The sequence below is a fragment of the Trichechus manatus genome, unplaced genomic scaffold (genome assembly GCF_000243295.1).
Source record: "Trichechus manatus latirostris isolate Lorelei unplaced genomic scaffold, TriManLat1.0 scaffold00126, whole genome shotgun sequence".
In the NCBI taxonomy this organism is placed as follows: domain Eukaryota; kingdom Metazoa; phylum Chordata; class Mammalia; order Sirenia; family Trichechidae; genus Trichechus; species Trichechus manatus.
The window spans coordinates 2,305,391-2,377,479 of NW_004444062.1; the positions used below are offsets into that span (position 1 = coordinate 2,305,391).

A 72,089-nucleotide genomic window follows, 5' to 3' on the forward strand; every position below is an offset into this window, starting at 1 on the left:
AGAAAGAAATAGGCAGGAAGAGAAGCAAAAGGAAGAAAGAAAAGAGTAGAAGCAGAGAGCAAGGAGGCTAGGAACAGCCTAAAAGAGCTGTAACGTGGATCAAGGGCTGTAACAGTGAAGACTGCAACAGACCCAGAAGGAGCCCAGTGGCAGAGCCCAGAAGGGGCCCTGTGGCAGAGTCAGTGGTGACAGACAGCAGAGCCAAGAGGAGCCTGTCCTTAGAGGGCTGAGAGGAACCTATCCCAGGGGGCCAAGAGGCGGCTTGTCCTGAGGGGGCTGAGAGGAGGCCTACATTGCTAAGAGAGCTGTCATGCACTGGAGAAGGGAGCCTTTGCCTACATGCTTCCTGATCCTGATACTTAGTTGTAGTCTGTTGATTCTGGCCCTGAGTTTTACCCTGTTGCTTCCTTAATAAACCACTTAACTGTAAGTATGGTCTGTGAGTTCTGTGTGGCCATTGCAATGGATTTTAAGCCCAGCAAAGAAGTAGGGAGTGCTGTGGAGAGAACAGCTGGTGTCAGAATTGGTGAAAAGGTTGGACAGTGGAGGTATGTCTGACGTTCACCTCATAGGGATCAGCCTCGGGCTGATCATGATTCGAATTATCCTAAAGTTAGGTTCTGATGGTACCACTACTACCATTTTACAATTGGTTATTTGGATGTTTTCTTTTACAAAGTGCCTATTCAAGACTTTTGCCTACCATTCTATTATATAAGGTGTTAATATATTCTGGAAACAAGTCCTTTGTTGGATATATGTAGCCCAAATATCTTCTCCCACTCTGTGGGTTGTCTTATGATTCTCTCAGTGGTGTCTTTTGATGAAGGGAAATTCTTAATTATCATAACAGTTTTATGGTTTTTTTGGTTACTTTGTTTTGTGGTTTTATGGCTAATATCCTTTGTGTTCTAATAAATATGTGCCTATTCCATGGTGCTTGTAAAGTTCTGGAGTATCTTCAAGAAGAGAAGACTGATATCTCCATGCTCATTTGGATGTTTGCTTAGCCACTGTCATGGATTGAATTGTTTCCCCCAAAAATATGTCAACTTGACTGGGTCATGATTCCCAGTATTGTATAATTGTGTACCCTTTTGTAATCTGATGTGATTCCCTTATGTGTTGTAAATTCAATCACTATGATCTAATAAGATGGATTAGTGGCAGTTATACTGATGAGGTATGCAAGATTGGATAGTGTATTAAGCCAATCTCTTTTGAGATATAAAAGAGAAAAGCAAGCAGAGACACATGAGAACCTCATACCACCAAGAAAGCAGTACCGGGGGCAGAGTGCATCCTTTGGACCTGAGGTTCCTGTGCAGAGAAGCTCCCAGACCAAGGGAAGATTGATGACATGGACCTTCCTCCAGAACTGACAGAGAAAGCACTCCCCTGGAGCTGATGCCCCTGCTTTTGGACTTGTAGCCTACTGGACTGTGAGAAAATAAACTTCTCTTTGTTAAAGCCATCCACTTGTGGTATTTCTGTTATAGCAGCACTAGATGACTAAGTCAGAATTTGGTACCAGGAGTAGGGTGCTGCTCTAACAGATACCTAAAATGTGAAAGCAGTTTTGAAACTGAATGGATAGAGGACCGGCAGCAGCAGAGGACCAACAGCAGCAGAGAAACAGCAGCAGCAGAGGACAGGAAGTGGCAGACGACCAGCAGCAGCAGAGAACCTGTAGCAGCAGAGAAGTGGCAGAGAACTAGCAGCAGCAGAGCCAAGAGTCCAGCACTAGACGGTGCTGGAGCCGAACCACTGAGCGAGAGAGCTGAGTGCCTGTGCACAGGAGACTTCCTGGCAGAGTGGGGTGCCTCTGGGCACTTATCATTGGTGGAGCTACAGAGCTTTGGAAAACTTGCCCCAGCAGGGCAGATGGGGGCGTGAGGCCAAGGGCTGACAGGCCACAGGAAGCAGAAGCTGAAGATACAAGGAACACGAGAAGCCAAGCTGCCTCAGTCTCAAAAGGGATGGCCATGACCTCTGGGGTGTCAAAGGGTGGAGGCAGGGCCTCTGGAGTTTCTAAGGGTGGACTAGGAGAATGGTGCGCCTAAAGCTGAAGGAGCAGAGTTGCCATCCCAGGGGGCCTGGAAGGAGAAGCTGAAGCCCAGGGCTGAGGGGCCTCCACTCAGAATCCAGAGACTGTGGCTGATACCTAGAGTCTGGAGGGCAGGGCTATTTTGTAAATTGTCTCAGAGAACAGAAGATTATCTTCAAAGCCTTGAGGGCTAATGTAATGTGTTCTGACTTATTTGGTGCCTATTATCCCCTCTTCTCCTCCATTTTCTTCCATTTGTAATGGAAATGTCTAGCTTGTGCCTGTTTTGCCATTGTACCTTTGGAAGCAGATAACTTGTATTCTAGATTTCACAGATGAAGAGGAATTTTTAGATTTTGGACTTGGAGTTAAGACCTTTGCTGTGATATGATGAGATGAATATGTTTTTCATGTTGCAAGGACATGAATTTTTAGAGGACAAAGGGTGGAGTGTCATGGATTGAACTGTATCCCCTAAAAATATCTGTCAGCTTGACTGGGTGATGATTCCCAGTATTGTATAATTGTGTACCATTTTGTAATCTGATGTGATTTCCTTATGTGTTGTAAATTCAATCAGTATGATCTAATAAGATGGATTAGCAGCAGTTATACTGATGAGGTATACAAGATTGGATAGTGTCTTAAGCCAAGTGAGATATAAAAAACAGAAGCAAGCAGAGACACATGGGAACTTCATACGACCAAGAAAGCAGTACTGGGAGCAGGGTGCGTCCTTTGAACCTGAGGTTCCTGTGCAGAGAAGCTTCCAGACCAAGGGAAGATTTATGACACAGACCTTCCAACAGAGAAAGCATTTCCCTGGAACTGATGCCCTGAATTTGGACTTGCAGCCTACTGGACTGTGAGAGAATAAACCTCTTTGTTAAAGCCACCCACTTGTGGTATTTCTGTTATAGCAGCACCAGATGACTAAGACAGCCACAAAGCTTGCTGACCTGCCCCGATGTTATGAAAGTTGGAGGAATTTTTGAGCATTGAGGAAAAATGGTAGAGAGACCAAAGATATATGGACTTCCTGTGACATCTGTCAGACCCTACAGACCCCAGATTTGGGATTATAGAGAATAAATGAGATTAAGTCCTATAGATTTGCCATTGAACACACAACATGGGGCAAGAGGTATGTATGTGTCTTACTCAGTGTCTTAGTCATCTAGTGCTGCTACAACAGGAATACCACAAGTGGATGACTTTAATAAAGAGAAATTTACTCTCTCACAGTATAGTAGGCGCCAAGTCCAAATTCAGGGCATCAGCTCCAGGGGAACGCTTTCTCTCTCTGTCGGCTCTGGAGGAAGGTCCTTGTCATCAGTCTTCCCATGGTCTGAGCGCATCTCAGTGCAGGAACCTCAGGTCCAAAGCATGTGCTCTGCTCCTGGAGCTGCTTTCTTGATGGTATGAGTGAGGTCCCCATGTCTCTCTGCTTGCTTCTCTCTTTTATATATCAAAAGAGATTGGCCTAAGATCTCTCCAATCTTGTGTAGCTCATCAATATAACTGCCACTAATCTATCTTATTACATCATAGTGATAGAATATACAACACATAGGGAAATCACATCAGATTACAAAATGGCAGACAATCATACAATACTGGGAATCATGATTCAGCCAAGTTGACAGATATTTTGGGGAGACACAATTCAATCCATGACAGTATGTATCAGATGAATGTGGTTCACCACTGCCAGCTAGGAGTCAGCTGACAGATACAACAAGTCTTGTAAGGGGTGACCAAGGCATAGGAGGCTGCTTGGGATCAAGTGTCTCCTCAGTGGGGCTTTTTGGTATCCCCATGCATCCTCACTGACAGTAAGCAACAATGACCTACAGAAAATGACAACAATCTTACCAATGTCAGATATTTAACGTATTGCCTGTTTTCCTTCTTGAGCCTCCTGGCCTTACCATCAGAAGAGCAATCGTGTGTAAAGGTGAGAGGTTTATGTAAAGAGAGTTGGAAACACAGGTTTCATGTCCTCGAGGATGGTGAGTATGATTTTGAATTAAAGATGAGATTAATATTTTAAGTGAATAAGACTACATCTTAATACCTGGAATGAAAGTTTTAATAACTAAGGAGGCTGTTGCCTACAAGCAAAGAAGTTTGACAAATTACCAATGGTAGCCATTATAGAAAACATAAAACTTGCATGCTTATGCCTCTTGAGGTGAGATTCTCAAACTGATTATACATCTTTGTATCTCTGAGTAGACTGTAAACATCTTGAAAAAGGGATTGTTTCTTATGTTTCTTGCATTAGTGTCTAGTCTATAATATGCAATATAATATGCATGGGGCATAGAATGTAAAGACATAGTTAATGAAGGCTGAATGAGTGAATGAAGGAATGAAAGCTCTAAGAACTACGTAACTGTTGTAATTCTCCTTTAGTCTATAGGCAACTTCACTGGAGAGGAGGGGGAGATAAGGGAGTAAGGTTATTCGACCAAATTTATCCTACAGTCTGAGGGAGCTTTCAATCCACTTCCATTTCTCCCTCTGATCTAGTCTCCTCCCCTCTTAATAAACATGTAAGTAACGCTTCTAGGAGAAATACAGCTTTTCCCTTAAATGTTCCATGACTTTTGACCTACATTCCTCAAAGGCTCCCTCAGCCTCTCGCATCCTTTCCCTAAGAATTTACATGCTCTGTCCACAGCATTCCACTCAATTCCTCTCACCCACCATCTTCTCCCATTTCTCCATAGGTATCCTCAGAACCCTTAGGCCTTGCCAGCTTGCCTGTTTTATGCTTAAGGCATCATGCTCCCCTTGCCTAACCACATTATGTTGCTTTTACAGCAGTGATTCTCAACTGGGGACAGCTAGGTAAGAGGACATTTGGCAATGCCTGGAGACATTTTTGGTTGTCACAACTGGATATACTGGAATCTAGTGGATAGAGGTCAGAGATGCTGCTAAACTTCCTATGTTGCACAGGACAGGCTCCCCCACCCCCACTCCAATAAAGACTTATTCACCAAAAAACATCAGTAGTGCTATTGCTGAGACACCTTGCTTCTCTCAGAGAGTCACAATTCAGAATCACATATTAAAGCCAATGCCCAACAGCTTCCATCAAATAGATATACGTGTGTATATGTATACATATTTTTTAAATTCCCAAATCCTCACACATGCATCTTAATACTGGTAGTTCTTTCCAACCACTCCAGCTCTTTTTTTTTTTTTTAAATGTTGCAATAAGACTTTATTTGTGGGCACTGAAATTTGAATTTCACAAAATTTTAATAGGTCATGAAGTATTTTCTTTTTTAAAATTTCTTTCAACCATTCAAAAATGTAAAAAGAATCAATTCTTAGCTTGCAGGCCATACAAAAACAGGTGGCAGACCAGATTTGGCCCATGCGCTGCATGTGCGAACTCCTGATTGAGGTTAACTGTATGCAAGATATTTGTAAAATTATAGTATTCCAAAATTATCATATTCAGTTCTCGGTATAGTTTTCAGTATAAACGCTTCCTTTTGTAATTTTCATTCATGCTAACAGTACTAATGGAGACAGACAAATTAAACAATACTATCACAATGTTTAAATCAGAGTACTTTTTTGGGCCATAATCTTCAACTTCACACTTTGGTGATATAATATGAGGTTGGGCCACAATTTTCGTATTTGGAAACCAGTTTTAGAGCAGGACATGGGCTAGATTATTCCTAGCCAAATGGGTTTCCCAAAGACACAGTTTTTCAAAGTATGAGGAAATCAGTTTATATCTTTGTTAAAAAGAGGGGAAGGGGTTTAAACTATTTAAAAGGGCTGTATTGTCCACCAAAAGAGTCAAATCTTTTATCCAGTCTTCACTGGTGAGCTGAGATCAAGAGTTTTCCTTGATGATATTAATAATTACATTTCTTTTTAACAATCTGAAATTTCCTTAGCATCCACTACAGCTAAGACACAACTATTTGAAGGATGGACTGTGTGTGGATCATGGTTAATTATCATGGTTAATTATTAACTGCTATTTGTCTCGCCTTTTTTTTTTTAATTGAACTTTAGATGAAGGTTTACAGAACAGACTAGCTTCTCATTAAACAGTACATGTATTGTTTTATGGCATTGGTTAACAACCCCATGACATGTCAGTACTCTCCCTTCTCGACCTCGGGTTCCCTATTACCAGCTTTCCTGTCCTCTCCGACCTGCTAGTCCTTGCCCCTGGGCTGGTGTGCCCCATTTAGTCTTGTTTCGTCCTATGGACAACTACACCAGCTTTTGCCTCAAATATCTATACAAGTGGGATAACCAGTTACCATTGAGTCAATTACAACTCATGGTGACCCCATGTATGTTAATGTTAGAGTAGAACTGTGCTCCATAGGGTTTATCGATGGCTGATTTTTTAGAAGTAAATTGCCAGGCCTTTCTTCAGAGGTACCTCTGGGTGCACTCCAAGCTTTTGGTTAGCAGCTGAGCATATTAACCATTTGTCCTACCCGGAGACTCCATACAAGTGGGAATAGGAAGCTAAAAACATAAACAAGGCTACATTCTTGCTCTATTCTGTTCTCAGCCTCTTGCAAACCCATCTCCCAAATATTTCAGCAGTATGAACACTCTTCATTACAGCTTCCTTATTCCCACCAACTTTACTACACCTTCTCCTAACACTGCTGACATTCCTTTTCTTGTCTTTGGTTGGCCTGGAGGAAATTATTTTCGTCTGACATCAATCTAAATGTATCTGATTTCTGTGAAATTTAAAATTACTTATTTGTTCTTTCTAAAAAAATACCCAGGCCTTTACTTTTTAGCTTATGTATTTTTTAAAAGAGGGTGAATTCTGTCAATTTTGGTATTATTTTTGGTTATATCATAGCTCCTTCTGGACAGGCAGCTATTGAGAAGTTGGAACCGGAAGAGAGGATTCCTGTCCCTGCCATTTCATGGTCAGAAAGGAGCACATTTTGAAGAAGGGAGGCTAATGTGTGGCTTTTAATAGACTGAAGATATCCCCTTGGAAGCTGAGGCCTAAACTGTGCCTATGAAATGGTAAACAAGCCTGAATGTGGCTTTGGTGTATTTGCAACAGGGAACAAATCAATTGAAGTATTTCACATTCTTTTTACCTAAACAGAAGTAAACCATAAAGAGCCATAAGACTTCCTAAAGAATTGGAGCAAATGAAAGAATTTAATAAATGGAGAACCAAGCAAACAAAAGGAAAGAAAAATAAGCAGCATAATGCTTTTTAAAAAGCTAAAAACATTTTAGAAGGTGTTAAAAGAATAATTACTAAATCCACATAGTTGTGACAAATGAATTGCAATCAGAGGCCAGAGTACACAAAAGAATTATTCATTAACTTGTAGCATCTGCTACATGTTGTTATTTCAGCAACTAAATTGTGTAGTAACGACAGGAAGTGAAGTCTAAACTTTACTATCTAATAATTTAGCATTGTCATTCCTATTCCCTTGCAAAAGAGAAAAAAAGAAAAAGTGATGGGGAAAATGGCTAACTGTATCAAATCCAGTCATAGAATCAAATATGCCATTTGAACTGGCAGCAGGCTGCCCACTGACCTAGCTGCTGAGTACAGAGGTTTTTACGGTAACACATAAGAGGCTCCTTTGAGACAGCCCAATTTTTTACACCCTGGCTGCTTTTTTCTGATAATGGGCTCACACCCTTATACCATTTCCATAAATAAAGCATCAAGTTGTTTGCTCATCCCACCCCTACCCCAACCAAGGAATACCAGTACACGATGTAAACTGTATGCCATGCATTGGGTTTTTGCTATTTACCAGAATGTCAAGTGAGAAAATATGCAACTAATAAAGCTTACATGCAAGGTTAGGATTGAAGAAAAATAAATTTGAAAGCAATCAGACAGTTTAAAAGTTGCTACTGGTAAATTCTGGATTCAAAATAAAGTTTTTAACTAAATTAAAATGTCTCTTGACCTAGAATTTTAAAAAAAATGATAGAATTTAGTGCCAGTGAATGACATTTATTATATTTTGTGTATTCCCAGCATATTTTCAACATGCCTCCAGTATCTGGGGAATTTCTACCTTATGATTCCCACCTCACCAAGGTAGAACCTAGAACTTGCTTTCCCAGGCTCCTTTGCAGCTAAGGCCCACACATGACAGAGGCTCCAACCAGCCATCAGAACATCTGTGCGAGGCTTCAATATGAAATAAAGTAATGGGAAAAGTGAGGGCATCTTATGGAATATATTCTGGCAAAGGAAGAGGTGCAATGCAAAGACATATCTAGCTTTCAGAGGTAGTAGGGACAGAAGTCCAGCGATAATGGTGACCGTGCCCAAAGGCAACTACAGTAAGAAGCTGCATTATTTCTTCTTAGATAGCTTCTAAGCCTGATTCTGTACTCCTCCCAGAGATTCTGTTAGCTATACAATATCCTTTAAAAAAAGAAAAATTTATTTTCTGTTTAACTAACTAGAGTAGATTTTATTGTTTTAAGCATTCAGCATGTATTTAATGAGTGCCTACTATGTTTCAGGAACTGGCATTTCAGCTATAAACAAAACAGAAAATGATTCTTATCCTAATGAAGCTTACACTCTGGTCGGGGAGACAGATGATAAACAAAATAAGCAAGTAAATACATATGTCAGATAATGATAAGTGCTACTGAGAAAAAGGAGCCCTGGTGGTGCAGTGCTTAAGAGCTAGGGCTGCTAACCAAAAGGTCAGCAGTTTGAGTCCACCTGCTGCCCTATGGGGCAGTTCTACTCTCCATAGGGTCTCTATGAGTTGGAATCAACTTACCGGCAATGGTTTTTTTGTTTTTGTTTTTGTTTTTTTTTTACTGAGAAAAATAAAGCAGGGAAGGAGAAGAAGAAATACCAGTGTAGGAGTGGGGTGTAGTGTATTTAAGTAGTGTGGCCAGGGAAGGTCTTACCAAGGTGACATTTGAGTAAAGATCTGAAGTAAAGGAATGAGCCAGATGGCTATCTGAGATAACATTCTAGATAGAAGGGACACAAGTACAAAGGCCCTAAAATAGGAGAGTGCTTGGCACATTCGAGGAAGAGCAAGGTCAGTGTGGCTGGAACACACTGAGCAAAGGGGAAAGTAGTAGGTGACAAGGACACGTTTAAAGTGCTCAAGTAGGCCATTGTAAAGACTTTGAGAGTGAAAGCACTGAAGAGTTTTCAGCAGAGGAGACATGTTCTGACATTTTAACAGAATCATTCTTATTGCTGTGTTGAGAGCAGACATTGGGGAATAGAGGAAACGAGAGGAAGAAAGAAAAGTGAGAAAGCTATTGTAATAATTTTAGGTGAGTGATGAAGGTGGTTTGGTTCAGGGTGGTAACTGTGGCAGGTGAAGAGAAATAGTCCAATTCTAGATATATTTTGAAGAATAACTCGATTTGTTGGTGTACTGGCTTTGAGACATTCTAAGAAAATTAATGCTTCTGATAACTAGGTTCACCATATATAATATCTTTTCTAAGAATTAAAAGGCAGAAATATGTGTTCACCATTATTAGCAGTGGTATTGACCCCTTCACATTGATACAATGCTTTAGCGGTAACATCTGATGCACATAATGAAATATATCATTATTACTATGCTGAAGTTATTTAATATTTATTTTCAGAGCTTATTGTGTGGTAAGACAAGGTAATTCACCATATGGAGAGAGCTGTTCACATAAATAAACTGTATTGAAAACATCGCCATTTTAAATAGCACTGGAGCCCTGGTGGCGCAGTGGTTAAGAGCTCAGGTTGCTAACTAAAAGGTCAGCAGTTTGAATCCACCAGCAGCTCCTTGGAAACCCTATGGGGCAGTTCAGAGCTCTGTATCATCCATTATTTAACTTAATCCTTTAAAGGCTTATTTTTTTTTTTTTTTTTTGGAATCTTTTGGTGATGCCATGTTTTTCACTAATGGAATGGATACTGAATTGTTGGTACGATAGTTTTTTATTATTTGAAAATATGGGGTGCTAACTGCAAGCGGGCCATATCCGTCCAATGTTCCATGATGTACATCACAATCATGGTATATATCGGTCCCATGGCCCAGGAAGTGTATCATACTTCCTGGTTATACTTAAGCCATAAAGTATCAGGGAGGCGAGCACTTTATAAAAGATGTCATCAGGGAGGTGACTAATGCAAGCGGACCGTATTGGTCCCATGTTCTATGAAGCACATCACACACGTGGTATATACCAGTCCCAGGTTCAATGAAGTATGTCACATATACAGTACATATCGGTCCCATGGCCCAGGAAGTGAACCACAAACTATTCACCCCAAAAATAACTCATTTACTTGAATATTTCTGAATGCTGGTAACCATACCTTCTCAATAACACAAAGGAAATAGTAAACATACTTGCAAACGTTATCTCCCTGTATAGAAGCCAAAAGACACAAAAGTTTCACACAATCACTACTCCGGGATGCATCCCCTCATACTAAGGACTCTCAATACTCAGATGTGGTGCAGACAAACTTCCTTGATTTTTAGGCAGTTGCAACAGTATCTGCCACAACACCAGAATGTACTAACGTGGTTCAAGTGCCTGCCAATAAACCTCCAGGGGCAGAAAATGTAGCAGGAACATATATGCCAGAGGCCATAAAAGGGTTAACCCTCAGAACAACCTTAAGAGATCGGTATTATCTCTTTTACAGATAAGGAAACTGAGACCCAGAGAAGTAGGTGACTTGCCTCAGGTCACCTACTGGTAAGTGGCAGAGCCAGGCCTTGAACATAGCCAGATCCTTTAACTCACAGATCAAAGTGCTACATCCCAGCTACACGCTAAAGAAGCATTACGCCATTTCTTAAGTTTCACTTTTATTTCTTATTTATAAAATGCTATCTACACATGTATCTTAAACACTAAACTCAAATTGTGTTAGGTAAAAGAGGTTTAGTCAACAGTAAAACAGTCTTAATGTTGGCCAAATAAATGCCATTCAGTTAGTTCCAACTCATAACGATCCTGTGAACAACAGAATGAAAACAGTGCCCAGTCCCGTGCCATCCTCACAATACTTGCTATGCTTGGGCTCACTGTTGCAGCCACTGTGTCAGTCTATCTCGTTGACCCTCTACTTTACCTTGCATGATGTCCTTCTCCAGGAACTGGCTAAATAAATATACACACAAAATCCCAAAGAATGTTCAATCGCTACTTCATCTTAAGGCCATATAATCCAAACTCCTCAAAGTTCACATGTCCACAAGCCAGTGGTAACTAAGGTCACTGTCCTAATCTATTCAACTTGTTCCTGAGCTCTATTCACAGCCATGGAGTCTTTGTCCTAGTCTCTGGGGGAGTAACTTGTGGTAACCCCAAGGTCACCAGAGAATCCCCTACAAGGTCCTTCTTACCCTCTCTACCTGTGCTGTTCAATACATTAGCCACTAGCCACATGTGGCTATGGAACACGTGATACATGGCTACTCTGAACTGAGATGTGCAGTAGTGTAAAATACATACTGGATTTTGAAGACTTAGTATGAAAAAAAAGTAAAATAAATTTTTATATTACCATTGAAATGACAATGTTTAGGATATATTGTGCTAAATAAAATGTATTATAAAAATTAATTTCACTTGTTTCTTTTTACTGTTTTTAATGTGGCTACTAGACAATTTAAAATTACATATATGGCTTGCATTTGTGCCTTGCATTATACACACACATATACATACTCCCCAGTCTCTCAGTCCTTTTGGTATGCTCACTCCTTCACACTCCCAGCTCCTCTTGAGTCTTGCCTCCAAAGGATGTTGTCTCTGCTCTAACATGCTTTGCTATTAAGAGTAGTTAGGTTCCAGAAATTGAGTGTAGATGAGGCAAAGGGGAAAAGTCCTCATTGGTGTCAGACCCACAGGTAGAATATTTAATGCAATTAGACCTTTCCTTATTGCACTGATACTTTTTTTTCTTCACTACCAGGACAGGAGAAAAATGCAGAACAAAACTTGAATACTTAAAAATATCTCAGACTAAGGTAATCTCAGACTAACTGTACCATCGGATACAAAAGGACTCCCTGAGATTCACCCTAAGATGCTCTTTAAACCTTGAACCAAAACTATCCCTTGAGATCACCTCTTAACAGAAAAGCAAAGTGACACACAAAATAAAGGATACTACCTGTTACATCAGTGCTCTACCAAAAAAAAACCATCAGTGTTCTACCAATAAAAATCTGTATGAGTCCAAAAGTCAACATTTAATCCAAAGCAAAAAATGAGAAGAGAAGGGGGCAGGGAAACTAGACTACTGGAAGCGGAACAGCCAAAACACATTTAACGAGAATGTTGACACAATGTGAAAAATGTAACTAATGTCATTGATTAATTTGTGTGAAACTGTCAAAGGGAAACCTAACTTACTATGTTAACTTTCACCCAAAACACAATACAATATTATTTAAAAAACAAAAACCTTCTACTAATGTAGCCTTTAGAGATTCAACATTCTAGAAAATGGAAGGAGTATCAGGGAAGAAAACCCCATCCCATCATGCATGCATACATCAGGGAACTTTGATCCTGTATTACTTGATTTTACAAACGAGAAATTGTTCAGGTGGTTAAATGCCTCAATGTAGGTCAGAGCTTTATGAAATGCAGGCTTCTAAACTTTATTCTATGCTCTGACCATTATATTACAAATATCATGTAATCTCCAAAATTAAAACTTGCTTTGACAATTAAAAATCTTACAATACCTAGGTAGGGGGTCCACCACTCATCTGTCAAGTTTGTCCTACTGTGGTGGGTTGCACATTGCTGTGATGCTGGAAGCTATGCTACTGGTATTTCAAATACTAGCAGGGTCACCCATGGTGGACAAGTTTCAGCAGAGGTTCCAGACTAAGAGAGACTAGGAGGAAGGGCCTGGTGATCTACTTCTGAAAAAAATTGGCCAGTGAAAACCTTACGGATAGCAGTGGAACATTGTCTGATACAGTGCCAGAAGATACGCCTCTCATGTTGGAAGGCACTCAAAATACGATTGGGGAAGAGCTGCCTCCTCAAAGTAGATGTGGATGGAGTAAAGCATTCGGGACCTTCATTTCCTGATGTGACACGACTCAAAATGAGGAAGAAACAGCTGCAAACACTTACTAATAATTGGAACGTGGAATGTAGGAAATAAGAATCTAGGAAAATTGGAAGTTGTCAAAAATGAAATGGAACGCATAAGGTCGATATCCTAGGCATTAGTGAGCTAAAATGGACTGGTATTGGCCATTTTGAATCAGACAATCATACAGTCTGCTATGCCGGGAATGACAAATTGAGGAATGGCATCGCATTCATCATCAAAAAGAACATTTCAAGGTCCATCCTGAATTACAACCCTGTCAGTGATAGGATAATATCCATATGCCTACATGGAAAAAAAGTTAATACGAATATTTATCAAATTTACACACCAACCACTAAGGCCAAAGATGAAGAAATTGAATATTTTTTCATCAACTTCTGCAATCTGAAAATGATTAAACACGCAGTCAAGCTGTACTGATTATTACTGGTGATTGGAATGTGAAAGTTGAAACAAAGAAAGATCAGTAGTTGGAAAATATGGCCTTGGTGATAGAAACAATGCCAGCGATAGCATGATAGAATTTTCCAAGACCAATGACTTTTTCATTGCAAATACCTCTGTTTCAACAACATACATGGTGACCATACATGTGGACCTCACCGGATAGAATACACAGGAATCAAATCGACTACATCTGTGGAAAGAGATAATGGAGAAGCTCCATATCATCAGTCAGTACAAGTTCAGGGGCTGACTGCCAAACAGACCATCAGTTGCTCCTATGCAAGTTTAAGTTGAAGCTGAAGAAAATTAAGTCCAAGAGAGCCACAGTACAACTTTGACTTTATCCCACCTGAATTTAGAGACCATCTCAAGAATAGATGACTGAAGACCAGAAGAGTTGTGGGATGACATCAAGGACATCACACATGAAGCGAGCAAAAAGTCATTAAAAAGACAGAAAAGAAAGTAAAGACCAAAATGGATGTCAGAGGAGATTCTGAAACTTGCTCTTGAACATAGAGTAGCTAAAGAAAAAGGAAGAAATGATGAAGTAAAAGAGATGAACAGAAGATTTCAAAGAGTGGCTTGAGAAGACAAAGTATTATAATGACATGTGCAAAGAGCTGGAGATAGAAAACCAAAAGAGAAGAACATGCTTGGCGTTGCTTAAGTTGAAAGAACTGAAGAAAAAATTCAAGACTTGAGTTGCAATACTAAAGGATTCTATGGTCAAAAAATTGAATGATGCAGGAAGCATCAAAAGAAGATGGGAGAAATACACTGATTCACTGTACCAAAAATAGTCTACATTCAACCATTTCAGGAAGTAGCATATGATCAAGAACCGATGGTACTGAAGGAAGAACTCCAGCTGCACTGAAGGCATTGGCGAAAAATAAGGCTCCAGGAGTTGACGGAATATCAATTGAGATGCTTCAAAAAATGGACACAATGCTGGAAGCACTCACTTATCTGTGCCAAGAGACTTAGAAGACATCTACCTGGCCAACTGGCTGGAAGACCCATATTTTTGCCCATTCGAAAGAAAGGTGATCCAACAGAATGCAGAAATTTTCAAATATCATTAATATCACATTCAAGGAAAATTTTGCTAAAGATAATTCAAAAACTATTGCAGCAGTACATTGACAGGGAACTGGGAGAAATTCAAGTTGGATGCAGAAGACAACGTGGAATGAGATATATAATTCCTGATGTCAGATGAATCTTGGCTGAAAGCAGAGAATACCAGAAAGATGTTTACCTGTGTTTTATTGACTATGCAAAGGCATTCAACTGTGTGGATTATAACAAATTTTGGATAACATTGCGAAGAATGGGAATCCCAGAATACTTAATTGTGCTTGTGAGGAACCTGTACATAGACCAAGAGGCAGTCATTTGAACAGAACAAGAGGATACTGCATGGTTTAAAGTCAGGAGAAGTGTGCATCAGGGTTGCATCCTTTCACCATACTTATTCAATCTGTATATGGAGCAAATAATCCGAGAAGGTGGACTATATGATTAATGGGCATCAAGATTCGAGGAGGACTCATTAACAACCTGTGATATGCAGATGACACAACCTGGCTTGCTGAAAGTGAAGAGGACTTGAAACACTTACTGATGAAGATCAAAGACTATAGCCTTCAGTATGGATTACACCTCAATATAAAGAAAACGAAAATCCTCACAACTGGACCAATAAGCAACATCATGATAAGGAAAGAAAAGATTAAAGTTGTCAAGGATTTCATTTTATTTGGATCCACAATCAACGCCCATGGCAGCAGCAATCAAGAAATCAAACAACGTATTGCACTGGGTAAATCTGCTGCAAAAGACCTCTTTCAAGTATTAAAAAGCAAAGATTTCACCTTGAGAACTAAGGTGCACCTGACCCAAGCCCTGGTATTTTCAGTCGCCTCATCTGCATGTGAAAGTTGGACAATGAAGAAGGAAGTTGGGTGTCAGTGAAGAATATTGAATGTACCATGGGCTGCCAGAAAAACCAACAAATCTGTCTTGGAAGAAGTGCAGCCAGAATGCTCCTTGGAAGCAAGGATGCAAGACTTCATCTCACGTACTTTGGACATTTTATCAGGTTGACTAGTCCCTGGAGAAGGACATCATGCTTGGTAAAGTGGAGGATCAGTAAAAAAGAGGAAGATCCTCAAGGAGATGGATTGACACAGTGGCTGGAACAATGGGCTCAAGCATAACATCGATTGTGAGGATGGCACAGGACCGGGCAGTGTTTCCTTCTGTTGTACATAGGGTTGCTAAGAGTAGGAACTGAAGCGACAGCACCTCACAAAAACAACAAGGTAGGGGGTAAGATGGAGTGGTCATCAATACAAACATCAATTATTGATACACAGTACCTGGAGAATAATTATCCTCATTTTATGACTATTTGGGATATACATAAATGGGAAATTTTGTTAATAACTACTCAATCTATTCAATAAAGTTTGCCAAAGAATTGCTGTAAATTACAGACAATGATAATGACAGCCAAAATCTGTTGAACAAATTTTCCTACATGTGAAGAACTGTCCTAATTACTATGATCATTTTATCATCTCAACAATGCTATGGGTATTATTATTATCCCCATCTTACAGAGGAGAAAACTCACACAGCTAAGAAGTAACTGAAAGCAGATTTGAAAGGAAGTCTGGAGCTTGGATAGGTTACATGGGTCGTCTTGGACTTAACGACGAATTCAAGTCACAGTGAGTCGCACTGAAAACCACCTGGTTTTTGTTGTTGTTGTTTTGCACATCTTATCGTTAGTAACATGTACTACATATAGTGTTGCAGCATGTAATTTGCTGATGTTACCATTCTCAGAAACTCACCGATGTTCAATGTTATGATTTATAAAGATACTGATAATAAAAAGTAATAATGAAACTAAAAAAACAAAAAAGGTATTTGACTTACTTCAGAACCCACTAACGTACAACAGTGTCAAAATGGAACCCTGTCATACATCAGGGACTATCTGTACTGCCTTCCAATGATAATGGTCTTATCGCCACTACTTCCTAGGTGCCTCACGTAAAATAAGAATCAAGTCACTTGCAATTTATGGAAGATTCCCTAAAGAAGACAGAATTGTAATTCTGGGCCTTAGTTTGCACATTACAGATAAATTTGGTTTTGAGCATTTCATAGACTATTTTTGCATCCTTCTTATGCATTCATTTGGGATAGTTTAGAAAGTTTAGTCCTTTTGGAAAGGACTTTTAAATCATTTACTGATTTTGAAGATGTACTTCTGGAAAGAGCTCTTGCAGTTACAGACTGATCTGATTTTGCTAAATAATGGCCCCTTTGCTTTCTATTCCTGTATAAGCCTTTAAGACCCTGGAATTGTAGGAGTAAAGAAATCCAACTTTCTACCCAATGCTTTCCACTTTAATGCAGGAAAAGAAAAAATTATTTTAACAGGTGTAGTTTTTTTTTCTGCCCAGAAAGGCATTGACTTAAAACACAGTGACATAAATTTTAATCAGTATTGACATCAAGTATGACTTTGAGGGAAATTCTTTAAATGCCAAAAGTCCCAGAATCTCCAAAGGTAAAATAAGAAGCATAATACAATGTAAAATGTAGCTATTTGTTTATATAAGCTTTACATAATAAAATCAAACCAAACCTGTTGCCGTTGAGTTGATTCTGACTCATAGCGACTCTACAGGACAGAGCAGAACTACTCCACAGGGTTTCCTAGACTGTCATCTTTACAGGAACAGATCGCCATGTCTTTTCTCCTGCAGAGCTGCTGGCAGGTTTGAACTGCCAACCTTTTAGTTAGCAGTCTAGCGTTTAATCATTCCGCCATCAGGGCTCCTTGGCCACATTCTACAAATTAGAAAATTGAGGCTCAAGGAAACTAAGAGTATGTCTAACGACTGGAACCACCCCTTGGGGACTTTGTGACATTATCCCAAATGCTATATGTATTTGTAACTCCTTGATCCTGTTTTAACATTTGAGCAAGTACACTAGTTGAATCCACCACCAGAAACAGCCTGAGACAATCTTGAATAGAGAATGTGGCAAACGTTTATTTTTTCCATACAGTCTCTTAATCAGATCATACCAGAGTTCATGTCAGATAGTCATCTATTTCTTTCTAGGCTTCTTGCTCTCCACCATTTTTCTCCCCCCTCTGCCCACCCCTGCTCCCAAATCTTTTTCTGCCTCTTGCCTCCCATTAAGTTCCCATCTCCATCTTGGACTAGCAATAAAGGATCTTCCAGGTGACGTCTTTCTCTGGAGGAGGCTTTGGGTCCTTTGGATTCTTCAGAATGAAATGCCTGCCAAACAAACCCTTCTCTTGTTAATACTGACCACTTCTCAAAGCTTAACTTTGGACAAGTTTGTTTCTAGTATGGCACACTAGAAAAGCCCGAAGAAGCTTCTGGCTAAAAACAACTTAAGAAATCATGTTAAATGGAAAAATACAAACACACACACACACAAAGCAACCCAAAGCTGACAAATGTGAGGAATTTTCAAAATGTGTGCAAGTGGGAATATAGACAGATAATATGGTAACCACCTGTCTTCACCAGTTTGTCACAGTGTGGGGGCTTGCATGTTGATGTGATGCTGGAAGCTATGCCACCAGTATTTCAAATATCAGCAGGTTCACCCATGGTGGACTTGTTTCAGTGAAGCTTCCAGACTAAGGCAGACAAGGAAGAAGAAAGTGGTGGTCTATTTCCATAAAGAAAAAAAAAAGCCAGTGAAAACCTTATGGATAGCACCAGAACATTGTCTGTTATAGTGCTGGAAGATGAGCTCCTCAGGTTGGAAGGCACTCAAAATATGACTGGGGAAGGGCCGCCTCTTCAAAGTAGAGTCGACCTTAATGGTATGGAGTAAAGCTTTCAGAACCTTCTTTTGCTGATGTGGCGAGACTTGAAATGAGAAGAAACAGCTACAAACATCCACTAGTAATCAGAACTTGGAATGTACGAAGTATGAATCAAGAAAAATTGGTAATCGTCAAAAATCAAATGGATTGCTTGAAGATTGATATCCTAGGCATTAGTGAGCTAAAATGGGTTGGTATTGGCCATAATGAATTGGACAAACATATGGTCACCTATGCCAGGAATGACAAATTGAAGAGGAACAGCATCAGATTCATTGTCAAAAAGAACATTTAAAGATCTCCTAAAGTACAACCCTGTAAGTGATAGGATAATATCTACAAGGAAGGATAAGGAAGTGACAGGATAATAACGCCTACAAGAAGGACCAGTTAATATGATTATTATTCAAATTTACACACCAACCATTAATGTCAAAGATGAAGAAATTGAAGATTTTTACCAACTTCCACATCTGAAATTGATCAAGCATGCCATCAAGATACACTGATAATTACCGGTGATTAGAATGCCAAAACTGAAAACAAAGAAGGATCAGTAGTTGGAAAATATGGCCACAATGATAGAAACGATGTCAGGGATCGCATGATAGAATTTTGTAAGACTAACAAGTTATCGAAAATACCTTTTTTGAACAACATAAACAACTATACACGTGGAGCTCACTGGATGGACTAAACAGGAATCAAACTACATCTGTGGAAAGACACAATGGAGAAGCTCGGTATCATCAGTCAGAACAAGGCCAGGGGCCAACTGCAGAACAGACCATCAGTTGCTCAGATGAAAGTTCAAGTTGAAGCTGAAGAAAATTAAAGCAAGTCCATGAGGGCCAAAGTATGGCCTTGATTATACACCACCTGAATTTAGAGACCATATCAAGAATAGATTTGACTCACTGAACACTAACGACTGAAGACCAGACAAGTTGTGGGATGACATCAAGGATGTCATACATGAAGAAAGTAAAAAGGTCATTAAAAAGACAGGAAAGAAAAAAAAAAAAAAGGAAAGAAAGGAAAGACCAAAATGGATGTCAGAACAGACTCTGAAACATGCTCTTGGATATAGAGTAGCTAAAGCAAAAGGAAGAAATGATGAAATGAAAGGGCTGAACAGACTTCAAAGGGTGGCTTGAAGAGACAAAGTAAAGTATTATAATGAAATGTGCAAACACCTGGAGTTAGAAAACCAAAAGGGAAGAGCATGCTTGGCATTTCTCAAGCTGAAAGAACTGCAGAAAAAATTCAAGACTCGAGTTGCAATATTGAAGGATTCTGTGGGCAAAAAATTGAACAATGCAAGAAGCATCAAAAGAAGATGGACAGAATACACAGATTCACTGTACCAAAAAGAATTAGTCTAGTTCAACCATTTCAGGAGGTAGCACATGTTCAAAAACTGATGGTACTGAAGGAAGAAGTCCAGCTGCACTGAAGGCATTGGTGAAAAACAAGGCTCCAGGAATTGAAAGAATACCAATTGAGATGCTTCAACAAATGGATGTAATGCTGGAGTGCTCACTTGTGTGTGCCAAGAAATTTGGAATACGGTTACCTGGCCAACCTGGCCAACCAACTGGAAGAGATCTATATTTGTTCCCATTCCAAAGAAAGGTGATCCAATGGAATGTGGAAATTGCCCAACAATATCTTTAATATCACATCCCAGTAAAATTTTCCTGAAGATAATTCAAAAATGGTTGTAGCAGTACATTGACAGGGAACTGCCAGAAATTCAAGCTGGATTCAGAAGAGGATATGGTTACCATAGCTGATGGTTATCATAGCTGATGTCAGATGGATCTTGGCTGAAAGCAGAGAATACCAGAAGATGTTTACCTGTTTTAGTGACTACTGAAAGGCATTGGACTGTGTGGATCGTAACAAATTATGGATTAACACTGTGAAGAATGGGAAATCCAGAACACTTAATTGTGCTCATGTGGAACCTGTACATAGACCAAGAGAGAGTCATTCAAACAGAACAAGGGGATACTGCATGGTTTAAAATCAGGAAAGGTGTGCGTCAGGGTGGCATCCTTTTACCATACTCATTCAATCTGTACACTAAGCAAATAATCCGAGAAGCTGGACTATATGCAGAAGAACAGTGCATCAGGATTAGAGGAAGACTCATTAACAACCTGCGATATGCAGATGACACAACCTTGCTTGCTGAAAGTGAGGAGGACTTGAAACACTGATGAAGATCAAAGATCACAGCCTTCAGTATGGATTACACATCAACATAAAGAAAACAAAAATCCTCACAACTGGACCAATTAGCAACATAACAAGGAAAGAAAAGATTGAAGTTGTCAAGGATTTCATTTTACTTGGATTTACAATCAATGCCCATGGAAGCAGCAGTCAAGAAATCAAAAAAGGTATTATTATTACACTGGACAAATCTGCTGCAAAAGACCTCTTCCAAGTGTTAAAAAGCAAAGATGTCACTTTAAGGACTAAGGTGCGACTGACCCTAGCCATGATATTTTTAATTGCCTCATATGCATGCAAAAACTGGACAATGAATAAGGAAGACCGAAGAATTGATGCATCTGAATTATGGTGGTGTCAAAGAATATTGAATATAACAGGGACTGCCAAAAGAATGAATAAATCTGTCTTGGAAGAAGTACAGCCAGAATGATCCTCAGAAGTGAGGATGGTGTGATTTTGTCTCACTTATTTTGGACATGTTATCAGAAGGGACCAATTCCTGGAGAAGGACATCATGCTTGGTAAAGTAGGTCAGAGAAAAAGAGGAAGACTCAAGGAGATGGATTGATACAGTGGAAGCAACAATGCGCTTAAACATAGCAACGATAGTGAGGATGGCAAAGACTGGACAATGTTTCGTTCTGTTGTACACAGAGTTGCTATGAGTAGGAAAGGACTCTAAGGCACCTACAACAACAACCTGGTTATCTACTCTAGCTCTAAAATTTGAGCATAGGAGCTAGAACTGGCAACTGAAGGCAGGAGATAAAGAAGATTGCTCACTGAAGTAATGTTTGCGTAACAACTGCATTTGAAGACTAGGCGGCAGCTAAGAATGTTCCCTTTTCTACCTTTGTGCTAGATGGAAGCAAGAAAAATTTTCCCTAAGAATTCATAACCACAAGCCAGTATTCATAACAGTTGTGCCACAAACTCACACTTCTTCTGTAGCAAAAAAAATATATATATATATATTTATTTATATATATATACGGAGCCCTGATGGTACAGTGGTTGAGACCAGCTGCTAACCAAAAGGCCAGCACTTCGAATCCACCAGCTGCTTCTTCGAAACCCTATGTGACAGTTCTACTCTGTCCTATAGGGTTACTATGAGTTGGAATTGATTTGATGGCAACATGTTTGGTTTATATACATATATATACATACACACACACACACACACACATACACACACACATACCCTTAACAAGATGGATTGACACAGTGGCTGCAACAATGGGCTCAAACATAGCAACGACTGTGAGGATGGCGCAGGACCAGGTAGCATTTCATTCTGTTGTACACAGGGTTGCTATCAGTAGGAACCGACTTGATGGCACCTAGTAACAACAACTACATACGCATATATACACATACATATATACAGAGAGAGAGACTGCTGAGAATTTAAAGAGGCCCCAGTTTGGTAGTGCCCCAAGACCTGGCAGAAGCAAATCAGAATCCTTTTAACCCAGAATTGTTTTAATTTAAGTATGCATGTTAAATTTTCTAAAGTTTAACAAAAAGAAAATAGTGGCAAGTGTGTATAAATTCCAAATTGGTAGAAGGGAGAAAAATGGCATCGAAAAAAATTTAATCAATACAAAAACAGGCAAAAAGCAGGAAAAAAAAAAAAAAAAAGGTAGGACAAATAGTACAAAGTAAGACACTAGAAATAAACCCAGATATATCAATTAAAAGTATAAGTGAACTAAACTATCCAGTTAAAACACAAAGTTATCAGACTATAAAAATAAAATCTAGCTATATTTTGTTGTATCAGTCAGGGTTCAGTAGGGGAAGCCGAACCACTGTGTTATGGGATAAGGGACTTGTGGAATGAGGTGGGTATGTGAACATTCAGAAGGGGGAGATGGATGATCAGAGAGTCACTGACCAGTGCTCCTGAACACTGCTACAAGTGGACATGTTGGAGATTGTAGGGAAAAGTTGAGAAACCACGCATACCCCCATCCAGCTGTGAAATGCGAATGCAGCAGGGGAGTTTGTGGAGAATTCTATGGGACACTGTTGCAGTGCAGCTACGTCTGTGGGTCCACAGTTAAGTGTCTGGGGGTGAACCCAGAGCAGCATTCAGGAAGAAGAGCTGGATGAAACACAGAGGAGCAAGAATACACGGGACCTTTCTGAGCACCACTGCAGCTATTCATCAAGCTGACTACAAAACTTCAGAGTAAAGATCACTCCTTCCTTTCTGCCTCTCAAGTCTCAAGCAAATTCATCTTTGGGCAAACTCTAACCCAGAACCTTGTAGTTTGACAAGCTGACAATAAAGCAATTCAGCACAGCTGTTTATAAAAGTCACACCTAAAGCATAAAGGATGAGAAAATATACAGTACCAGGGAAACTCTAAGCAAAAGAAACCTGGTATACCCATATAAGAATCAAACAAAATAGACTGTAAATAAAAAATTATTTTCTAGAGTTAGACGATCATTATATAATAATAAGATATTCAACAGGAAGATAAAATATAAAGTTGCATAAATCTAATAATAAACAAACCAAACCCATTGTCGTCGAGTGGATTCCGACTCATAGCAACCCTACAGGACAGAGTAGAACTGCCCCATAGTGTTTCAAAGGAGTGGCTAGTGGATTCAAACTGCCGACCTTTTGGTTAGCGGTTGAATGCTTGCAACCATTGTGCCACCAGGGCTCCATATAGCCTCTAAAATACATAAGGCAAAAAATTGAGAGAATTATGAGCAACTGACAAATCTGTCATCATAGTAAGAGATTTTAACACACCCTCTATTTCACAGTAAAATCAGACAAGAAATAAGGATATAGATTTTTTAATATATTTTATTTTTTGTTGAGAATATATACAACAAAAACATACACCAACTCAAGTTTCTACATGTACAATTCAGTGACATTGATTATATTCTTAGAGTTGTGCACCCATTCTCACCCTCCTTTTCTGAGTTGTTCCTCCCCTATTAACATAAACTCACTGCCCCCCCAGGGTTCCTATCTTTCAAGTTGCTGTTGTCAATTTGATCCCAGATAGGTAGATCTTCAAAGGGCCTAATGCTCAAGGCAGACACTCTTCTACTAGTTAAGCTAAACTATTCTTTGGTTTTAAGAAGACTTCAGGGGATATTTTTGGTTTAAGTTTTGAAGATTATCTTGGGGCAATAGTTTCAGGGGTTCATCCAGCCTCCACGGCTCATTCATCCAGCCTCCACGGCTCCAGAAAGACTACAGTCCATAAGAATTTGAAATTCTGTTCTGCATTTCCCCCCTTTGAACAGGATTCTTCTATAGAATCTTTGATCAAAATGTTCAGTAATGGTAGCCACATACCATCCAGTTCTTCTGGTCTCATAGCAAAGGAGGCAAGTGTTTATGGAAGTAATTAGCCACACATTCCATTTCCTCCTCCTATTTTTGACTCTTCTTCCTCTTGCTCCAGGGGAAGAGAGAGCAATTGTTGTGTCTCAGTGGCTGCTTGCAAGCTTTTAAGATCCCAGGCACTACACAATGAACTAGGAGGTAGAACAGAAGCACTAAACATTAGGACAGTTAACTGGGATGCCCCATGAAACAATGACCCTAAATATCCAAACCAAGGAACCAAATCCCATGAGGTGTTTGGTTTTACATAAGCAGGCCTTGACTAGATATAGATCTGAACAACACTAATACACTTAAAGGAAAAATTGAGAGTGCTGTAACTACGACTGCTAACCAAAAGGTCAGCAGTTCGAATCCACCAGGCGCTCCTTGGAAACTCTATGGGGCAGTTCTACTCTGTCCTATACTGTTGCTATGAGTTGGAATTGACTTGACGGCAATGGGTTTGGGTTTTTTTTTTTTGTAAGAGAGAATTAGGTGAGCGGGGACAGGCAGTACTTTTTTCTTTTTTTTTTTTTTTTATTGATGTAATTAACTGAAGTTTACATTTCAAGTTAGTCTCCCATACAGAATTTCTTTTAACATTGTTATGAGACCCCAACCGCTCACCCCAGTCTGCGACAGCACACTCCTCCCCTCCGCCCCCGATTCCCCATGAACATTCAACCAGCTCCTCTCTCTGCCTTCCCCTCTCACCTCTGGACAGAGCCGCCCCTTTGGTCTCTTATATCTACTTGTCTAAGAGGCACATTCTTCACGAGTATCACTTTATGTCCCACAGTCCAGTCCAATCCCTGTCTGAAGAGTTGGCCTCGGAAATTGTTTTAGTTCTGGGGTGATTGAGACCAGGGGCCATGCTTTCCGGGGAGGGGAGGGTAGTACTTTAGATTGGAGGTTGAGGTTTTGTCAGATAGGGGACAATGGGGCAAGAATGCTGAGGACACTGACAAAGGTTCAAGTGCTAGCCTGAGGTATTTAAACTAGCAAAGAATGGAAATGAAGACAGAATGGAGTTGAAGAAGGAAAATTAGTAAGTGTCTCTGGAATGATGGTTCACCTATAGGCCTTCCAAGGGTGCTGGTGGGCTTTTCACCTAAGCTATGCTCTAGGCCTGAGAAAGCCATTCTTTTTCCCCAGGATTTGTCTTTCTATACCTGGAGAAAAGGGGAGGGAAGCCAGGGAGCCACTCAACTAAGCCTCAGGCCGGGGGGCCTGAAGATCTCCACCCAGCTTGAGAGGTGCCATTCTCCTTTCCCTTCCCCTTCCTGTAACCCAAACATGCTCAAAAACTGAGAATTGTGGGCAAGACAGTATGAGACACACTAAAGCATTCCAAGGCTCAAATTCAGGTATTTTCTCTCCCAAACAGCATCTGGGTGAGGGACTAAGTTCATGTGACAAGTATAGCATGCAGAAGAAAGAGATGGGAAAAGATCTTTAATTCTGTTTCGGTCAGCAAAAGGGATGAATTCTCAGGATTCACATGTAATCCAGTCCCCCAACCCACAAAGACAGGAAGTCAAAGGAGGTATGGGACAAGTCTTCACTGGCCCAGGAAGAGTCCACCATCTGGTGGCCAATAAGCTGAGGTAAGTCCACAATGTGTGACTGGCAGTATCTAAAAACTGTTTAACGATATACTTTCCAGCTCAGTTTAATCTCCCCTCTACTACTGAACAGTCCTGTCACTGGCCAATTCACCTGTTTTTGTTAGGACCCTTAAATACATTTGTGCATGTGACATTATCCTTTGAATTTATTTTCCTTGGGTAATAGTAAATAGCTAGTTGAAAACTTGGGGTCCTGCCATCTGTTTCTTCCTAAGACACTTGACCAACATTCAATAGCAGTATCAAAATCCTCAAAAGAGTCTATGTGACTTTCGCTGTGATTTACAACCAGATTTACTAAGTGGTTAATTATGATAACTCAAACTTGTTTTATACTCTTCAGAAGGGCTTCTGTATATTCTATTTAATATGAGAATAAAAAGTGAAAATATAAGAGATGGGCTAGACAGTTTATAAATCAAAAGTTATACTGAAATAACACTAAAATTAACCAGCATTAGGTTCTACTGGGAGTCCCTGGATGGTGCAAGCAGTTAATGTGCTTGCTTGCTAATTGAAAGGTTCGGAGATTCAAGTCAAAGAAAGGCCTGGCTACTTCCGAAAATTCAGCCATTGAAAACTCCACGAAGCACAGTTCTATTCTGACATACATGGGGTCACCATGAGTCAGAACTGACTCAAAGACGACTTTTTTTTTGGTTTTAGGTTCCACTAATGTCTGTAATATTACTTCCAGACAAAAGAAACAAAATATTTGGTTTAAGTCGATATGCAATACTATTTTTTTTCTTGGCATGGCAATTGGATGAGATCCACTTATTAGAGAAACACTACTGATGACCAAAAATGTTCATTTACAAGAGTAGCTCCTCTTATCCTTGCTCAAAACCTTGAAGATGTGTAAGACTATCTACGACCACCTTCAGAGGCTGCTGCTTTTGGACAAACAGCAAATGGATGGAAGCCTCTCCTAAGTCCTGAATCATTTATTCTACAAGTTTTAAAAAAGAAAGAACTAATCATATGAATACTCAAATTATCATGCTATCCTCAAGATCAACCATGGGCTGCTGTCTTCTCAGACTGTCAAGTCACTTTGAATGTAAAAATGGGCACTCACTCAGTGAACACAGTCTGAATGAGGGCTGTACTCCGATTTCCTTCAAAAATTACCAGTCAGGAATTCCTGCCGACTGGTCTGTGGAACTGGGCATAACTATTTTATTCTGGTTCCTCAGACAGAAAAAAGTCAGTCTACTGTCTCCCGAATATAATGAAAAAATTGATTAGCTCGAAAACTAGCAGTGATTATCCAATGATAATGGTTTAAAACACTTGATTATAATGTTGTTAGTGGCTGTCCAGTCCGCTCTGACTCATGAGAGACTCCATGTACACCCAAAGGAACACTGCCTGGTCCTGTGCCATCTTCACAATTGTTGGTATGCTCGAGTCCCTTGCTGCAACTACGATGTATTTTGAGTGCCCTCCAACCTAGGGGGCTCATCTCTCAGCACTATATCAGACAGTATTCTTTTGTGATCCCTAAGTTTTTCATTGACTGACTTTCAGAAGTAGATCACCAGGACTTTCTTCTTAGTCTCAGTCTGGAAGCTCCATCGAAACCTGTCCACCATGGGTGACCTGGCTAGTATTTGAAATACTGGTGACAAGCTTCTAGCATCACAGCAACATGCAAGCAACTACAGCATGACAAACTGACAGGTGGTATTTTTTGTTTTTAAAGTATGGAAAAGCTTCTTAAGATTTCAACCTTTTAACTTTTTTTAAATAACATTAAAAGGTTGAAATCATAAGAAGCCTTTTCATACTCTTTTTTAAAACTTGATTAGATTGTTTAATGTAAAATCCAACTGAAAATAAAATCAAGTGTATGGTTTTTTATCGTATGCAAAATGAGAGGCACTAGAATTATTTTTCAGAAAACTTGCCACCAGGGGCAGTTTGCTTGTAATCAGAGGAAGATTCTAATGTTTTAATATTGAAAATCTGTTAACTACCAACATATAGAAAATAAGTAAACTAAGAATGATTTTATAAATCTGCTTCAACGCTATTTGTACATTTAAATGTCAAAAGGCTAAGATACTGGTAAGTTGTTAAAAGCATGTTATTTACATATAATTATCTATATATAATACTTATAGCTGCCACGAAACCATTTTGTAGCAAGTATAAAACCAAAAAAACCAAATCCATTGCCGTCGAGTCAATTCCAACTCAGAGTGACCCTACACGACAGAGCAGAGCTGCCCCACAGGGTTTCCAAGGCTGTAAATCTTTACAAAAGTAGACTGCTACATCTTTCTTTGGTGGAGCAGCTGGTGGGTTCAAATCGCTGCCCTTTTGGTTAACGCTTAAGCACTGTGTTACTAGGGTCCTTACAGCAAGTATAATGAACATAAAAACCCAAATATAGTTGTAATAAGTCTCCTTACAGATCCTGACTTTGCTGCAATATTAACAGACAAAAAAAAACCCCCTCTGGTAGTTTCCTATTAGGATAAATATTTAATTACTCATTTTGAAAAAACATGTTTATTCTCAGAAATTTATTCACATAACTAAAAATATAAAAGAACCCAAGGCAAAATATTCTTCTAAAAATGGTTCCAATATTTTTGTAAGAAATGTTCTTCTGCTTTTGTTTTGAAATTGAGGACTGTCCTCAGGGAACAGAAATAGAAAGTTCATATAAGAAAGAATAATTCAAAATAAGCCCACTAGTACAGTAAGTCCAAAAAAAGAAGTTTAGCCTTCTAGATAAAGGGATAAGAAAGGTAATTTCTGAACACTTCAAAAGATGAACTATATGCTTTAGATATTACTAGTTAAACTGCCAAGCATGAACATCATCATTCACAGCATAAGTACCATTGGAGTTCATATCCAAGAAACCAGAGTGTATCAATGTTATCTTTTACAGGTTAATAACCAAAAGGAGATAGACCCACATTTTATTCTGTATCACAGCAAGTTTCATTTCTTTGTCTTGAGGTTCTTTGGTTATTGTTACTTGAATGAAATGACCCATTACTATTGGAACTCTAGATTATAATGGTTGTAGAGCTCCAAATTTGAAAAATTTAATGAAAAATACCACAAACGCTAAGTATTAAAAATATAAAACCAGGAAATACACAAAAATTGAGAATAAATTGATCTAAATTCCACCAAGTGTCTGGAAATATTTACAGTTTATTAAAAGCAATTTTAATGAAGACACTGGTTCTGGTATAACTCCCTTAATTTGTGATATAACCCTAAATTACTTCCCCCCTTTTCTGGTTAACAGTGGCCACTTCCTTTGAAGAAGTGACCTGCCCCCATTATATTTCTTGTGAGATGACCAATCAAAATCCCACAATCCCAGGTTTTCCAGTAAGAATCTTTGGATACACTATCTCCTTTAGGAAGGAGAGAGCGAAGAGTAGAAAAGCAAAATCTTCCTTCTATCATTTCCCCAAGAGGGTGGAGGTGTTGGTCTGTGTCTTCCTCTGAGGGGAGCAGTATAGGGAAAGAAGTCTTCCCTTGACTAAAAAAAATACTTGTTTTCTCTTCCCTTCATGTTTACAGTTGTAAAACCATGTAAGTCTTTTTCATATCAGGTCATTACTCTTAATCATGTCTAGTCATCCACTCTAAATGACTTATGTTAATTATTACTTTTTAAATATTGATTTTAAAAAGGATACTTATCTTTTAGAGGTACATACTGCAAATTTTACTTATATTCGATATAAAATAAACCAGGAGAGGGAAAGGGAGATGGGGCAGTGTTGCCCATGGCTGACAATTGTGAGGGCTGGGTGATTAAGAATGTGGAAGTTCATTACTCTATTTTTGTACATGTTCAAAATTCTCCGTAAGAAGAAAAAAAGAAAAAGATGACCGTTGTTGATACCTCACCTGCTTTAAGACTAGTAAGTCCTCTACTCCTTTCCAGGATCTCAGTTCACTATTTCTTTCAGGAGTCTCTTCAGTCAACCAGCCTCGAGGAGTAAGATGACCTTTCCCTTCCCAAGCTCAGAATTATTTTATAAATGCTCCAAATGTTCCCATATGCTAAAGGAAAGAGCATTATGAGTCAACAACAAGCATGTCCCTAACACCCTATACACTAAATCTTAGGAAATCAATTTTCCTTAGACTCTTTTCATTCATCAGGCTACCAAACACTTTTCCCCTTATGTGGACAACTAATTTATTAACTAGTTCAATGTTTAGTCACCTATCAGAATTACTTTTATACAACTGATTTACATAATTCTTTTTAGATTATAATCTCCAAGTGGATAAGGATTTGTTTAATCCTCTTTGTGCAATGTATTGCTTAGTACCACAGTTGTTAAAATGCCACAGAAAATATCCACGAACTCTAAACACCGAGAAGGGAAATAATATTCCTCTATGTTGTCTGGTGTTGATTTATCACTTTGGAGATATTGTATACTGTGAATCATTTTAGGGTCATAAATAACTCATCCGTTATGCTATAAACGTGGAACCCACTACACAGAAAGCACAGAAGCAAAAAAGCAACAGAGAGAGCCACTGTAATTTAACTGTTTTTTTTTCTTTTTTTCAGTTTTACCATTAGACCACAAAATCACAGTATTTCTATAATCTGTGATGGGCTGGGGACAATAAAGTATGTTTAAATTCACCATATTATAATAATAAGGCAACTAAGGCAAAGGAAATCTGAATTCTAACTGTAAATGTTCTTTTGTAATGCAACATTTTAAAACCTGTTTAAATCCAGAGACTTTTATTACACAATTTGACTTTTACATCAGTAAAATCTTAGCTATAACAATACAGATGAAGGAACAACAATTTAATTTGTATTGAAATAAATATTTGACATACAAAGCCCATACAGTGAGAAAGGGTCACAATCAATTACAAGTGGAGACATTATTTTGCTCAATCACCAAAGAAAGCCCTTGGTACTTCCAATTTCACACCATCAAATTTATCATTCTTGCTGATTTAAGCAGAACACAGAACAAATACGGATCCCAGAGCTTACTTTCACAGGTGCCAGCGTGGATAATTTACTACAGTGATCCAATTTGGAAATCAGTAGGGACCAGTAAATCGCTGCATAGAAGAGCGAATGAGGTCCTTTTTCCTTAGTGTCAGCAGGCTATGATTATTATGTTTATTAGATTTTCTTGAAAGGGCTTCACATTTTCTCAAATATGCAGGAGAACTATATTTTCCCTCTGAGCCCTATATTAGCATTTATGTGCTTTGGTCTTGAATACAGGGGAATGATGAATTTTTCAATTTATTTTATAAATTTATACAGTCTGGATAGTATTGGCCTGAAGAGTAAAACTCCCCAACCTGTACAATATTAGATATTAAAAATGGATTTGAGAGAAGTTATTAAGAAATGCTGACATACTGCATATACAAATTTTTTACTTCAATATATCCCATTATATAGAGCACCAGAAGTAATGCATTTATAAATCTTTTTTTTTTATGACTGTTTCTAATCTTTGCAACCCTTTTACATTTGTTCCAATATACACACATCATAAATGTCACCTGCCCAACACTTTGCCTATTTGGCCTCAACTCACAAATATTATACATAGGTAGGCAAAATTTCATGCGAAGAAGGAACTGTTCTGTTTCAAAGTTACAAAGGAACAAGAGTAAAAGTTTGACATTAAACTGTCATGAACTGAGAAAAGAAAGTTAATTTCAAAGTGCTAAGCACATCAAAAAAATAGTTTCAAATGAAGTTATGCAGGAAAAAGTAAAATGATTCTTGGGCCCGTTCTTTCTTCCAGAACATGAGGTGCTTTTTAGATTCCAGCAAATATATCTGTTTATAATTTTTTCCTATCCTTTCCTAAGAATCTGTTTTAGATTTAAAAAATACTGCACTTTCATTACATCTTGTCACATCAACTCAAACTCAACACAGGTCAGTTTTCCTATATGCACAGGAGACAAAAGGCTAGTGGAGTTAGTCCCACACACTGGAAAGGGTTCCTGCGAAAGAACCCCACCTGAATACCACGTCAGAAGATAAACATTTCCAAAAATAATTACTCCCAAGAAACCTCCCCAATCTTCTATCAGTTCTTTCATTATACTTAATACAATGCCCAATAATAATCTCCCACCCAGAATATTATGAAGTCTGCTCATTAAAACAATCCGTGGGACTAACTCCTGAATTTATGTGCCTTTGGTATACCATCTATTGAGCTATACTATCATATAGCCTCTGTGGAATTCTCCTAACCCTAGAGAAATTCCAACAAGGTGTTGAGAGAAACCAGTTGCCTCGTCAACTCAAAATGAATTTTCAAATCTAGTTACCATTCTTGATAGAATATCCAAAAAATTCACTACGGTTTTGAATTACTGTGAAAAGTCTGATTTTTAAAAGAAGTTGAACTGCTGTATCTAGTATACCTACCAAACGGTAATGAACAAATTTTAAGTAACATGTGTCTACCAGCCTGAAAATACAGAAGGAGCAAGAATGGTTTTATAATGATGTGTTTAGATGAGTCAGGCACTTAGAATGACAAAACAAAACAAAACGGACCATGATCTGAGTAAGGCCACTCCCAACTGTGGCCTATTTTACTGTTTTCTTAGAAAACAGATATTGATAGGGTACTTCTTCCAGTTTTGAACATTTATGAATAGTAAATGTTTACTAAATATGCATTGAACATGAAATAATTACACATTAAAAGGGCCGTGAAGTACAGATTCTTAGTTTTACGGCTGACTCAAGCACTTTTAGCGACCTTTCAACACTGCATCTGAAACAACTGGGGGCTACTTGAGGAAAGAGTGCCACCTACTGATTATAAACATAACTGTATGTGGCTACTTTCTCCCTTGAGGTTTTTATTTCTGAATAAGTATCAAAATTAGTCTATTTTGAGTGAGAGCTTTGAGACTAGCAGATCCTAATTGAGGAAGAGGGGGTTCAGAATAACTATATTAATCAAAATAAATTCCTTAATACTCGTTAAGGATCTTTACCACCATCCCTCAAAATAATTTCACTCTACTGAAACATTTTTAAAATTAAATCTTTCAGTTCTGCTTATTATATACGTACACTCATTTTCCTTTCCAGGATGAACAATATTTATATCCTAAACCTCTACACCTAACCTGAATTTTTTGATCCTTATTTTTAGGAAGCATTCTAATTAACAGCTTTGCAAATCTTGGTTATATGACAGATGCCACTGATCATCCATAACCTCTGCTTTAAAATTAGCATGTCTTGATTTTCTCTGTACAGGAGCTTCCTAAACATCCAAATTTATTTCAGAAAAAATACTAAGGTTAGTATTCTTTCTGGCTTTCTTTCAGGAGCATCTATCTCAGTGATGCTCATTCCAAAAAAATTTACATACAAATTGTATTTAAGAAATGTCTTTTGACTGATATTAAAAGAGTTTAAATTCATGAAGAATCAAGTATACAAAAGTAATATAGAATAAAGCAGGTTTTATATTAGGCTTCTACCTGTCCAAGAGGGTTTCTTCAGTATAAAAGTACTAAAGAAAAATGGTACTATACCACTTCCTGAAGAATTAAGATATTCTGAATGTTAAATCAACTTCTTTTAAACCTGTAAGTAAAAATAAGTTTAGCTATGCAATAAAAGTTAATTTCTTAAACCACATTCATTCTATATACTGCTATTATATTTCCTTAATTTTAATTGGATAACTGTACATGTTACACTATAATTTCAATGCCAAATAAGCTGGTTGTACATATTCATACTGTATAATTTCTAACTATAATTTCATGCAAACTAAACATCTAGTATTGCTCAAATTGTAAAATTTACTTTTTCAGGAGTTTAGGAGTGTTTTATTATAAACCGTGCCTTCCTTTAATGACCAACCAAATCTCTATTTCCATTCAAACATAAGCATATCAGAGATTTATAATCCAGTTGTGACAGTCTCAATTTAAAGCAGTGTTTTCATTTGCAGTAATTTTAATGTTAAAACCAACATGAATTTATATCCTTTGTGAAAATCTTTTTGATTTTCAAAACAAAGAGAAAAAACTAAAAAAAAAAGACACATACTTACAGGTTATTAAAAGATGGTCATGGTAAAAACAAAGCACACAAAAAGAAAATAAAAAATGGAGAAACTAGCGAGTCTGAATAAGTTCTTTACTTTAGTTAATAGCATTGTTCCAGAGTTCATTCCTTAGTTTTGACAAATGTTCTATAGTTATGTAAGATGTTAACACAAGGAGAAGACGAATAAAGGATATACAGGAAACTCTCTGTACTATTGTTGCAACTCTTCTATAAATCTAAGATTATCTCAAGATTAAAAAAAATTATAGAAAACAAAAAAAAAACCTAGTAATTTCAAAATAAATGTCTTCTTCAGCTGCCAAAACTTGATACACTTCAAAACTTTTTTAAAACATCATTAGAAATCAACAATATGCTGTTTACTTAACTTTATAGTCACTTTATTGCTCTAGAAATTTTAGGTTTTAAACTACCAGATTACATATATGGTGATAATGAGGCTAGACACACACACACACACACACACACACACACACTCAACTCTATATTATGAGCTGCTTCTCCAACTTTGTAGATAATCTTACAAAAATACAAAAATAGCTAATTACAGCTGACTTCAAGCAAGGAAGAACTATCAAATAGAACTTTTTGTAATCTACAATAAGAATATCATCTTTGTCTAGATTTGGAGGTTGAACAAAAAGAAAACTGATGTTATTGTTAAGTTACTAATGAATGTATTTGATAAATCCAAATTACATGCAGACAGAAGAAAATCAGCTACAAAAACCATGACATTACTCTGTACTAAAATCTTATAATGTTTTAAACATTTCTAATCGTGCAATAGTAATAAAGATCAAAATCAATTTTATAAAGGAGTTCAGAGAAGCTCAACGGGATTTAATATATCACACAACCCAAATCACACTTGCATAATGCACCCAGTTCCCCAAATTTATCTATGTGCACTATTCCCCCACAACTCCTCCGCCAACCCCATTCTCAACCAATTACTTTACCTATAAACCTTTTCATTTAACCTTTTCAATCAGATTTGATGGGTAAATGTAATCTATAGAATAATCTTCATTATTATTTCAGAACAGACACCAAGTATAGTTGGGGGACATATCCTCAATCTTCAGTTACATTCCTTTCAAAAGGTGCCCGAAAATCCAAGCCTGAGAAACTGAGAAGACTGGCTGTCAAGAATCAGAGCTAGGTTAATTCTACAAACTATAATAATACCAATAACCTGTGTGTCCACATTTATAAACAGATTTCCTATTTGAGAAACATTACTCAAAGGAAAGCTGTGTATTGCTTTCTGTTGTAAAACGGTTAAATGACTCCAAATATTTATCTAATCAGTTAACAAGCTTATATTTCAGCTTTTTTCTTTCTTTTCTTTTTTAAATATTCAAAGCCACAAGTATTTAAGGAAATAAAGCTTGGAAGGTCACAGTAAGATACATACAGAATTTCTCTTCTAATGGTACATCCAAATGAATCTGTCCTATCAAAGCAGCACAAAAATCAATCTAATAGCAACCTGAAGTTAAATTCAGTGGGAAATGCACTACTAACATCATCAACCAAAATTACTGAATGGCAAAAGAACACTGTCTCAAAATATACTGAATTCACATGTATTAATATTACCATAATGAACTCATGCCAGATATAAACTCAGGTTACCAGTTAGGTTGAGTTTTTTTTTCTTTAAAAGAGAAATCAATGTACTTCATGATAGAGGCACAGCAGCATCTAAAACAAATTTGGTACATTTATCACAAGATACAAACTTCTTTAACCATTACCAACGCAGCACTGTAAAATTTTCTCAGAAACTTTAAAAAGGCTTGATTTAACATGCCAGGAAAATGATTATTTTTCCACTGAGATGCATTTATATAAATTATATAAATTGGATTGAGGTCAGTGTGACACCTGGAATTTACAACCCCCTAGCAGAAGTACCAGCTGCTAATAATGCTTATATTACATATAACTTAACTGGATATTAAACTATGCAACTGTTGGTGCCAGTCTGCTTATAAAGGCAATGCTCTGGAGACAAAGTCTTCTCACAAACAGGGGGCAAGCAGGTTTCATTATTATCTGTTCAACAACAATCCTCAGTTCATTAAACAAGGTCCTGCAAAATAAAATTGTTATCTTTCAGAAACATAAGGAAAAAGCAACATAATGCTAGGAAATGCTAATGAAGAATTTTCCACAACCATTGAAGAATTTTAAAAAGTTAAAATAACTATGACGCATTTTGGGAACAAACACATACAATAAAATCGTCAAAGTCAACACTTGTGTCTTTTTTGAGTGGAAAAGTTCATTTAACAAAAGCATTTACTAAATGGCTGTCTCTGAAGGATGAGATTAGGAATGGTTTTATATTTTCTTCTTTATAGTAGAGTCATATCATTCTCACACTTAACTTAGGCAAATTAAACTAGCTCTAAAAAAGACAGCAAGAGAGAAAATTATACAGGCAATACCACTTATTTATTAAATGAACATGCCTCTTAGAGCTTTCCTCATCTGTAAAACAGGAATATGTACTTTATTATAGAGTCGTGGTGATGTTTAAATGAGACAATACAGTACATGTTCAATGAAAGAGCAAACTGGCTCTTTTTTGCCTTCAGATTAAAGCCCAATTTCTCAGCAAAACATCTATAGCCCTCTACAATCTGGTGTCAACCTAATTTTCTGCTTCATTGCCTGCCACAACTCCTAAATTCCAGCTATGCTGCATGCTTATGCCCAAAACAGGATGTGGACTTTGCTTTTATGCTCGATGCCTACAAAGTACTCTTTATTACATATTGTGCATTACTGTATAAATCACACATATATTGTACAGACTAGTATACACCAAATCCCATATATTATACTGTAAATTGTTAGTGATTTGACGGATTATCAAGGGTAATTTTGACTAGTCACAATTTTCACCTTATATACTGACTCAAGAACATAAGCCCTACAACTCTTATTCTATTTTTCTTTATCCAGTGTTACCTTTATTTAGAAAAAAAAGCAGTAAATCTGTTTTTAAAAAAAACATTTAATATTCTCTCAAAAAAAAGGAAGAAAATTTGGAAAGATGCACATTTATCCAAAAACCTGCCCTCCTCCTTGTATCTGCTATCTTAGTGACAACACCATTAATCATAACTCCCTTAGATTTCCAAGCCAGGAACGTGGAGGTCTTTATCTCATTCTTCCTCCCCAAGCCCTAAGATCCTACCTCCTAAATATCTTTCAAATTTATCCTTTCTCTTCCTTTACCACTGGATGAGTTCAGCCTCTCATATTATCTTAACTGGACTACTCTAACAGTCTTCAAATTGGTCGTCTTCTCCTCTTGATAAGCCTACAATCCATCTTCTGGAATATATTCCTAAATCAGATCTCATCATTCCCAACCTCCCCCCATGTTAAAACTTCAAAGGCTTTCCATCCCTCAAAATGAAATCCAAACCCTACCTTCCCAACAGAGATCTTGATATATACTTCCTGAACTCTAGCAACATACAACCACTGGTATGCCAAGCACTTTCAGGCACCTACGTGCCTGCCAGGCACAAAACAGACTCAGACTTCAAAAAAATTAGTTCAAATTACCACCAAAAAACCGAACCTGTGCCATCAAGTCGATTTCAACCCGTGGCAACCCCATATGTTACAGAGTAGAACTGCTCCATAGGGTTTTCTTAGTTGTAATCTTTACAGAAGGTCCCCAGGTGGTGCAAATGGTTTGCGCTTGACTGTTAACCTAAAGGATGGCAGTTCGAAACAGTTCAAACCCACTCAGCAGTACCGCAGAAGAAAAGGCCTAGTGATCTGCTTCTGTTAAAATTATAGCTAAGAAAACACTATTGACATGAACAGACACTTCACCAAAGAGGACATTCAGAAGGCCAACAAATACATGAAAAGGTGCTTGTAATCACTAGTCATTAGAGATGCAGATAAAAACTACAACGAGATGCCATCTCACCCCTGCAAAAATGGCAATGATCAAAAAAACAGAAAACAACAAATGCTGGTGAGGTTGTGGGGAGACTGGAACTCCTATACATTGCTAATGAGATTGTAAAATGGTAAAACCACTATGGAAAACGGTATGGCACTTCCTCAAAAAGCTAAAAATAGAAATACCTTATGATCCAGCAATCCCACTCCTAGGCATATATCCAAGAGATATAAGTGCACTGACACGAATAGACATATGCACATCTACGTTCACTGCAGCATTACTGACAATAGCAAAAAGACGGAAACAACCTAAGTGCCCATCAGTCGATGAATGAATAAACAAATTGTGGTACGTATATACAATGGAATAAATACTACAAAACTATAAAGAAGAACGGGAGCCTTGGTGGCACAGTGCTTAAGAGTTCAGCTGCTAACCAAAAGGTCTGCAGTTCAAATCCACCAGCCACTCCCTGGAAACCCTATGGTGGGGCAGTTCTACTCTGTTCTATAGGGTTGCTATGAGTCAGAATTGACTCATCGGCAAGGGGTTTGTTTTTTGTTTTATAAAGAACAATGAGGAGTCTGTGAAACATCTTATGGATGAATCTAGAAGACATTACTCTGAGTGAAATAAGTCAATCACAAAAGGGGAAATACTGTATGGTCCCACTTTTATAAAAAGTCAAGGATATACACACAGAAAGCAACATTCTTTGAAGGTTACCAGAGATGAGAGGAAAGGGAATCACTTTCTAGATAATACCAAAAAAAAAAAAAAACAAACCAATTGCCGTCCAGTTGATTCCCACTCACAGATGCTTACTTGGTGATGGGAAAGGCAATACCAAATGCAGTGAAGTCAGCACAACTTGACCAAGGTAAATAAAGACACAAAAAAGTACACAAGAAAAAAGGACAATTACGGTAAATGCTATAGCACAGACAATTTTGCAACAACAGTAACAACAAACAAAAAATACGTGTTTGGTTACGTAGACAGATACATATGCGTATGTATATATATGTACATAAGAAGACACATACATAAAATATATGTGTATAAGAAGGCATACGTGAGTAAATGCATGTGCACGTATAGGTGTACCTGTAGGCATATGTATATACGCTTTGCGTGTGCCGCATATACATCCATGTAAATAATAAAGTATACAGTAAGCATCGTTACAGAGGCTTCCTAGACATATCTGAACAACTCAGGGGATTGGTTTACTGGGTTAAAAGGCTTAGGACCATAAACTCGGCAGACAACTTAGTCAACTGACGTAACATAGTTCATAAAGATAATGTGTTCTACATCCTAGTTTGTTCTGGGGTCTTAAAAGCTTGCACGCTGCCATCTAAGATATAACTACTGGCCTCTACTCATATGCAGCAAAAAAGAATAAAGGAATCAAAGGCTCAAAGAAGAAACAAGTCCAGAGGACTAATAGCTCACACAAACCACAGCCTCTTCTAATCTGAGACCAGACGAACTAGATGGTGCTCAGCTATTACTACTGACCTTTCTAGCCAGGGACACGATAGAAGGCCCTAGATAGAATGGGAGAAAAATGTAGAACAAAATTCAAATTCCTAAAAAAGGCCAGGCCTACTGGACCAATAGAGACTACAGGAACCCCGAGACTATCGCCCTACGATACCCTTTGAACTTGGAACTGAAGCTATTTCTGGAGGTCACCTTTCAGCCATATTAATAGATTGGCTTGTAAAATAAACACTATTACCCAAGAGTAATGTGCTCCCTTCAACAATCAGCTTTATGAGACCAAATGGACAACATTTACCCAAAAGCAAAGACAAGAAGGCAAGGAAGGGAAGGGAAGCTAGATCAATGGAAACAGAACAAGCAGAATGGTAATAACGAGAATGCTGACACACTGTGACAACTGTAACCAATGTCACGAACAATGTGTCTAAAAATTGTTAAATGGGAACCTAACATGCTGTGTAAACTTCCACCTAAAACACACTAAAATATTATTAAGAAAAAAGAAAACCCTATCAGGCAATTCTACTCTGTAACACAAGGTGCCGCCATGAGTTGGAATCTACTCAACAGCAGCTAACAACAATAATCTTTACAGAAACACATCACCAGGCCTTTCTTCTGTGATGCTGCTGGGTGGGTTCAAACTACCAACCTTTAGATTAGTAGTCAGCACAAACTGTTTGCGCCACCCAGGGATCTTAAATTACTACCATATTAGTGAATTCTCATCTGTCTGTCTCTGTTCTCTTTGCTTTCACAATACCTCTGACCATCACACTGACTTCCATAGCTGTCTAATTCACTCAGCTCTAAGTACCTTCAAAGATATTTTAATGCTACAAAGATATGTTATCATCAACACACAATCACTGTTTCATGAACGAATCAAGCAAATGAATAAAGCTAGAAGGCACCTTGAAAATACTCTAGTTAAACTCCCTGGGGCTACAAAGGAGGCCTAATGAAGTCAATGTCTAGTCTAAAATCACATGACCAGTTCTTTTATTAGACCAAATCAGAGTTCCTGTAGAGCAGCACTGACAACAAAATTTCTGGTGATGGTGGAAATGCTGTGTTATCTATCTGCGCTCTACAATACAGTGGCCATCAGCTTTTGAGCACTTGAAATGTAGTTAGTGTGACTCAGGAACTGAGTTTTACATTTTATTGAATTTTTAAATATTTTATTCTTGGTGAAAATATATACATAGTAAAACATAAACTCATTCAACAATTTCTACACGTACAACTCAGGGACACAGGCTACATTCTTTGTTATGTCTTCACTCTCGCTGTCTCTAGTCAAATTATTTCACCCCCATTAAGTTAGACTCCCTGGCCCCTGAACTCCTCATCTATGCTTTAGAGTTACTGTTGTCAATTTGATCTCATATAGGTAATTCTTTAAAAGAGAGCAATGTTCAAGGTAAACACTGTTTACTTATTGAGCTAAACTGTGTTTGGAAAAGATGACTTCAGGGGATAGTTTCAGTTCAAGGTTTAAAGACTATCTCAAGGCAACAGACTCAGGAGTTCCTCCAGTCTCAATTGGTCCAGTAAGCCTGGATTCCACAGGAATTTGAAATTCTGTTCCATATCCCCCTCATCTTTTGATCAGGATCCATCTATTGAGTATTTTCTTGAATTTTAATTAAATTTAAATGGCCAAATGCAGTTACTGGCTACCATATTGGATGGCACAGCTCTAGACACTCATCTACACAGAAGGACAGACACCACCAATTTAAGATAAATACATGATAGATGAAAGTAATACAAACTGATGATACAGTCAGAAAGCTCTTAAAATAGTGTAATGTAGAAAAAAACAGTGTAATGTAGAAAACATAGTTTTTATAGTCTGTTTACCAATATTTATAAGCGCAAATCTTTTCTGATACTTTACCACTGTTTTGATTAAAATGCATACTGGTTGGAGACCTTTGAAAACATTCATTAACACTTATTTGTGTTTTCTTGATCCATTGCTATCCTTTTATTTCCATTCTACTGAATGCTTCTAAATTTATAGATTTGCTCATATGTATGGAGAAAACAGGAGTGGAGAAGAAAGGGGTATAAAGAAGCACAAAGCAGCAAATCTGCTAATCAAAGATGGATGTCAGGAAGGGTACTGAAGATAACGTCTGAAATGAATACATGGACAGAAAAGAAGGCAAAAACACATGGAATCTAGTAAAAATGAAGGTTTATTTGCCATTAGGGGCTCATTAAAAACATTTGTCTATACGTGGAAATTGCTGAATTGGTCTATGTTCTGCTGTGTATATTCTCAACAACAAAAAAAAATTAAAAAAAAAGAAGAAGAATTTATGTCTAAAATAAGCAAGCTCTTAATTCAGGAAAAAAGACATTGTCAAAAAAAGCACAAAGATCCCCTCAAAAGGAAATAATCAGAATTGCAGAAAATAAAAATAAACTATTTATTAAGAACCTAACAGATCCTTAGCACTTTTAAAATACTATTTCACTTTACTGTTGTGGTGAAATGAATTCCTTTATGTGGCCTTTTGTCTCGGTTGTTTGGAAAGACAGCTTGAGAGATTTCCCCCCTAAACCCTAGTTTTCTATCCTAGATGGTTTATTACTTTTGTCCAGGTTGGCTGACATCTCCTGGATAAACTGTAAACAACTTGTGGTTTGATACTTTTTGGCTGGTCCTGGGCTGCAGACCGTCCTGTGATTGGTACACACCTTGCAGGGATTGGCCAGTAGCCTATGCAACTGAAGTATCTTTGGCCTACCGAGAAGGAATTGGTCAGTTCGTGGCCCTGGTAGGAGGGCCATGCCTTGAAATTGATGAGGAGTTTGTGTATATATGCAGTCAGCCCCACAAAGGTTTTTCAGAAAGAAAGCAAACAGAGGCAGAAGGAAGGAAGAGAGAAGCAGAGAGACAGGAGGCAAGGAACCTCCTAAAAGAGCTGTAATGCTGATCAAGTGCTGTAACACTGAAGATAGTGACAGGGCCAGGAGGGGCCCAGCAAAAGAGCCAGTGGCGACAGACAGTGGGGCCATCTGTCCAGAATAAGGCCTGTCCTGAGGGGTCCGAGAAGAGGCCTCCATGGCAGAGAGGGAGCACGCACAGCAGAAAGAAGGGCCTGCTTGCTTGCACAGCTGAGAGAAGCTGAGAGAGCTGTTCTGCACTGAAGGGAGACTTTGCCTGCATGCTTCCTGATCCTGATCGACAGCTGTAGCCTGTTGATCCTGATCCTGAGTTGTATCCTGTTACTTCCGAAATAAACCACTTAACTGTAAGTATAGTCTGAGTTCTGTGTGGCCACTGCAATGGATTATCAAACCCAGAAAAGGAGATAGTGCCATGGCAGGGACAGCTGGTGTCAGAATTGGTAAAAAGGTTGGAGAGTGGAGATATGTCCGACCTCTACGTCATAGGGATCAGTTTTGGGCTGACCCTGGTCATTATCCCCCCTGAAGTTAGACAGGTTCCGATGCCACTCCTACCATTTGACAAGGCTCTACCAACGAAGACATTCAAATTTAAATAACTCACCTAAAATCACACACCTAGTAAATGATGAGCCAGCATTCAAATTGTTCTTTTCACTTTGTCAAAACATGAGAGACTATCCTAATACACTAATTGGATTTTGGGCTGAACGCTACTATACATGATGAATTTATTTTAAATTTAAAAAAAAAGAAAACCTGAATATTAATATCTGAGTAACATATTTAAAGTTATTAAAAATCAGCTATGCATGATTTACTGTATATTAAGTTAAGCGACATTCCTGGAATACTACAGTAATCCACTGTTCTCTTCTTCTCCAATCTACTTTGCACAAGGCTATCAGAAGAATATTCTGATCATGTCAAAAACAATCATTATTCCCAAACATCTAAGAATAAATTGCAAACTTCTCACCCTGGAATTCAAGAAGTTTTATCTTAGGGCCCCAAAATACCTTTCTAATCTTAGAAAATAACTCACCATTCAGAATCTCCATTACTGTCAAACAGTTCTATGCAATGTCCCTCAAATATGGCTTGTATCTACTTGTTCCTACTGTTTCCCTACCTAAAACACTTTTCCCTATTCTCACTGTCTATTCAAAGGCTTTAACCCTCAACAAATCTCTATTTTGTAAACCTTCCTAGTCTTTTCTGTCTTCTGGCTCACTGACTTCTCTCTCTTGTAAACTACTATAGTTACTGATACAATAAAGCAAAACCCGTTGCTGCTGAGTCGACTCCAACTCATAGTGAACTCATAGGCTCACCAGTAAATCTACCTAGCCTGTATTACTATTGTTCTTGTCCCATAGGGCTTCCAAGGAGTGGCTGGTGGATTCGAACTGCTGACCTTTTGGTTAGCAGCCAAGCTCTTAACCACTGGCCACCAGGGCCCCTAAGTACTCTTAAGAGGTACAAATACTATTATTTTCACAATATTCTTAAAAATAAAATAGATTTAAATCAGTCACTAGCTTACCGGCAATATGGATTTCTTCGAGAGGAATATCTAAGAGTAAGAAATCTGTAGTATATAAAAGGCTGGAGTAAACTTCCTTGACCACTGAAATAAACAAATACAAGGGTGATAAACAGACATTATGAATTCATATGTATACTCTCAAAACTTAAAAGGTAATTCAATTAGAGAATATGTGTCTCTTCATCCATCAAACGGTCATAATAATACCTACCATATATAACTGAGTTACTCTAAAAAAGGATATAGAATGTGTATGACTGATGACTGATGACTGATGACTGTTGGATTTTTACAAGTATATGTCCATGTATGTATTTTTACTTTTGGAATTTTAAAAAACTATTAAAAAGTCAGAAAATGTTACATAAATGCTTCCATCATTACCACCAATTATTCATAATCAAGTTTTAAAACTTCATAAAATATTAAAATGAAAAATGCTTCATTTTACATAAACAGAAAGACTTACTAAAGTTACAAAGGCTCACTGGTAAATCTACCTAGCCTGTATTATTATTGTTCTTCGTTAAAAAGTATAATTATAATACCCAAAGAGCTATATATATGCTTATGAAATTTCAAGTCTGGAGTTCTTCCCTAGGAAAAGTTATCTGGATGAAGATATTGACTGAAATAATTACAAATAAAATGCAGCAACACCTAATGTGGACAGTGGGGAATATTTAAGTAAATTACATTATTTTCTTGATAGACTCAGTATACAACTATTTAAAATCTTGGTTATGAAAACTACATGGCAACTCTGAAAAAAGCAGAATATAAAACTATATATAAAACATATATATTATATATATGAAATACATATATATTTTAAAACTTTTTGGGAAAGAAACACTAAAATGCTAAGAGTGGTTTTTTAGGTTATTTTTTGAGCCTTTTTACTTCTTAAATTGTGACATTACTTTCATAGTAAAAATACTTTGCGTGATTATAACCTTGTCATTAAACTGTTACATTCATTTCCCCAAATAAATTAGTTGGCAAATCTTTAACTTTTTATACTGATAAAGTAATATACACACTACAGAAAATAAAAATTTAATATTTTATTCACTGAAAAACAGGTTTCCCATCATTTTACTTAGCCTTTCACCAAAGTTATAGCAGTCTGTGGGTCGCTGTGAGTCACAATCGACTCGACAGCAACTGGTTTGGTTTTGGTTTTGAATATATCCTTCCAGAAACTTATACACACAAGTGCAACTTTAGGAAGCAACCCTAGGAAGGAGGTAGCATTATTATCATCCCTATTTTAAATATTAAGAAACTCAGGCAGAAGGAAACATGCCCTTAAACACACACACACCAAAACATAAACGGGAATGCACTACCCTGTTCTTATTCAACTTTTAACTTATTATACTTGGAGATCATCCCACATCACAACACAAATTACTTCTTTCTTTTTACAGCTTCAAGCATTCCATTTTATGCACGTCATTATTTAACAAGTTCGTTACTAATGAATATTTAGGATGGTTCCAGTCTATAATTATAAATAAAGCTACAATGATCATCCTTTTATCTGTTGCACACATGTGCATGCGTATGTAGGATAAATTCATAGAGTATACGTTCATTCTGAAATACACAGCTTTGGGTATTATGGAAACCCTGGTGGTGTAGTGGTTAAGAGCTACGGCTGCTAACCAAAATGTCGGCAGTTTGAATCCACCAGGTGCTCCTCAGAAACCATATGGGGCAGTTCCACTCTGTCCTATAGGGTCGCTATGAGTCGGAATCGACTCAACGGCAACAGGTTTGTTTTTCTTTTTCTTTTTTAATATATTACTTCTATAATTAAAACACAAACAAAAAAAGCAGATTTGGTAGACAACTATTATGGCATCATCAAAAGACAAAATCAATGACTAGCTTAAAGCTTACCACAAGACCATAATATTTAAGATTTTTTTCTAGTATAAGAAAAATAATCTCAATAATGGCAGAATGGAATAGGCTTCCTGAGAGTCTTTCAAAAGTAATAATTGTGAAATTACTAATTAGTTTTCAAAATGTTAAACAATAAATCACAAGAGAAGATAAAAAGACAAATGTCTCAGTTTCTCTGCTATAAAGTGAAAAGGGTTACGTTAGGTGATTGCTAAGATTCATGGGCTCTGCATGTCAAAATCTGAGTTATTATCTTTATTTTATTCACTTAGTCATCAGGCTCTCAAAACAAATGTATTTTTATTCTTACCTAAAGAGCATAAAAACTGTAGCAGGCATCAAGAAAATTTCATTACAAGCAATAAATTTCAGAATATTCTGTTGATTAGCATTTAGCTTATCCAAGACAGATCTCAGCAGAGGCAAACTATTTGAACCCTTTGCCTAAAAAGAAAGAAAATAAACATTAAACAATGAAGCACATTCAATGACTCAATTATTTTCTTCCTTTAGATAAACAGAATATCCAATAGGAAATACATCCAAAAGTCAATTATTTGGAAATGAGGTATAAAAGTCTACAAACTATTAAAGGGCAGAAGTTAATATACTTTCCTGTTTTATTGTATCTCGTCTATTTAAAGAGCTGGCAAGAAAAACAACATTAGTAAAAGTTTTCTTCATTTTTAGATGTTTATCTTAGAAAGATTCGATTATTTCACAAAAAATGGTGGTTTGTTCTTTCCAACCATAACAAAATCTGACTACCCAGTTAAAATATCTGTGACCCCTTAGATAACTAAGGGTAGGAATTATAGTCTAATTACTACTGTGACCAAATAATTCTATTTGTTACCAAATTATACTATGAGCAAAGAGTCGTAAGCATAAAAAAAAAAAAAAGGTCAACATAAGACATAATACTTTAACTCAACTTTCACTGCATATGCAATAAATCTGCCTGACCCCCTAAGGCAGGGTCATTAAGAGTCGGAACCTGCTCGATGGCACCTAACAACAACAACCCTAAGATTAGGCTTTAATGGTGTTCAGTGCTGACCCAATGTACAACAGAACGAAACACTGCTCAGTCCTGCACGATTCTCATAACCATTGCTATGTTGGAGCCCACTGTTGCAGCCACTGTGTCAATCCATCTTCTTGAGGGTCCTCCTCTTGTTCGCAGATCCTCTACTTTACCAAGCATGATGTCCTTCTCCAGGGACTGGTCCCTCCTGATAACGTATCTAAAGTACGTGAAACGAATGCAGCTTGAATTTCTGGTAGTTCCCGGCTGACACACTGCTGCAAGTGTTTTTGAATTATCTTTAGCAAAATTTTACTTGCATATAATACTAATGATATTTCCGATAATTTCTGCATTCTGTTGGTTTGGAATCGGTAGAAATATGGATCTGTTCCAGTTGGTTGGCCAGGTAGCTGTCTTTCAATTTTCTTGGCACAGACCAGTGAGTGCTTACAGTGCTGCATTCATTTACTGAAACATCTCAATTGGTATTCCATCAATTCCTGGAGCCTTGTTTTTCACCAATGCCTTCAGCGCAGCCTGGACTTCCTCCTTCACTACTACTGGTTCTTGATCATATGCTACCTCCTGAAATGGCTGAATGTCTATCAAGTCTTTCTGGTACAGTGAATCTGTGTATTCCTTCCATCTTCTTTCGATGATTCCCGTGTCGTTCCATTTTTTGCCCAGAGAATTATTCAATATTGCAACTCGAGGCTTGAATTTTTTCTTCAGTTCTCTCAGCTTGAGAAATGCTGAGTTTGTTCTTCCCTTTTGGTTTTCTATCTCCAGGTCTTTGCACATTTCATTATAATACTTTACTTTGTCTTCTCAAGCTACCCTTTGATATCTTCCGTTTGGCTCTTTTACATCATCATTTCTTCCTTTCGCTTTAGCTACTTTAGTTTAAGAGCAAGTTTCAGAGTCTCTTCTGATAGCCATTTTGCTCTTTTCTTTTTAATGACCTTTTGCTGTCTTCCTGTATGATGTCCTTGATGTCATCCTACAACTCGTCTAGTTTTTGGTCATTAGTGTTCAATGCGTCAAATCTACTCTTGAGATGGTCTCTAAATTCAGGTGGGATATACTCAAGGTTGTACTTTGGCTCTTAGGGACTTGCTTAATTTTCTTCAGGTTCAACTTAAACTTGTATATGAGCAATTGATGGCCTGTTTCACAGTCAGCCCCCGGCCTTGTTCTGACTGATGATACTGAGCTTCTCCAGTCTCTTTCCACACGTGTAGTTGATTTAATTCCTGTGTATTCCATCTGATAAGGTCCACATGGACAGTTGCCATTTATGTTGTCAAAAAAAGGTATTTCCAATGAATATGTCATTGGTCTCGCAAAATTGTATCATGCAATCTCCAGGCCTATCACCATGACCATATTTTTCAACTATTGATCCTTCTTTGTTTCTAACTTTTGCACTGCAACTACCAGTAATTATCAATGCATCTTGATTGCATGTTTGATCAATTTCAGACTGCAGAAGTTGGTAAAAACTCAACTTCTTCATCTTTGGCATTAACGGTTGGTGCATAAATTTGAGTAATAGCCTTTAATGTTACAATCTAGTACTCAGAAAAAAATTTAAGAAATTAGCAGTTCTGAACATTAGCATAAAAGAGATAAATTACAATTTACTTGTATGTTAGAACTGCAAACTAATAGAACAAGAGATCTCTGACAACATAACTTACCAAATTTAAAAGACAGAATTAAAAAAATAAATAAATAAACAGATCTATTACAACTTCAGAAAGTCCTCTGGGGACTGAAAGGTAATTCTTAATACAATCTTTGTCTACAAAATGTACTCTTTTGTGAAACTTCAGCAATAAAAAATTTCAAACTTAAAACTTTCAAAATCACTAACTTAGAACAAAGTTGTAAGAAATAGAGAAAACTTTTGTGACAAAAGCCAAAATGTCTTAGAACTTTCAAATTTATGTCAACTATCTATAGTCCAGGAGTCAAAAAAAAAAAAAAGCATCATTTTACTTACATCAAGGAGTTTTTTAGTATATGTGGCAGCATGGAGCAAAGAGAATAACAAGATTGGAAAAATACTCACTGAAGAAAACAATTAAGGAAAATATTTAAATTCGTCAAATATGTTGCAAAATAGGTTATTACGTCAAAATATACAGATCTGAAACAACATCTGCTAAAACAGAGTTTAGTGTAATGGATTGTGCTTTACTGATATATCTTATAACCAAATGAAAATTTGTTATCTAGAAGAAAGTTAAAACTTACAAGTAAACTCCAGCTTCATTTTCTAAAGTTTTCAAATTTTTTATTAAGAAAATTAATAGTGAAAATTTTTCACTTATTTCTGCTGCTTAATAAAATACTGTAAATATTTGCTAAATTAAATTAAAATCTGGGCTACCTCAAAGGGTTAAATAACACAGTTTTTAATCCCAAAATGGCCAAACTGGCCATTCTAAGAGCCTTCAAACACAGAGATAATTTTTTTGGATTGCTTTTGCCAATTTCAGTTGCTGACAAGGAGACTGAGGTTTAGAGAGCAGTTTCCAACTTTTCCTCAACTGACGATCTTCTATTATTTCTTTCCTACAAGGAGTCCATTATTTTGAGATACTGTACCTATCCAGCTGTTAGAATAAATGTTCTCAACCTGTACAAATGATAGTATGTATCTGTGTCAGTATATAGTCTACTGAGTCTCATCGATTTAATTTCAGATATAAGCAAAGGATTATATTTGAGTTGTTCAGCTTTATGTTATAGATAAAAATACAATTTTCATTCAACTTTTTAAAAAATGCAAACTGTTCAACAGACCCCACTCTCCACCCCAATTTATGCCAGATTAATAAAAACAGATCTGTCAGTTATTTCCATGAAATGATATAAACTGTTAGTCAATCGCAAACAGCAAAAATACTTGTTCTAAAACATCAAAAGTTCCTAAGAAATAAACTTTAAGTTCCTAAAAAATATTATTCTATACTAACTAAACGCTTGGCAAGACAGAAAAGAGTGACTGCTGTAATACAATCTAATTTCATCATAACTATAACTCATTTAGGATCCAAAGTTTCCTTAATTTTAAAGTGGCAAGCAAGACACAGACCTATACCCAAGCACTAGAAAAATCCTAACTCTCTAATAATATAGTTCTGCAAATTAATATCCTGACCAATTCTTCCCTGCCACTCAGAAGCATTAAGTAAAATGCCAATTTCCCGAATGGTGATGGTACCGTCAGCTGCCATCAAGTCAGCCCCCAACTCATGGCAACCCCATAGAGACCATATATAAAAACAGTTTTAAACTTTTTAATAAATCATAGACCCCTTTGAAACTAATGAAATCTACACCCTCTCTTGAGAATAATGTATGTGTGCCCGGGCACCCAAATATATATACAACTTCTAAGTATTCACTGCCACCCTCCAAAAAGTCCACTCGTGGACTCCCACAGGGTGTTTAGAAACTCCAGTAAGACAGTAATTAGTTCCAGGTGTTTCTAACTGTGCTGTAAAACTCTGTCACTTTTTAAATTGAATTTTAAACTTTGACACATATCTAGACTTGAAGACTGATTCAATAAAAGAGGCAGTGTGGGCTAGTGGAAACAAAACCTGGAATTGCTAGTCAAGATACCTAGTTTCTCGTTCTGGCTCTGCTACTAGCTAACCTCATTTTCCTAGGCCAAGTTTCACCCCATGTTAAATGAATATATAGAGATCAAAGGTAGAGACTTCTGAGTCTTTTACCTCTAACATTCTATAGTCTCAAATCCTTGACAAGAAACTCATAATCTTAGCTTTCAATGTCACTGTTAAACTACTTTAAAAAGATAAAGAGTGAAAAATCTATAACTTAAACCCGTAAGTACCTGTCAGTGTTAGAGCAAGAATAATATATCACCTTTGTAAGAGCGAAGACCAGAACACAACTTGGTAATATTACTTTCGGCCCACCTTTATTTATTTACATAATACCCAAGCTACCTTAGGAATCAGATTAGTATTTCTTGGCAATTACTAGTTTGTTATTTTCACTGCTCACTATTTTATCCCTGTAAGAATTTAAGAACTATGTAATCCTCAATCTTCAACATTCCCATGAGAGAAGGGCTAGCAAATAATCAACTGCATAGAAAAGGCAGGCAGGTTGCCTTCGCTGGTCACATTCTCATTATTTACCATCTCAGGATTCACTCAACAAAACTTACAGAGCATCTGCTCTGGGCCAGGCATTGCTCCAGAGATAGTACTGATGTATACAATTTGTTCTATAATAATCATCTGGAAACACATTTTCTGTCACTTCTACTTTTCTCACCAAAGAAATTTTAAACTACTAAAGCAGAACCAAGAACCTCTATATAACTTCCCATTGTATCTCAGAGACGAATTGATTGCAAAAGACAATAATGAATGTGGCTGACAAAAGCAGATTGATCAATCCAATAATATACCAAACAAACATGATTACTGTTTACAGCTGTAGTACAATTATCCAGTGAGTTTCACCAAAATCATCTGCAAGTTTTACCAAACAACAAACAAATTATGAAGGGACATTACAGAGCCATGCTCTAAAATACAAAAAAAAAACCTTTATCCTAGAGTTGCCAATCACTGATATTTTCTTGGGAAAGCAAGGAATTTAAACAGAATCCACACACATCCCCCACCCTTATGGAAATATTTTTAAATTACATGTAAGTATTGCTCACTCCTTAACTGTAGATTAAGGCTGCTAACCGAAAGGTCAGTAGTTCAAAACCGCCAGCCACTCCACAGGAGAAAGATGCAGCAGTCTGCTTGCAGAAAGAATCCAGCCTTGGAAACTCTACGGGGCGGTTTTACTCCATCCTATAGGCTGACCATGAGTTGGAATCAACTCAACAGCAGTTGAGGGTGGGATCATCCCACACACTTTTGAAATGCTTAAATCTACAAATTCTAAATGAGTTATTTAACTCTCACTATCTTCAGGGAGTATCCATGTGTCCTTATTTTCTACTCTATCCATAGCAAATTCCAATTCCTTTTAATTGTTTTAACTTTTTAATTGCTTAAATAAGTTACTTCTTGACTTATTTTCATTTGTTTCCAGCTCCATGGAGTTAAGAGTGGAAAGAGAGACACCCGGACACTTTCTCAAAGATGTGAATTAAAGAAAAATTTAAATATTAAATAAGTCCTACATAGGCTTGTGCTTTAAATCTGAAATTTTAAAATATCCATTTCTAACAGAGAAGTGTTAAAAGAAGAAAAAAGACACACACAGTTTAAAATTTCCAAATTAGCTCTCCAATGTTTAGATTTCACATTTTTAAGTAAGGCATTCTCACACTAAATGTTATCTTCATTCAAATGAATGCAAACAAACAAACCAACAAACCCAGCCTTCACAGAAGGTCCTCATTGCTGAATTCTTCCTATAACAAGAAATAATCAGAAAAAATCTCGTGTGTGCTTAGTAGGCAATTTCATTGGAAACATGTTAAAAAAAGGATACTTGTAACCGGGTAGGAGTTGACAAAGATGAGAGAATAGAGCAGGTAATGGCAGCTGTCCTCTAACAAAGCTTGGGCCAGGAATGCTCTGCTTAACTGGAAGTGCGGTAATCTTTGGTGCAGCCTCAGAGCACTAGTAAGAGCATTTGCTAGCAAAGCACGTTGGTAAAAGCTTGCTGCTTCATGCAACCTGCAAATTACCAGACGAGGGGTTATCAGGAGACATAAACAACTACCATCTCTTCCTCCTTTGTGAATTGCATCAGATTGCCCAACACCTAAATCTATTATTTAGTAGTCAGTAGAAAAAAATTACTTGAACTTATTCTACCTTCTTAGAAGCATCACTTCATATACATATCCAAATAAATTTTACAAAGCAGTCATTCGTCATGGCAAGTTAAAAAAAAAAAAAGGCAAAATTGTAAAAAAACCACGAACTCATCTCATCCCACCCATCCATTTCTGGAGATTTGTAATGTGCTATTAGTTACAGCAAAGCATAAGATACAAAGTATTTCACCAGTTCATCATAATAGATTATTAAACCCTTAAGGGCAGGACTTACATTTTATTTGTCCCTGAACCCCTTACAGTTTAACAGGTCATCTAGCTAAAAGGCATTCCATAAAAATTGACCACATAATTGAATATCAAAGGCAGAAATATGTATAATACATACCCAAGAAGAGGCAGAACAAACAAAGCAGAGCAGTAAACTGTGAACAGGCGAGAAAGCCACATAGCCGTGTCCAGTTTATTGGTCATCATAAATTGCTAGATTGAAAAAAATATACATTGTAGTAAAGCACGCCTGCAGATTACATTTTTAAGAATGAAGATTACATAGTTTTATTCCTATTCAAAACGTTTTGATGACGTATAGCCATTTGTTTCTTAGTGAAAACTCTAAGGCAATTTACTGCTTCGTGTACACGCTCATTAAAGAGCCCAAACATCTTACAGTTTTCATGAGGAAAGCACAGGAAGTACTTAAGTAAAAAAAAATCAGTTGACATCTAAAAAAAATAACTAGGAAAGAAAAATCTCAACAAAAATTCAACTACAATTGTCTGTATTTCTTCTACACTTGTAATATATGCTTCATCTATTTTAAAAGAACATTAAATAAGAACTAATTGCTCTCGAGAGAATCATATGCCTATTCTTAGAAAAATCTCAGATTTGAATAGGTAGGTCTCAGATCTGAGTAAGAACACATCACACAATGCCAGTTTGGATTAAATAAACCTGACAAAGTAGAAACATAAAACCATGGTAACAGTCACTTAGCATTGAACTAATTAGCTTCGGATGATTTGCCTAGTACAAAAAGGCATGGCATACTAAAGTGCTCAAAATATAGCTGTGGGTATTATAGGGCACCTGCCTTCTCAGATTATATGACTCTTTTCATGCCCTCCAAGTTGTCCCACAAACCCAGTAGCCCTAGATGAAATGTCCATATACTATTTTCTTCTCCATCTTTTCTCATTTTTTCTATTAAAAAACTTCTCCTTTGCTACTTTTTTCCAAAGCATGTGTCCATTACCACGAAAGTTATAACTTCTCATTCAAGACATATTTTCAAATCCCAAAGTGGCTTTTATAGTTTTGCATAGGATCTACATAAATAATTTTTACACTGAGACCCAATACAAACATAGGTAGGAATATAAATAAGTTTCACAAAACAACACTTGTCCATACTACGTATAATGGACTTTGATATTTTCTATTTTATTTTTGAAAAAAGTAGTTGGTTGTGGTCCACTAAACTGATTTCAAAGCTCACTGAGTCTTAACCTAAAGTCTAAAAACACTGCTCTAAGCTATCTTAATTATCTTTTAAAAAAACATACACAAATATTTTGAAGAGAAAAATTCAAGTACATTTTAAAGTTCAAGGATGTTGTATTACATGCCTTTTTTATGATATGCAGGTCATTTGAGAAATATAAAATATGTCTCTGGTTTATTCTATACAGAGCCTACCACACTCCTCTAAACTTAAATGATCAGCAGTAACTAAGTAAAAGAATGAATCTCGCTTACTGTGCTCAGTTTCTCTACAAATACACTCTACGCTATACTTTAAAATTTAATTTTAGAACGGTCTAAAACCTACTTGTTTGGGATATCCATTCTGTGATAAAGCATTTCAGTTTCTACACTTTTCTATGTGTATTTTATTTCATAAAATTTATTTGTTTATGTTTTCAGAGTGAACTGCTCGACTATAGTAATAGTAACTGCACAACTAATAAACAGTTCAGGCAAAAAACATCAATAGATCTTTGGGTGAAAAATTGTTGAGGAATAAGAAATTCACATAGTCTCAAAGTATCATAGAATCACTTTTAATTACAAAGAGAAAAGGTATTTTTTACAACAGAGAATCTGGTGGTTGCCACCTTAACCAAATAATTAAACCTAGCATCTCCACTGATGTGACATAAAGTGCTTCTTGACGTATATATATATAAAATGCACTGAGGAGGACATGATTATCACTTATGTAACGTTCTTGCCAAAATGTTTAATCTGAGTCTAATCATGAGGTGGGGAAATCAGACAAATGCAATTTGAGGAGCATTCTGCAAAACAATAGGTCTAGACTCTTCAAAAATATCAGTATCAAGAAAAACAAAAAAGAGCGGAGGAGCAGGGCAACTGTTCTAGATTAAAAGAGACTAAAAAGATGGCCAGTATAGGCAATGCATGCTTTTTTGATTGGCTCCCTTTGAAAGCTGAGAGGTAAACAGCCTTACAGAACAACTGAGGAAATGTGAATATGGACTGTGTATTAGCTAATAACATGTATCAATGTTAAATTTCCCAAATGGGATAACTGCATTGTGGTCATGCAGAAGAATACCGAAGTATTTATGGGTTAAGTATCATGATGCTTGCAACTCTCAAATGGTTCCGCAAAAGAAAAAAGAAAAAAAAGTGCGTGTATACACACAGATGTTGCAAAATGTCAAAAAAAAAAAAAAAGTGACTCGCCTGATTAACATACTCACTGGGCACAAATAACTAGAAAGCTACAGATCAGTATATTAAAAACAAACAAAAAAATTACAAAAGCGCAGTAATATTTCTCTTCGCCAAGAAGAACAAAGTGAAGAAAAGAAAAAGAAAAAAAAAGATTGCTCTCCTCTCTGCGTTATTTTAATATCATGGATAAAGTGGTCAGAAACGTTCTCTGCACGCACGCGTATATGGAATGAGAGGAGGTGTCACCGTACAACCTTAGGTTACAAAGTCAACCTTGAAGCCTACGACAATAAGGGACCACGGGGAGGGAAGAGGCCCAGTATCCACTGCACGCAGGTGAGCGCCCACCTGCTCCCATGGTTCCTTCCGAAACAGAAGCTTGTAGCTCCTTCGGTATCTTCCTCACAATCTCCCCTCTCCTAACCGCCCCCTTCCCCCATCCTAATCCCAGTCCTGAAAACACTGAGCTTCTGGGGCGCCTAGAGACCGGCTCGTAACACTTCCAGCTCCTTCCCATTTATTGCTTCAAGCCAGGCGACCCTGCCCACGCACTTACCACTGCGCCCGCCCCCTGGGGGCCGTTCGGGGCCGTATCTGCCATGGCGGACTCACACAGGCTTCTGGGACGCTGCGATCGCCAAAGAGAAGAAGAAAGAGATAAACCGTCAGTGCCGAGTCTACGACACCGGTAACTGGCTCCCCTGCCCCGTGCCACAGGCCGCGCCCTGCCCCAACTTTGAGTCTCCACTGGAGAAGGGTTTCGTGTGCTGCACCGGAGACACCCACTGCGGCCGAGAAATACCTGTTCGCCACAGCCTAGAGCAAAGGTGGGTTTCCAGAAAAAACGGAGCAAACACGAAGCTTCCGAGCTAAACCAAACAGAACCAACCCAACGCCGCCGGCTCCAGATTCCTTGCCGAAACCGGAAGTTTTCCTTTCACTTCCGTGGTGAAGAGGCGGTGACAAAGAGGGGAAACAGGGGGTATGACGGGAAGTGTAGTTCTTTCTCCTCTATTCGGCTCCACCTCTCCAGTTCGCCTATTGGCTCCGTGACCCAGGAAGCAGGACTGGCAAAGTAACTTTTCCTTCAGCTTCAGTTCACAGAGAGGTCGCCCTGGCCACTACTGAATCACAGAATCTCTCTACTGCCTGATTATAGACGCCTTAGAAAGGTCTTCCGCCTCTCCGTCCTCGGGCTCACTAAGCTCTGTGGTTCTACTTCTAAAATTAATTATTTAAACAATCAGTTAAAAAGTCCTGTTATGAGACAAGCCCCAACCATAGCAGGGAAGTAAAAAAAGATGTTTATGACACAGACTGCAGGAGAGACAAAACAGTAAACAAAATTACTGCATAGTGCTCGTGTAATATGGGCAGGGGCAGAGTTAAGCACAGGGAGGCACACGATTGGAGCACAGAGGAGGGTATCCAAATCAGAAGGGGTCTGGGAAAGTTTCCTGGAAAACTAATTCTGGCCCTAAGGCTTGAAGGACAAGGAAAAGTTTGCTAAGTGGGTAAGGAGATTCCAGAGAGAGGAACAGACAGTGCATGAAGCATAGGACAGAGGCAAGGGACTAATTCCGTGTGAAAAGCACAAAGGTGCCGATGAGGGGATTGTGGAAGGTTTAGACTAGAGAGCCAGGCAAGGGTATGCTAAGGAAAGGATCTGAACTTGATGCGAAAGCCATGGAAAGCCATGGTACAATTTTAAGCAAAAATGTGACATTGTGAGATTTAGAAAGATCACTGGGGCAACAGGGTAGAGGATGATCAGAGGGCCAAACGAAAAGCCAGGAGATTTGTAAAGAGAACTGATAAGCATCCGAACTGAGGCAATGTTGTGGGGAAAGAAAAGAGGAAAGATGACCTGGAGGCCAAGATTTGGTGACTGACCAGATGTGGGTACACAGGAGAGGCAAGATCATCTGCTGAGGCATAGACAAGGAATAGAAAAGAGAGAATTATAAGAGCAGTGAGTTGAGAATAAAATCCAAGAGGGTGGGAGACAGGTAGCTGACTGGTGATACACTGGTCCCGCTCTTGGAAAAGCATTAAAGTGTAGTGCTCCAACTTTCACAGATGTGTGGTTTTCTTCCAGTATCAATGGGCAGTCCAGGTGTTGATCAGCTACAGCCAAGAAGTCAAAAGATACTCCCTAGAAACTGTATAAACTTCTCTATTTTTATGGCCACTGCACAAATTCGGGTCCTCAGAATCTCCAGCCTGGATTAACCATCCCACTAGCTGAGCTAAAATATACATCTCTGCGCTCATATATAATTTACTCCATGTTTTCATAACACTAATCAATTTGTGACATTTCCTAGAATGTATTTGCCAGTAGAGTGTGTGTGTATATATATACGTGTGTGTGTGTGTGTTCTTAGTTGCTATCAAGTCAGCTCTAACCCATGGTGACCCCATGTACAACAGAATGAAATATTTCCCAGTCCTGTGACATTTTCACAATCTTTGGTTTGCTTGAGTCCATCATTGCAGCCGTTGTGTATTTTGAGTGTCTTCCAACCTAGGGGGCTCATCTACCAGCACTATATTGGAAAATATTCTGTTGTTATTCATAGGGTTTTCACTGGCTAATTTTCAGAAGTGATCACAAGGCTTTTCTTCCTAGTCTGATTTAGTTTGGAATAGATTTGACATGTTGAACGCTAATGACCAAGACCAGAGGAGTCGTGGAATGATGTCACGGACATCATACATGAAGAAAGCAAAAGGTCATTAAAAAGACAGGGAAGAAAGAAAAGATCAGAATGGATGTCAGAAGAGACTCTGAATGTTGCTCTTGAACATAGATTAGCTAAAGTGAAAGGAAGAAATGATGAAGTAAAAGAGCTGAGCAAAAGATTTCAAAGGGCGGCTTGAGAAGACAAAGTAAAATGTTATAATGAAATGTACAAAGACCTGGAGACAGAAAATCAAAAAGGAAGAACATGCTCGGCATTTCTCAAGCTGAAAGAACTGAAGAAAAAAATTCAAGCCTCAAATTGCAATATTGAAGGATTCTACGGGGAAAATATTAAATGACGCAAGAAGCATCAAAGCAGATGGATGGAATACACAGAGTCACTATACCAAAAGGAATTGGTCAACGATCCACCTTTTCAGGAGGTAGCATATGATCAAGAACCGATGGTATTGAAGGAAGAGGTCCAAGCTGCAGTGAAGGCATTGGCGAAAAACAAGGCCCCAGGAATTGACGGAACACAAATTGAGATGCTTCAGCAAATGAATGCAACCCTGGAATTGCTCACTCGCCTATGCCAAGAAATTTGGAAGACAGCTACCTGGCTAACTGGCTGGAAGAGATCCGTATTTGTACCCATTCCAAAGAAAGGTGAGCCAACAAATTGAGGAAATTATCAACAGTATCATTAATTACACACACAAGTAAAATTTTGCACAAGATCATTCAAAAGTGGTTGCAGCAATACATCAACAGTGAACTGTCAGAAATTCAAGCTGGATTCCAAAGAGAACATGGAATAAGGGATATCATTGCTGATGTCAGATGGATCTTGGCTGAAAGCAGAAAATACCAGAAAGATGTTTACCTGTGTTTTATTGACTATGCAAAGGCATTCGACTGTGTGGATCATAACAAATTATGGATAACAGTGTGAAGAGTGGGAATTTCAGGACACTTAATTGTCCTCATGAGGAACCTGTACATAGACGAAGAGGAAGTTGTTCGAGCAGAACAAGGGGATACTGCATGGTTTAAAGTCAAGAAAGACGTGTGTCAGGGTTGTATGCTTTCACCATACTTATTCGATATGTATTTTGAGCAAATAATTTGAGAATCTGAACTGTATGAAGAAGAATGCAGCATCAGGTTTGGAGAAAGACTCATTAAAAAGCTGCGTTATGCAGATGACACAACCTTGCTTGATGAAAGTGAAGAGGACTTGAAGCACTTACTGATGAAGATCAAGCACCACAGCCTTCAGTATGGATTACATCTCAACATAAAGAAAACAAAAATCCTCACAACTGGACCAATAAGCAAAATTATGACAAACAGAGAAAGTATTGAAGTTGTAAAGAATTTTATTTTACTTGGGTCCACAATCACGCCCATGGGAGCAGCAGTCAAGAAATCAAAAGACGCATTGCATTCGGCAAATCGGCTACAAAAGAACTCTTTAAAGTGTTAAAAAGCAAAGATGTCACCTTGAAAACTAAGGTGCCCCTGACCCAAGCCGATATCTTCAATCACCTCATATGCATGTGAAAGCTGGACAATGAATAAGGAAGACTGAAGAAGAATTGATGCCTTTGAATTACGGTGTTGGCAAGAAGTATTGAATATACCATGAACTGCCAAAGAATGAACAAATCTGACTTTGAAGAAGTACAACCAGAATGCTCATTAGAAGCAAGGATGGTGAGACTTCATCTCACATACTTTAGACATGTTATCTGGAGGGATCAGTCCCTGGAGAAGGACATCATGCTTGGTAAAGTAGAGGGTCATCAAAAAGAGGAAGTCCCCCGATGAGCTGGATTAACACGGTGGGTGCGACAATGGGCTCAAACATAACAACAGGCTCAAGCATAACAACGATTATGAGGATGGCACAGAACCAGGCAGTGTTTCATTCTGTTGTACATGGTGTCGCTGAGTCAGAACCTACTGGACAGCACCTAACAACAACAAGAACACACACACACACTCACGTATATATACATATATATATAAAACTTTTTCTGAGCTAAAGGAGGTGTAGCACATCTTCTTAATTATTACAAAAAAAACTATACAATAGTCTGTTGAAAATTTCATATAGCCAATTGATTCTCACAGAATACTTGTGTTGATTTTTGCTAAAAACTCTTATATCCATAGTCAACATATGGTTGCAGTTGACCAATGAGTGTAATTCCAACATGAATGTTGGTTGATATTTTTGTTAAGGAGTAAAGTGAAAGTGAAACAACTGAGATGTATATTGTAACTTCACTCTTTCAGCAATGATATGATCAACTTCCTTGCTGAACTGAGTAATAGTTTTTGAATACTGGAAGAATATTTCCTAACTTTTTTGGTTATGCTATTCATAATGTAACCATCACAGATACAGCATGCTTTTAAATTTAATCTGTATTAACATTTTCTCCATCCTTTTCTTAAATCTAGACAATCAACAAAACAATAAATCAAGCCCTGATTTGTAGTGTTTGCTGATTTTCCTGGTATAAATACTCCCACCATGACCTGTTTCAAACTACCAACATAATACCACTGAACTTGGAATTGGGAAGAGATGTGTGTAGCACACTTATATTTCCACCATACAGATACAATAGCCATAAATAACCTCAAGGGCATAGATAATAGTAAGATATAGTAAAAAAAAAAAAAAAAGGAAGTGATGATTTTTAAATATACTTTAGTCTGTTTATATAATTTAATTTTTAATAGTAGCTGTGCATAAAAGTCAGCTCACGAAAGTCTTAAAAATTTAACAATCAGTTCTTGTGAGCCTATATAAGCTGACTCTAGCTATCACAACTACGTAACTTGATTATGATATTCTCTGAGCCCTTATCCCCGCTTCCTTTGTTGGAATTTTCCTTAATCTTCAATACCCAGTCAATCCTACTGTCCAGTAACAGTATCACCAATCTCTCCTCTCTCTATCAGAGAGAATACTTTATTGAAATCCCCGTATATGTTCCTATTCTATTAGGGCACTTATTTAATTCTCTCATTGTTAAATGCAATGATTTTAAAATGCAATGGTTTTATATTCTCATCAAAAGTCTTAAGTTTCAGGAAGGAAACATAAGAAACTGTTAACAATGGCGAGTGCTTGATAGCCTTATATAATCAAAAATTTTAAGGACTATTTAGAAGTAGACACATAAAAATTCGTCAGAAAATAAAACTACTAATAATAGAAAGACTCATCACTGGATGCTAAAACCATTGGGTAAAATGTTGCTGTTCTTGTGTGTTATTGTCGAGTCAATTACCACTGATAGCGACTGTCATGGATTGAAATGTATCTCCCCAAAATATGTGTATCACTTTAGCTAGGCCATGATTCCCAGTGTTGTGTGATTGTCCACCATTTTGTCATCTGATGTGATTTTCCTGCGTATTGTAAATCCTGTGTCTATGTTGTTAATGAGATGGGATTAGTGTCAGTTGTGTTGATGAGGCAGGACTCAACCTATGGGATTAGACTGTGTCTTATGCCAATCTCTTTCGAGATTTAAAAGAGAGAAGTGAGCAGAGAGACATGGGGACCTCATACTGCCAAGAAACAAGAGCCAGGAGAATAGTGTATCCTTTGGACTCAGGGTCCCTGTGCTGAGAAGCACCTCAACTGGGTAAGATTGTTGACAAGGACCTTCCCTCATAGTCGACAGAGAGAGAAAGCCCTCCCCTGGAGCTGGCACCCTGAATTCAGACCTCTAGCCTCCTAGACTGTGAGAAAATAAATTTCTTTTTGTTAAAACCATCCATTTGTGGTATTTCTGTTATAGCAGCCCTAGATAACCAAGACAGTGACCCAGTGTGACAGAGTAGAACTGGCCCATAAGGTTTTCTTGGCTGTAATCCTTTTGGAAGCAGATGGACAGGTCTTTCTCCCTCAGTGCCACTTGGTGGGTTTGATAAGATAAGATCCATGCACGTACAATGCAGGAAGCATCAAAAGAAGATAGAAGGAATACAGAGTCACTGTAATAAAAATAATTGGTTGACATTCAACAATTTCAGGAGTTAGCATATGATCAGGAACCAATGGTACTGAAGGAAGAAGTCCAAGCTGCACTGAAGGCGTTGGGGGAAAACAAGTCTCCAGGAATTGATGGAATAACAAGATGCTTCAACAAACTGATGCAATGCTGGAAGCTCTCAGTCATCTATGCCAAGAAATTTGGAAGAGAGCTACCTGGCCAACCAACTGGAAGAGAGCCATATTTTTGCCCATTTCAAAAAAAGAAAAGCCACTAGAATGTGGAAATTATTGAACAATGTCATTAATGTTACACACAAGTAAAATTTTGCTGAAGATCATTCAAAAATGGTTGCAGCAGTATATTGACAGGAAACTCCCAGAAATTCAAGCCAGATTTAGAAGAGGATATGAAATGAGGGATATCATTGCTAATGTCAGATGGATCTTGGATGAAAGCAGAAAATACCAGAAAGATATTTACCTGTGTTTTAATGACTATGCATAGGCATTTGACTGTGTGGATCATAACAAATTACGGATAACATTGCAAAGAATGGGAATTCCAGAACACTTAATTGTGCTTATGTGGAACCTATACTTAGACCAAGAGGCAGTCCTTTGAACAGAACACGGGTGTACTGGGTGGTTTAAAATAAGGAAAGGTGTGCATCAGGGTTGTATCCTTTCACCACACTTATTCAATGTATATTTTGAGCAAATAATCTGAGAAGCTGGGCTATATGAAGAAGAATGCAGCATCAGGATTGGAGAAAGACTCATTAACAACCTGTGTTATGCAGATGACACAACCTTGCTTGCTGAAAGTGAAGCGGACTTGAAACACTGATGAAGATCAAAAGACCACAGCCTTCAGTATGGATTATAGCTCAACATAAAGAAAACAAAAATCCTCACAACTGGACCAATTAAGCAACATCATGATAAAGGCAGGAAAATATTGAAATGGTCAAGGATTTCATTTTACTTGGATTCACAATCAATGCCCAAGGAAGCAGCAGTCAAGAAATCAGATGATGTATTGCATTGGGCAAATCTGCAGCAAAAGATCTCTTTCAAGTGTTAGAAAGCAAATACGTCACCTTGATAACTGTCTTAGTTATCTAGTGCTGCTGTAACAGAAATATCACAAATGGATGGCTTTAACAAACAGAACTTTATTGTCTCACAGTCTAGAAAGCTAAAAGTCTGAATTCAGGGCTCCAGCTCCAGGGAAAGACTTTCTCTGTAGGTTCTGGGGAAAGGTCCTTGCCATCAATCTTCCCCTGGTCTAGGAGTTTCTCAGTGCAGTACCCCAGGTCCAAAGGACAGCCTCCCTCCTGGCTGTTGGTTCTTGGTGGTATGAGGTCCCTCTGTCTCTCTGCTTGATTCTCTCTTTTATATCTTAAAAGAGATTGACTCAAAGTACAACCTAATCTCGTAGATTTAGTGCTGCTTCATTAACATAACTGTCTCTAATCCTGCCTGATTAACATCATAGAGGTAGGATTTATAACACATAGAAAAATGACCTCAGTTGACAAAATGGTGGACAATCACACAGTACTGGGAATCATGGCCTAGCCAAGCTGACACACATTTTTGGGGGACACAATTCAATCCATAACAATGACTATGGTGAGCCTGAGCGAAGCCATGGTGTTTTCAATTGCCTCATTTGCATGCAAAAGCTGGACAATGAGTAAGAAAGACCTAAGAAGAATTGACGCCTTTGAATTATGGTGTTGGTGAAGAATATTGAATATACCGTGGACTGCCATTAAGAACGAACAGATCTGTCTTGGAAGAAGTACAGCCAGACGGCTCCTCAGGAGGGAGGATGGCATGATTTCGTCTCAGGTACTTTGGACATGTTTTCAGGAGGGACAAGTCCTTGGAATAGGACATGGTGCTTGGTAAAGTAGAGGGTTAGCGAAAAAGAGGAAGACCCCCAACGAGATGGATTGACACAGTGACTGTAACAATGGGGTCAAACATAGCAACAATTGTGAGGATGTGGTAGGACTGGGCAGTATTTTGTTCTGTTGTTCATAGGGTCACTATGAATTCCAACCAACTGGATGGCACCTAACGACAACAGATACGTGCACAATAAACAATATAAGGATAGTTTATGTCCTTCTGCAATTTTAATAGGTGGTATTATACTTTATCTTCTTGCAACCTACTTTTTTCAGTCAACATTGTGTTTTCAAGATGTATCGATGTTAGTGCACATAGGTTTAATTCATTTATTCTAACTACTGTAGTATTCCATTTATGAATTACCAAAATGAATTTATTCACCATCTTAATGGTGGACATTTAAGTTTTCACCTTTAAAAGCAAATCTGTAATGAACACCTTTGCTTGAGAGTTTATCTAGAGCATATATTTACAAGTAAAATGGACGTTTAAGATTTCACCTTTAAAAGCAAATCTGCAATGAACATCTGCGTGAGAGTTTGTTTAGAGTGTGTATTTATAGGTGAAACGAGTAGGTCATAGGGTGTCTTCAAATTGGCATGTTAAAATAATTGCAATTTTATTCCACTTAGGAAGTGGTTGTACTTAGTGTATAAGAATATCCCTAATACCCACCAACATTGTTATTTTTAGTTCTTACCAATCTTATGGGTATAAAATGCTATGTCATTTCTTTTTCATTTTTTGAGTAGTAGTGAGGTTGAGTATCCTTTCACAAGTTTATTGACCATTCAGGTTTTCTCTTCTGTTAATTGCCTCGTAGAAATTCCTATCAGGTCATTTGTATTTTATTGTTATTGATTTGTTGGAGTTTTCAAAAAAATTTTTTATACTAGTCCTTTGCTTTATGAGTTGAAAATTCTCTGTTCTCTTTCAGAGCAGAATAAAAATACCAGTATATTTATATGAATATTTCGGGGAGGATGGAAAAATGTAACATTAGACCCCAGTCTGAACTAGAAGCTGTCAGGCCCTGGCTCCGTAAATCTGCTAAGTTAAGATAAATGAAGAAGGGGCACAAACTAGGTTGCTTTCCAAATGGTTCATGGTTTCCTTAGCTGATATATGAAAGATGATACTCCCCACTAAAACTCCTTTTAATAGGTTGACTTAGTTTTGCTGACCGAATCAACTTCATCATATGAATCTAATAACTGAGTTCTTTTGATATCACTCCTTACTTCTGTATTCTCAGACGTGCTGAATATAGATTAAAAAGGGACACAGATGGGTGGCTACAATAGTGTTTCTAGAACGGTTTCCCAAAAAAAGTCATTTGTTTTGAATAAATAAAAATAAGAAGGGGACGGCTTATCAGAACTGTACTGTAGTTATTCTTACAAACAGTGCTCCCTTTCAGTAACAGCTAGATTTTCTTCTTCTGTAGTCTCTCCCTAGAGCATAAGCATCTCAAAGGCAGATTATATTTTTTTCCATTTCTGTGTCATTCACCCAGGCTTAAAACAAACAAAAAACAATAAATCCTGCTTTGGATTCAAGGACAGTGTTTTACACATTTTACATATAGGAGCCCTGGTGGCGCAGTGGTTAAGTGCTTAACTGCTAACCAAAGGTTGGTGGTTTGAAACCACCAGCCACTCTATAGGAGAACGATGCAGTAGTCTGCTTCCGTAAATATTTACAGCCTTGGAAATACCATGGGGCAGTTCTACCCTGTCCGACAGGGTCACCATGAATCAGAATTGATTTGGTGGCAATGGGTTTGGTTATAAAAAAACCTGCTGAGGCTGTAGTGGAAGAAGCTAAGCTACTTTGACCAGATATTTGGTTCTGTTAAGAACTTTCAGTGGTTAATTTTAACTACTGAATGCAGTGACATCTATCATTTTTCCTTTGCAAAAAGTATTATGAATAGTTTTATCTTTCTGTTATGTTTATGTATGGATGGTATTTGAATTCCTTTTGTGTTGTTTTTTTTTTTTAACAATTGGAAGTGTTCTTTTTGGTTTTTTTCCTAGTATATTTCTTTACTTTCTTTTTTGATCATTCTGTTTGGTAGCGAGATAGTGTCTTAAACATACATGATTATATCAGTCAAGACTCTCTTGATTGCAAGTGACAGAAATTAAGCCTAAACAGGCTTATAGGGCAGGGGGGGAAGGCAATATAATTGACTACTCTGATAAGTCCAGAGGAAGAAATCTTGTAATAGACATGGCTGGATTCGGGAGTACTAATGATATCAAAGAAATCTATGTTCTCGTTTCTGCTTTCCTCTGAATTGGCTTTATTGTCAAGCAGATACTCCTTCAATTCTAGTCCATATCCTACCAGTTTAGCAAGGCCATTAGGGCAAAAGTGCCTTTTGCCTGACACTTTCAACTAATGATCTAGGCTTAGATTCTCATTGGGTCAAATTTGGTCTCATAACAATTCTTAAATCAATAATTGAGACAGATGAGCCACTCTTGGTTGAATGGAGATGGTGAAGAGAATGTCTGTGGGATCGGCCTCATCCAAAACTCTAAGTGTGCTGCTATGAAAAGAATGAGATACAGATACTAGGAAAGCAAAATCAACGTAATTCCGCTACAATCATCATTTTTTTATCTACTGCTTTCTATATTTTTGCATTTTTTATCAGTGCCTGTCAATCAATTTCTACTTGGCAAGGTTTCTATGGGGTCAGGGTCAATTTAATTGAAGGAAAGAAAATCTCGCTGTAACACACGCCCTGAAGCTGAAGCAGTTGGCTACCAAAAAGCCATTACTCCTTTTGGCTAGAAATTGGCTGATGGAGCAAGAATTGATTCCCAAGTTATTGATGACTTGGCTTTCCCCAGTTTTCAAGGGGGGTTCTACTGAACCATCAAGTCATTAATTTGCTCACTTCTGCTTCCATCAGTGATTAATGATCCTGTGGTTGGATGGGGCATCTTTGCAATTGCTAAATGCTAAGTCATTCATCTCATTAGGAATACATTCCCACTTATATTTGCTTACCTAAAAAGTCAGCGCCATAAGCACTGTAGATTCAGCGTGAGTGTGAGTTCTTCATTAAAAAATAAATATCATTCACCAATCGCTCTGACAGTGATCACAATGGGAGATCCTAGACAGAGCGGGAGAAAAATGTAGAACAAAATTCAAATTCACAAAAAAGACCAGACTTACTGGTCTGACAGAGACTGGAGGAACCTCTGAGACTAGGGCACCCAGACACTCTTCTAACTCAGAAGTGAAGCTGCTCTCGAAGTTCACCTTTCAGCCCAAGATTAGACAAGCCTATAAAACAAACAATAACACACATGAGGAACATTCTTCTTAGATCAGTCACGTATATGAGACCAAATGGGCAACACCTGCCCAAAAGCAAAGACGAGAAGGCAGAAAGGGACAGGAAAACTGGACGAATGGCAACGCGGAAACCTGGGCGGAAATGGGGAGAGTGTTGACACATAGTGGGGATTGTAACCAATGTCATGAAACAATTTGTGTATGAATCTTTAAATGAGAAACTAATGTGCTCTGTAAACTTTCACCAAAAGCATAATAAAATAATTTTAAAAAAAAGACAAGAAGGCAAAAAAATAAAATAAATATTATTGTTACTTTTCTAAATTGGTAATGTAAGGAAACGAGACTTTGGAATGAGCATATTTTCAGTGGAATGCTGGATACTCTGGGAATCAACTGATCCTACAGAGATATAAGCCTTGTCTTTGACTAGACTATTTTTAAACTCTGTAAACTGTGGATAACTGGTAGCAATGCAACTAATTCTTGTCAATTATATGAGTTTTCTATTGCTGCTGTTGCTAATGATCATGAAGATGGCACCGGAATGGGCAATGTTTTGTTCTGTTCAGGCTAGAATTAACCAGTAAGCAAGCTATGCACAGATTTACAGTAAGCAAGGTACCCACAGTCTTAATTGTGTTTGTTTACTAATCTGAACTACACAATTTCCCATGGGTTTCACCACATTACCAATTTGTACCGTTCGAACCCCACCTGAGAATTTGCATTTCTAACAAGTTCCCTTCTGAGAATTTGCATTTCTAACAAGTTCCCAGGAAGTTATACATAAGGGTCACCTGAGGATCTTGTTAAAATGCAGATTCAGATTTCAGTATATCCGGGGGTGGAAATGCAAATTCTGCTTCTATAAAGATTTACAGCCTTGGAAATCTTATGGGGCAGTTCTACTCTGTCCTACAGGGTCTCTATGAATTGGGATCAACTAGATGGCAATGGGTTTAGTTTTTTTTTTTTTTTGGTTTGGTGATTACATTGGATTCACCTGGATAATCCCATTTTAAGGTCAGCTGATTGCTCTTGTAGTTGTTATTATTAGGTGATGTTGTCAGCTCTAACTCATAGAGACCTTAAGTATAACAGAAGGAAATGTTTCCTGGTCCTGTGCTATCTTCATGATTGTTGCTATGTTTAAGACCATTGTTTTGGCTATTGTGTCAATCCACCTCATTGAGGATTTCCCTCATTTTCACTGACGCTGTACTTTACCAAGTTCAGCTTGTTAGCAACCGTAATTCCATCTGCAACCTTACTTTCCCTTTGCCACGTAGCTTAACATATTAAAAGCTTCTGGGAATGCGGACATCTTTGGCTGGCCATTATTCTGCCTAACACATCCATGTTTTTGTTGTTGTTGTTGTTAGGTACTGCCAACTTGATTGCGACTCGTACCGACCCCATGCACAACAGAATGAAACGCTGCCAGGTCCTGCACCATCCTCACAATTGTTGCTATGTTTGAACCTGTTGTTGCAACCACTGTGTCAATCCAGCCTGCTGAGGGTCTTCCTCTTTTTCGCTGACCATCTACTCTACTAAGCATGATGTCCTTCTTCAGGGACTGGTACCTCCTGAGAACATGTCCAAATACTTGAGATGAAGTCTCATCATCCTGCCTTCTAGAGAGCATACTGGCTGTACTTCTTCCAAGGCAGATTTGTTCATTCTGCTGGCAGTCCATGGTATACTCAATATTCTTTGCCAACACTATAATTCAAAGGCATCAATTCTTCTTTGGTCTTCCTTATTTATTGTCCAGCTTTCGCATGCATATGAGGCAATTGAAAATATCATGGCTTGGGTCAGGCTCACCTTAATCCTCAGAGTGAAATCTGCTTTTTAACACTTAAAAGAGGTCTTTTGCAGCAGATGTGTCCAGTGCAACATGTTGTTTGATTTCTTGACTGCTGCTTCCATGGGCATTGATTGTGAATCCAGGTAAAATGAAATCCTTGAAAATTTCAGTATTTTCTCTGTTTATGATGATATTGCTTACTGGTCCAGTTGTGAGGTATTTTTGTGTTCTTTATGTTGACATGTAATCCATACTGAAGACTGTAGTTTTGATCTTCATCAATAAATGCCTCCAGTCCTCTTCACATTCAGCAAGCAAGGTTGTGTCATCTGCATATCACAGGTTGTTATCCTTGGCATTTAGAGTCTTCCTCCAATTCTGATGCCACGTTCTTCTTCATATAGTCCAACTCCTCAGATCATTTGCTCATTTGCCCGTAGAATCCTTCAATACTGCAACTTGAGGCTTGAATTTTTTCTTCAGTTCTTTCAGCTTAAGAAATGCTGAGCATTTTCTTCTCTTTTGATTTTCTAACTACAGGGTCTTTGCACATTTCATTATAATACTTTACTTTGTCTTCCAGAACTGCTCTTTGAAATCTTCTGTTCAGCTCTTTTACTTCACCTTTTCTATTCACTTTAGCTAATCTATGTTCAAGAGCAAGTTTAAAGAGTCTCTTCTGACTTCCGTTTTGGTCTTTTTTTTCTTTTTAATGACCTTTTGCTTTCTTCATGTATGACATCCTTGATGTTATCTCACAACTCATCTGGTCTTCAGTCATTTATGTCCAGTGGGTGTAATCTATTCTTGAGATGGTCTCTAAATTCAGGTGGAATATACTCAAGGTTGTACTTTGGCTCTTGTGGACTTGTTTTAATTTTCTTCAGCTTCAGCTTGAACTTCCATATGAGCAATTGATGGTTTGTTCCGCAATTGGCCCCTGGCCTTATTCTTACTAATAATATCAAGCTTTTCCATTGTCTCTTTCTACCACAGATGTAGTCGATTTGATTCCTGAGTATTCTATCCAGCAAGGTCCAGGTGTATAGTTGCTTTTTTGTTGTTGAAAAAAGGTACTTGCAATGAATGTCGTTGGTGTTACAAAACTCTATCATGCGATTTCTGGAGGCATTTCTATCAGCAAGGTTATATTTTCCGACAAACGATCTTTCTTCGTTTCCAACTTTTGCATTCCAATCACCAGTAATTATCAATGCATCTTGATTGAATGTTTGATCAGCTTCAGACTGCAGAAGTTGGTAAAAATCTTCAATTTATTCATCTTTGGCATTAGTGCTTGGTGCATAAATTTGAATAATAGTCGTATTAACTGGTTTTCCTTGTAACATATGGATATTTTCCTATACTGACAGTGTTGTACTCAGGATAAATCTTGAAATGTTCTTTTTGACAATGAATGTGAACCCATTAGTCTTCAATTTGTCATTCCTGGCATTAGTAGACCATATGATTGTCTGATTCAAAATCGCGAATACAAGTCCATTTCAGCTCATTAATACCTAGGATATTGATCTTTATGCATTCCATTTCATGTTTGACAGTTTCTAATTTTCCTTGATTCATACTTTGTACATTCCACATTCCAGTTAATAATGAATGTTTACAGCTGTTTCTTCTCAATTTGAGTCTTGCCACCTCAGCAAATGAAGATCCCCAAAGCTTTACTCCATCCACATCATTAAGGTTGACTCTGCTTTGTTGTCCAGTTGTCCCTCAGTATCCACAGAAGGATTGGTTCCAGGATTCCCCTATATGCCTATAGAATAACTGCTCAGAATAAACCTGATGTTCATGTTTCAATGAATTTTGATGATTTTTAACACTATTTATTTTTTATTTTATTTTTGATGAAAATATATCCAGCAAAACCCACTCCCGTCCCACAGTTTATAGACATAATGATCAGTGACATTGGTTAAATTCTTCACATTGTGTCAACATTCTCATTATTTCTGTTCTAGTTGTTTCACTTCCATTTACTTAGTCTGTCTGCTTCCCAACCTTCTTATCTATGCTTTAAAATAGCTCTTGAGAGTCCAGTGACAAGGGCCAGAAAGCAGAAGGGGACAAGGAAGCTGGTGATAGGGAACCCAAGGATGAGTAAGGATATTGTTGATGTGTTGTGAGATTGTTAACCATTGTCATAGGGCAACATTTGTAGTAACTGTTAAATGAGAAACTATTTTGTTCTGTAAGCCTTCATCTTAAGTGAGAATAACAGCACAATTGGAAGAGCGTAGTCAATGTCACTGAACTGTGCATGTAGAAATTTTTGAAATGGTGTATCTTTAGCTATGTGTATTTTCACCAAAAAAAAAAGAGGTTGAGAAGGTAGAGGGTTGATATGTTGTGGGGTTGTTAACCAATGTTATAAAACAACATGTGTACTACTGTTTCATGAGAAACTGTTTGTTCTGTAAGCCTTCACCTGAAGTACATTAAAAAAAAAATATAGCTGTTGACCCTTTGGTCTTATATAATTTTTTTTTTTTTAAGTAATGCAATACTCATGGGTGACAATCTTTACTCTTTGGGCTGAACTGTTACATACTTTAAAGGTGACTTTAGGGGACAGTTTCAATTCAACTTTTGAAGAGCAGCTCAGGGCCATAGTCTCAGGGACTCCTTTAGGTTCAATATGTCCAGTAAGTCTGGATTCTTTAAGAATTTGAAGCTCTGTTCCACATTTTTCTCTTTTTATCAAGATTTCTCTATTATGTTCCTGATCAGAATGTTCAGTAGTGGCAGCCAGGCACCATCTAGTTCTTCTGGTCTCAAGATGGAGGGGGAAGTGATCATGTAGACAATTAGTCATGTAGTCCAGTTCCTTCTCTGATTCTTGGGTTTCCTTCTTTCTCTTTTGTTCCAGATGAATAAAGACAAATAGTTGTATCTTAGATGGCTGCTCTTAGGCTTTGAAGACCCCCAGGCATTATTCACCATACTGGGAGGTAGAAAATAAACTTTAAGAACTATATTATGCCAGTTGACTGGATTGTCCCATGAAACTACAACCCGAAGACCCCAAACCAAGAGAACTAGTCCCATGAGGAT

At 37.8% G+C, this 72,089-nt stretch overlaps 1 protein-coding gene across 5 annotated transcripts; it reads right to left on the reverse strand.

Annotated features, from left to right (window-relative positions):
• Positions 1-24,081: 24,081 nt before the first annotated feature.
• On the reverse strand, positions 24,082-56,166 carry TMEM33 (transmembrane protein 33). Of its 5 annotated transcripts, XR_002825354.1 has the most exons (11): positions 56,050-56,166; positions 55,804-55,875; positions 52,930-53,024; positions 52,250-52,437; positions 48,750-48,817; positions 46,025-46,158; positions 43,798-43,881; positions 35,826-35,966; positions 33,268-33,373; positions 29,653-29,808; positions 24,149-24,282 (listed from the first exon to the last, which is right to left on the reverse strand). XR_002825354.1 is itself a non-coding variant. In XM_023738913.1 (9 exons), exons 2-8 carry the CDS (start codon positions 55,846-55,848, stop codon positions 35,837-35,839), a joined length of 744 nt encoding a protein of 247 aa, XP_023594681.1. In that variant the 5' UTR covers positions 55,849-55,875; positions 56,050-56,166; the 3' UTR covers positions 29,796-29,808; positions 35,826-35,836. The 5 variants fall into 5 exon arrangements, 4 of the variants coding, with proteins under 4 accessions (XP_023594682.1, XP_023594681.1, XP_023594680.1 ...); XM_023738913.1 differs by lacking the exons at positions 24,149-24,282; positions 33,268-33,373 and having other exon boundaries at positions 29,796-29,808; XM_023738912.1 differs by lacking the exons at positions 24,149-24,282; positions 29,653-29,808 and having other exon boundaries at positions 31,023-33,373; positions 35,825-35,966.
• Between the last annotated feature and the right edge of the window lie 15,923 nt (positions 56,167-72,089).

What these genes read in the sequence shown, in the direction of transcription:
- TMEM33 (XM_023738914.1), bottom strand. Translation starts at nt 55,848, where the DNA reads ATGGCAGATACGGCCCCGAACGGCCCCCAGGGGGCGGGCGCAGTG. An exon ending in ATACTAAAAAACTCCTTGAT is followed by an intron (nt 46,159 to 48,749) that starts GTAAGTAAAATG and finishes CTTTCTTTTTAG; the next exon opens with GCAAAGGGTTCAAATAGTTT. An exon ending in ACAGTTTTTATGCTCTTTAG is followed by an intron (nt 43,882 to 46,024) that starts GTAAGAATAAAA and finishes TGTTTATTTCAG; the next exon opens with TGGTCAAGGAAGTTTACTCC.